Source organism: Xiphias gladius, unplaced genomic scaffold (assembly GCF_016859285.1).
Source record: "Xiphias gladius isolate SHS-SW01 ecotype Sanya breed wild unplaced genomic scaffold, ASM1685928v1 HiC_scaffold_1477, whole genome shotgun sequence".
Taxonomy (NCBI): Eukaryota; Metazoa; Chordata; class Actinopteri; order Istiophoriformes; family Xiphiidae; genus Xiphias; species Xiphias gladius.
Genome location: NW_024401807.1, coordinates 296956 through 369044, shown reverse-complemented (window position 1 = coordinate 369044; position 72089 = coordinate 296956). Strand labels below are relative to the sequence as shown.

Below are 72089 nucleotides of genomic sequence, written 5' to 3'. Positions count from 1 at the left end.
CAGGTATTTGGACGTTAATCAGCGAGGAAAGAAGGCTGCTGGTGCTAGCACTCCTAAATTTGCCACACTCGGTAAACCAATATGACATTGTTTACCTTCAGACGCTGTAATCCTGCTCAGTCTGAAAAGGTAACACAGCTCATCACTGCAATTTTGACTGTTTTCTGAGTGTTTTCTTACTTTTAGACTAGTCGACTAGTCTAAATTTAAATTTCCAATTAATCAACAGGGAAATTAGTCATTAGGAACATCCCTAGTTCTGCTCAGCTTGCTGAAATGAAATGTAATGCCTCTGTAAATAATCTCTTTTTTAGTGTTGCATTCTCACTGGTTCCACTGTCGCACTGTCTAGGTGCTTTGGTGAAAACAGATGAGCAGGAAGTGATCAACTTCCTGTTGACCACAGAGATCATTCCCTTATGCCTTCGGATTATGGAGTCTGGCAGCGAGCTCTCCAAAACGGTACTCTGACCTGACTTTATTCTTACCAATGTATCCAGTAGTGTTATTTCCAGATGCGTCTAGTTGTGGTATGTCCAGTGGTATGATCTGCGCTGGACTGACATTCAGGCTATTTTTCCACTGGTGATTGGAAGAAAAAAATGTGCAGGCAGCTCAGTTCAATGTTTGTGTCAGTTTTAATTTCAGCCTCAATGTGTGCTTTGTTTCTTTGGAGTAAGTAATGGTCATTTTGAAAACAACAAATAAAAGATACTTGTAGCATTGGCTCAGAAAAAAATAAAATAATTGAAGGATCCGGATGTGTTTCAGGTTGCAACCTTCATATTACAGAAGATTCTCCTGGATGACACAGGACTGGCCTACATCTGTCAAACATATGAGCGCTTCTCCCATGTTGCTATGATTCTTGTAAGTCACTTCTATCCTAACGATTATAATGTAATATATTTATATTTAGTTATTCTGTCTGGCCTTACACTCTTTTCTTCTGCTTCAGGGTAAAATGGTCCTCCAGCTGTCCAAAGAGCCATCAGCCCGCCTGCTCAAGCATGTAGTTCGCTGTTACTTACGCCTGTCTGACAACTCCAGGTACTTTTACACGAATTACTCCAAAAATGTTTTCTGTCTCTGGAGCTGTAACATAATGCAGTGCAATGCAGCACACAAATAAAATGAAACAGTGGGAAAGGAACCACTTAAACAGACCAGCCACGATGGCACATCGTCTAACATATTGTGCCTAACAGTCAAATGAAAGGGAACAGGTTTCCTATGTTCTGCTTTATTACAACTTGAATTTACTTCCGTAGTTTTGGCCATGATTCATATATATATAACAAAAATACTGTGTTAATTGTTTACAGCTATTTTTATACATAGTCCCTCATTTTCAGAGGCTTACAAGTAAATGGACAAAGAAACCCAATTATACATAAAGGGTAATTTTAATAATTGGATGAAAATCCTTGCAGCCAATGAATGCCTGAAGTCTGGAACCCATGGACATCACCAAATGCTGCGTTTCCTCCCTTGAGATGCTTTGCCAGGCCTTTCTTATTGCCAGGCCTTTCTGATGCTCAATCGGGTTGAGTACAGGTGACTGACTTGGCCATTGAAGAATATTCCATTTGAGCAGATAGTATAGCTCTGTACACTTCAGAATTCATCCTGCTACTTCCATCAGCAGTCATATCATCAATAAACACCAGTGTTCCAGTTCCATTAACAGCCATACATGTCTGTGCCATAACACTGTGGTATGTTTTGGGTCAGGAGTTGTTCTTTCCTTCTCCATACGATTCTCTTCCAATCATTGTGGTACAAATTAATCTCGGTTTCATCTCTCCCAAGAATCTGTTCCAGAACCAGGATCATCTTGTTCCAGAGGCTTTTTAGATGTTTTCTGGCAAAGTCTTAACTGGCCTTTCTGTTCTTGATTGTTACCAGTGCTTTGCACCTTGTGGTAAACCCTCTGTGTTTACACACATGAAGGTGTCTCTTGATTGTAGACTTTGACAATGATACAACTACCTCTTTGAGAGTGCTCTTGACCTAGCTAGATGTTGTGAAGGGGTTTTTCTTCATCAAGGAAAGAATTCTGCGATCATTCACTTTAGTTGTCTTCCATTGTCTTGAGCCCTTTTGGTGTTGCTGAGCTTGCATTGCATTTCTTCTTTTTAAGAATGTACCAAGTTGTTGATTTTGCCACTCCTAGAATTTCTGCCATCTGTCTAATATGTTTGTTTTGTTTTTTCAGCCTTATGATGGCCTCCTTAACTTCCATCGACACCTCTTTGGACCATATATTGAGAGTTCCCACTAACCGTATCAAATGTAAATTCAACACGTAGAATCAAGTCCAGACCTGTTATTTGCTTAATTTGTCACGAAATAACGAGGGAACGGGTTACACCTGGCCATGAAACTGACTATCAGCCAACTGTCCAATTACTTTTGGATCTCTTAAAATGAGGGACTATGTATAAAAATGGCTGTAATTTCTAAATGGTTCATTTAAAAAAAAAAAAAAAAAATCACTTCTTGATGGCTTTGTTTCAAATCCATTGTGCTGGTGTACAGAGAAGAAATTACAAAAATTGTGTCACTGTCCAAATACCTACTGTAAATGTGAAAACAAAAACTGTTAGAAAATCTGTTTATAGACAGTTAGCAAAGTCTGTTTTCATTTAGCTGGTGAATTAAGTACCTGACAAGGTACATCATCGCTTTGACGCAAACGTCACATAGAAATCCAATATTCCCATAAATGAGTACTGCTCATTGAATTTGTTCAGTTGCCATCAATCACCTAATACAGGTAGAGCCCACATGCTCAACAGACGGACTCTGATAGGAATCCGGACCAAAATACAGTTTAATCCAGACCCAACCCTTAACAAAATTTCAGTGCAACCTGACGGGGACTACTAGTGAGTGATATATTACTATCACATCACCTCATCTATCATCTTTCAGGGTAGTAGCTGCATTTGGCAAGCTTGCTGTGAGAGGAGGAGTCAGTAAGCCTAGGTTGAAGGAGAGGTTGATGGTTAAAATGTACACTTTTGTACAATTTTCAATTAAACATCTGGCTAATGTGAAAAGCGGTAAAATGCAGCTACAACACTAAACATGCCCATTTTTACCCAAACTGTCCACAGTACGGAGGTAAAGTGGCTTCACGGAGTATTTAGACCCCTTCAGTTTTTGCACACTTTTTTTTTTGTTGATTTAACTTTAAATCTTTGTTTTAATAACCCTTGAATTTTTTTTAGAACTTGACACATCTGTAAAAGGAATAGTAGTAAAAGGAATAAAGTGCCTGTAGCAAATTTAATTGATTGGACATAGTTTAGAAACACATACAACTGTGTATATAATGTCCCACAATTCACAGTGCACTACACTCCATTTGTAAATCTTTGAGTCTCCCCAGGAGCACAGTGGCCTCAATAATTGTGAAATAGAAGTTTGGAATCCCCAGGACTCTTAGAGTTGGCCATCCTACCAAACTGAGTAAACGGTCAAGAAGGGCCTAGGTCAGGGAGGTGACCAAGAACCCAATGGTCACCCTAACAGAGTTTCAGAAGTCCTCTGAGGAGATGAGAGAACCTGCAGAAGGATGACCATCTCAGCACTCTATCAATTAGGCCTTCATGGTAGAGTGACAAGACGAAAGTCACTTTGAGTAAAAGGTAGACGACAGCATGCTTGGAGTTAGTCAGTCAGCATTGAAAGGACTCTGAGAGCATGAGGAGAAAGATGATCTGGTCTGATGAGAAAAAAATTGAACCCTTTGGGCAGAACTCCAAACATCATGTTTGGTGAACACCAGGCACTGCTCATCACCTGGTTAGTACCCTTCCTACATTGAAGCGTTGTGGTGGCAGCATCATGCTATGGCGGTGCTTCGCAGCGGCAGGGATAGGGAGACTGGTCACAACAGAAGGAAGTATGAATACAGCCAAATACAGAGAGGTCCTTGGAGAAAACCTGCTCCAGAGTGCACATGACCTGAGACTGGAGCAACAGTTAACTATTCAGCATGACCATGACCTTAAGCATTCCGCCAAGACAATGCTGTAGTTGCTTCGGGACAAGTCTCTGACTGTCCTTTGGTGGTCCAGCCAAAGCCCAGACTTAAGCCCCACAGAACATCTGTGAGAGACCTGAAGATGGCAGTTAACAGACGCTTCTCATCCAATTTAACGGAGCATCTGTCAGGAAGAATGGGATAAACTGAAAAATCCAGGTGTGCAAAGCTTGTAGAGACTTACCCAAGGAAACTCAAAGCTGTGATAGCTGCCAAAGGGGTTTCTCCAAAGTACTGAATTAAGCCTCTGAATACTTTTGTAAATGAGGTGTCAGTTTTGATTTTTAATAAATAGGTAAAATTTCTAAAAACATGTTCTCACTCCACCATTATGGGTTATTGAGTGCAGATTGAAGGGCAAATGGACATTTTATCAATTTAAAATGAAATCTACATCACAAAGTGTGCAAAAAGTGAAGGGGTCTAAATACTTTCTGAAGCAATTGAAGAGCCACAAACTGAAACAGCTGTATTAGTCATATCAAGTTACCGGCAAAAGAACTGTAAAATTAATTGGAGAACAAGACTACAATAGAAAAAATCAGAGCACAGCAATCTCACCAACACCCCCATTAATTCAGAAACATAACACATAACACAGTATTAAACTCTATGGTGAAATCTCTGACTGTAGACAAATTTACATCATGTCATATACATCGTTTTACTATTCAACCCTAATGATGTTTATAGAAAACATGTATTCATGCGTACGTGTGGCAGGTCCATTTTATCCATGCCTAACCTGTGTTTGTTCCATCTTGTGCAGAGCCAGGGAAGCTCTGCGGCAGTGCCTCCCAGACCAGCTCAAAGACACCACATTCGCCCAGGTCTTGAAGGACGACACCACTACCAAACGTTGGCTGGCCCAACTGGTGAAGAACCTGCAGGAGGGTCAGGTCACTGATCCCCGGGGCATCCCTCTCCCCCCACAGTGACTCTCCCTGCTCCTCACCAACCCTGAGGAACAACAGCAATTAACTGCCCAACAGATAATGAGCCATCCATGAGTCATGGACATGGATGGCACTGTTTTTACGAAAGACTCAAAGGCTGCCTTATTATTTTTCTGCTGAGATGTGTAAGATGTTTGAGCTCCATGTCCATGGATCCACGGTTTCAAAGACATTAACATTTGTTGTCTCACAATGTGTTCTCCAACTGATTTACAGACAATAAATTGCTGCACAGCATGTAACAGCTTTGGCATATTCATTCTATTGCAGATATATTAGCCAATAACCTGGTGTTGTGTGAGGCCTTCTGTATCACCTGTAGATGAGAGTTACTAGAAGATATTTTCTGGAGAATTCCATTGTTTAAGTACAATAATTTTGAGGAGAATAAACCTTTTTGCAGATAGATGATGTCACCTTCTCCAGCAGTCAGAAGTGGGTAAAATCAGTTTATGAATATAGTCGTAAGCGGTGATTCCAGGTTCAAGTCTCTTTGCCCTAAACAGAATGAAGCAGCTCAATTGGCCAAAATTAAAGTCGTGAGACGTAATGAGCGGGTTGCAGTCTTCACAAAGCCGAGCAAAGTCTCTTCAGCTAGTTTAATTCTGTTTAAAGGAGTGAAAATAATCACACACTTATTTCATCATCACAAAGCCTGCAGCATTTCAGTAATTACCCACTCGAAGTTCCGCCATTTGTCCCTTCTCCATCAGATGTGATGAAACTTAGTGTGTATGTTCAGGAGATAGCAGAAGATGTCTTTAGTGAGTTTAATCAGGATCTCAAAGGCATCTTGATTTATGAGCAAATATATGATAGGCCATACCCACTTGCACCAATCAATATGGCACTTATGATTTTGGTTAATATTTGCCCCTAGACCATGCACACCTGAACTTGTGAAGTTCAGTCCACTGGGTTTTGGTATTTGTGGTGCTCTCTATGGGTCAGTCTCAAAATGCTTTAGCAGACTTAATCCCGAACACAGCCGGAAGATATGTACCCAGATTTATGATGATTGGCAAAATCGTTAATGTGTTTTGGCCATTTTCCTGCCCAGCCCCAGCCCTTGTGAAGTTTATTGGTCAGTATCTTGAATAGTAAATAAGATCAACAAGCTTTATACAGCTTTTAATAAGCTTGGTCCAGTGGTTATCTGCAGAAAATTTGGTAGCAATCAGACCTATGGTTTATCAGATGTCAAGAATGTGTTTTTAAGAAAATTCAAAATGGTGGAAAATCAATCATGGTGGACTTCTATGGTCCATGAGCCTTTTTTTTTAGAGCACATTGAGCTGGATTTTGGAAAATTTCAAATCAATCGGACTTATTCCACCAAAGTTTGAATATTTTTTTGGGGTATTCCAGAAAGCATGGTTAAACTAGCCTGGCATAAACCCTGGACTTATGGTGAACCTTGTTTTGCAAATTTTTCAAATTTGTGTAAAAGCGCCACCTAGTGGCTAATACGCACCAATTTTGCATAGAATCCTAGTTTGGCACTACAAATTACTGGTCCAAGTTTTGTGTTAATCAGACAGACCTATGTAAAGATATGACATCACTTCCTTTGTACAAGTACATGTTTTTCCGTTATAAATTTAGCATATTTTTGAGTATCAAAACTCTATGAATAACTTTTGATCATGAGAGTACATAGATGGTACGTGCAAATATTCATGCAGATTGTATTTATATTCTAAGAATTATTTGGAAAATAACTTAAAATATTTCATGATTTTGCACCAAAAGCACAATATTGTGACGTATTGGTGACAAATTTTGCACAAAGCCTCAGTGGACCATGGGAAACTACTGAGCTGAGTTTTGTAATAGGAATGACTGTTGCCAAGATATGCAAAACCTTCTGATTGACTGCAACCTACAGGAAATTGTGCCTTTATAAATTGTTAATTTTTTGGATTACAAAAGTTATTTTAATAACTTTTTTATCATGAGAGTCCATAGATTTTATGTGCAAAGGTTCATGCAGATTGGATTTACAATTTAGGAGGAGTTCGGAAAGTAGGTTTCACATATTAAACAATGTTGGGGAAAAATGGGCGGGAAATGTGCAGAAATGGCAATGCATCATGAGTTTCAGCTAAATTCAGGGAATGCATGTATGTGAGGTTTTTGAAAATGCGATATACTATGTGGGAATTACTGGCCAAACCGCGCTTACCTTGAGTATAACACCCCCTGCTGGTGGACATACGTCGTTCTTGGTGTCTGATGTGTGCACCATTCTATATCTGCCCTGATTTCACTTACACCAGCACCAATCAATACGGCACTTCAGATTTTGGTTCATACTTGCCACCAGAGGATTCACACCTGAATTGTTGAAACTCTGTCCAAGTGGTTTTGAGATAGACATTATTGGTGTGTGTTCCACCCCCTATTGGTCAGGCTTCAAAATCCTTCAGTTTATTGGTCAATATCTTGAAAACTAATAAAGATATCGATAAGCTTTAGAAAATGTTTTATAAATTTGATCCAATGATGATCTGCAGACAATTTGGTAGCAATTGGACGTACCATTTAGGAAATGTAAAAAATGTTTTTCAAAAAATTCAAAATGGTAGAAAATCCATCATGGCAGATGTTTCTGGTTCAAGAAGCTTTTTGTACAGTATATTGAGTTATAGATAAGAGTCAAATTTGAAGTGAATAGGACTCAGAGTTTGTTTTTTTTTCACTTTTTTGACTGTTATATCTTAATTATAGTGCCACCATCAGGCCAATTGTAATTGTATTTCATCGGAAGCATTAGCACATCATATCCAGTTATGGTACCAAGTTTCATGTCCCTAGCTTGTTCCAGCTCACAGCAAAATTGAGCAAAGGCATAAGATGGCAGATAATGATGAATATGCCACGCCCACATGCACCAATCAATATACTATATCAATATACTTGACCACAGATCCTGTTCACCAAATTTGGTGAGATTCTGTTCATCAGGTTTTGAGGTACATGTTTCGGTATTTATATATGTGTGGTGCCCTCTATGAGTCTGACTCAAAATGATTTGGTAGGCCTATTCCCAAACATGGACTGAAAATATCTACCAAGATTTGTGATAATTGAAGATATTGTTAATGAGTTATGGCCAATTTTTGTGCCAAGCCCCACCCCTTGTGAAGGATAGTGGTGTAGTGTTTCGATCAGAATTATTAAATAAACAATCATAGGGGCGCCACCTGCTTTTTGCAAGAGTTGATTACTTAAAATAAATAGACTAGTCAAATTCATCGATCTACTTTCAGAAGCCATCACTTTCAGATTCAATGGATCTCCGATCTCTACTTCAAAAGAACACACAGCAATGACTCAGCTCAAAATAAGAAAAATGTATTAACTATTGCCTACTAAAACACAGAGTAAATGCAATGAATAATAATTGAGATGCAAGGTGGAACTTACTACTTACTACTGCTGCCTCGCTTGCTAAATAGAGGAGCTAGAAGTTGTGTGTATTGATAAAAACTCAACTTGAATAACGTGCCTAACTAAACAACAAAGTACACCAGGACAAAAATGACAGAAGAGCAGCGCTGCAAAACGAGAAGTACAAGACAACAAACATACTAAAACAAAAATATCTAAACAGAAGTAACACAAAAACTCTTAACCCTAACTCTTGAACACAAGGGTTTGGCTGTTTTTATCTCCCCAAGGGGATGCCGGACACATTGTTGGGCTCTTCTTTCTTTGTTTCAACTGACAATGAGCATGATTTATCTATATTTTCAAATTGTTTAATTTGGAGTTAGGGTGCAAAAGTAGCACATCTGTCTACCGCCATTGCCCATAAAAACATTAAGCAAACAATATATGAACTAATGGTGTTATTGGTGATGGGAAGGGAACCATATAATCAAGGTTTCCATTTTAGTACATTGTTCACCAATCTTCAACACAATCCAAGTAGCTAAATGACTAGACACCAAGGATGAACAGTTTCTGGCATTATCAATAAATGAGTAGCTCAATAATAACAGTCACAAAATAAAATAAGAAAACTTTGTCTGAAGCCTATTTGATTATGTGGAAGATGCTTAGTTAGACATAGTCACTAGGTGGAAGTATGGTTACATGGTAAAATAGGTTTCGATCTTGCAACACACATTTCAGCTGTCCTAAGGCCTAGAAACGTTTGAGAGTTGCATCAAACTACCTGTAATCATTTGAAGAATAACCTTAACCACATTACAGAATACTTGGACATTTAGTTTCCATGATTTTAGATATATGTTCCAAGGATGAAGATGGTTTTCAGTTGTGAGTGGAACGTGGTGTAATTTATGGCAGGGGTCTGGGATCGTTTGGGACCCCTAAGGACGTAAAGAGGGAAAGGGGGGAAGATTGTAGTGTCCATGTGTGTTAATCCAGTGGGTTCATGGTGTGAACAGGGGGTTTCACACCTTGGTGGCAGTTACAGTACTTTTATGTTACTTTGTCTTTGTTGAGAAGCAACAGTCTGATACTGATAAAAGATGAGTCCTATTGTGATGGAATGAACTCAGTTCCACTGTTTTAAATTCCATTCACCTTGTTTCCCTTTTGACTTATGGGTCAGTCATACATCTCTCTGACATGGCTTATAGCTGGCCTGTTTTTTGGATACTGCTCCTTTGTTATGTGTCCTGTCCGAAAGGTGGTTTGAGTGCAGGAGAGCAGAAAGTGCAAGCCCTGTTTGGAACATAATCTGTGAGTGTCCAACGACATCAGAGTCTTATGTCTGTTACATTTGTTAATATCTTGAAAACTAAAGCTTTAAGTTTAGAGCTTAATTATTCTACTTTTAAAGGCTTCGTCCAATGACGATCTACATTAAATTTGGTAGCAATAAGAAGAGATGTCAAAAATATGTTTTTCAAAAAATTCAAATTATTAGGGTTCTGCCCTTTCAGGGCCTGTGCCACTTCGACTGCAAATAACTAGAATGGCAATCAGAGTGATATAGAGTGCATATCTCTAACAAGTTGAAAATGCTCTATCTTTCAAAGTTAAGGAAAGTGATACAAAATTCCTGGTTCCGCCCCTTTAACCAAAATTCAATGATTCATTCCCTGACCCATGCCCCATCCCTCCACTTGGTGCAAATACTTTTTGCGTAATCCTGCTGATAAACAAACAAACAAACTCACACACAGACATGGCTAAAAACATACCTTCCTCATTGGGAATAATAAACCGGCACAAACACAGAAGGGTTCTACTCTTTTGGGGTTAGAACCCTAATAAATGGCAAAAAAACACAGAAGGGTTAGAACCGTAATATTAATAATAAGAAATAATGATAAACTAACACAAAAACAACAGCTACCCCCGGTTGGCAGTGGTAGTGGCCCCCTGACATTTTCCCCCAGACTAACGTTCTTGGCATGATGAACACTTAAAGGGGGATTCCAGTAATTTAGTATTAGACTTCCATAAAATTTAAGGACTCACAAGAGACAAATTTTAAAAAGAATGGTCAGAAGTGAAGCAACAGTGGTTGAGATGTCCTGAATTTAAATCCTTTGTACAGGTCAAGCTCTAAAACACTGAATCCTACGGGATAAGCAGTACTCTGATTAAACATGGTTTCAGCAGAATAAACACATTAGTGATGCTTTTGATGGGTTTTTTTTAATGATGGTTTTTCTTTTTAATGTCAGTGGTTAAAAATGTTTTATAAAGGAAAAATACCACTGTATTATAAATTATTAAGTATTAAACCTACTATTGATTGTTAATGTTGCTGACAATCAATTAAGAAAATTGCAGAAAAAATTGCATCCATAATCAGGGTTATTTTTTCAGATTTGTTATATATAACAGATATATACTGTTTAACTGTTATCATATGCTTAGACATACCTTACCAAAGTAGTCCCTGTGTTTAGGGAAATAAATCTCAATGTGGAAAATTGATGGCGTGGCCGTTTAAATTGTGCTGAAAACAGTGCCACCATGTAAACTGATTTTTTATAAATTATACAATAAACATTACAGATACTATCTACAGCTGATCCTAGCTTCTCTCCTGAGGAAAACAAATATGTCAAGAACACAAAAGCAGACTATTGTTTCAGGACAAGATGGGGCATTCAAATTCATCATGAAAGTTAATAAGTATGTATAGGCATTTCCTTTGTGTGGAAGACAGTATAAGAGGGTTATGATTTGGGTTTGGTTTTTTTGCGGAACAATAAAACAAAACAAAACAAAAAATACAGGAAAACAAATGAAAATGACAGAAAATTAAAAAAAAAAAAAAAAACATACAATTTGTCTACCCATAGAGTCCAACCCACCCCTCTTGCTGGATTGCAATTAATGCAAAAAAAACAAACAAAGAAAACTGTAGAGTTGAAAAACTGTGACTGTTGATGTACAGACTGTCTTTTAGATACATTTTACATATTGGCTTAACTAATGAGGTTTACATATAGGCTCTAACTAAATCAGCAACTGTCTTGATAGCAGCTCTTGTTTCATCCTTATGTGTTTATAGAAGTAACTGACATTTCTGAAGCTAAAATGTTGTGAAAAGAGGACACCCACTGTTTTATAAATAAATGATGTGCATGTTTTTCCATTTTACAAGTAGAATTTTCTTTGCTTCAGTCAAACCCAAAAAAATGACTTTCTTTTGATATTTTGACAAATTAAAGACTGAATAAGGATAAGGAATAAGGACTGAATTCAGCAACACAATGGCTGGTAAACAAAGTATGTAAATGGCAATAACCTCTGAGAGTATATTGGTCACCTGATGCCAAAATAATAAGCATCTGGACACTCAAAAAAATGTTTAAAATATTGACATACAGATGACTGACAATTACAAGGGAAACTCAACAAGTATCTTCAGGTGTTTTTCCACCACAAGCCTCCGGAGCAGCCTCAGTGCTCCTTGTCAGAGAAGTGTGTGGAGCTCTATTGACATATTCCCTCATTTGGTGTTTTGATGATGGTGAAGGAGAGTGCTATTTAATATGGTTCCCCCAAATCTAAGCATTTGTTATGTATCTGCACTCATTTATTCAAGTTTTTCCTTTCTTTGTTTTGGCCTCACACATCAGCTCTTCAACAAACCAACCACCACTTCGATGTCTGCTGTAAATTATTTCAAGCATCTATTGTAGAGGTTGCTGCTGGGCACTGTACTTTTTTTTCTTTCCTTAGAGGAGGTCATTGTGAAGGAGCCCCTCCATTTCAGTTTTGGCTCAGTCTGTGTAATTTGAGGCGGGAAGCTGAGCTGAAGCGTTTGATTATTTATGCCTCAGAACTTGAGCAGGGAACACAGATGAAGACCACAGAGAGAATATTCATGTTCTAAACTTACAGACTTATGTGTGACCTCTCAGGTGCATAAGTGATGTCAGTAATGATTCCAGAAGTAAGCCCTGAGCAGTTTGTAAATTTGATGAGGAATCTCTCCCTGACGTGCCATCCTTTTGGCCTGCTGGCCTGATCAAAGTTTGATGAACAGGGCTTAGTAATGTTACACAGCACAGAAAACATGGTGACTCTCTTTGGTGGAGCTCTGCTGGTCCTCCAACTGGTAAGTCAGGACACAGGTTTTTCTGGGCCAGTTCAGGGGGAAACAGACTGATTGTGATCCTCTGCCAGTTAGTACAGCGGCAGACAGGCTGCAAGACTCTGCTGTGGAAAACACCAGTTTAATGTGGTCCAACATGATGGCCATAATGTGTCACTGAATTAGATACTGTAACGTTGTTTTCCATTATATCACTGTAACAGTTTTAGTAATTTAGTAACTGGGTTTCATTGAGTTTGAAAAAATAAAATAAAAGCACACAATAAAGATTATATATATATATATTCATATATATAATATATGAATTACCAGGGAATTAGTCTACAACCTAAAGATACTACATGAACTTTGATGCAATTTGTGGATGTGCACAGTGCTGCATTAGTACTCAGAAAAAGTGGAAATTTTAACAACAGTTCCATGACAACCAGGCAAATACTGATGATAATGTCATATGACTACATATTGTTGCTTTCTACATTTTTTTAAAATGTAATTTAACTTGTGGGTTGTACGTGTTGAAGTAAGATAGTAAATAAATTTTGTATTTCCCTACCAAAATTAAATATTCTAAGGAGTGTTATGTTATCACCAGTCTTGAGGTGTCACTAGAAGTGTTTTTCTTTTCTTCCACGTCCCCTGCATCCTACAGTTGGTTTATTGATTTAAATATCACAATTAAAACATAAAAAACAAGGTTAACATGTAATTATCCAATCAGCCAATCATGTGGCAGCAGTGCAGGGCAAAAACTCATGCAGATATATGTCAGGGGCTTCAGTTAATGTTTATATCAAATATCAGAATGGGGAAAAAATGTGATCTCACATCTCAAGAGTTTACTCAGAATGGTGCGAAAAACAAAAAACCAGAAGGGGTGGTGATGAAAGAGGTCAGAGGAGAATGGCCAGACTGGTCGGAGCATACAGAAACTTCAGCTTCACAGATGGTAGGGTCAGAAATTGCTGTCAACAGCATGACTCCATGGTCCCAACCTGCCATGTGTCAACATTCCAGGCTGATGGTGCTGTAATGGCGTGGGGAATGTTATATTGGCAGACTTTGGGCCCTTAATACCAATCAATCATGGTCTGAATGCCACAGCCTATCTGAGTATTATTGATGACAATGTGCATTCCTTTATGGCCACAATTTACCATCTTCTAATGGCTACTTCCAGAATGAAAATGCACCATGTCACAAGGCAAAAGTAATCTCAAACTAGATTCATGAACTTGACAATGAGTTCAGTATACTTCAGTAGCCTCCCCAGTCACCAGATCTGAATCCATTAGAACACCTTTGGGATGTGGTAGAACAGGAGATTGGCAGCATGGATCGCAGCTGACAAATCTGCATAATTGATGTGATGCAATCATGTCAACGTGGTCCAGAATCTCAAGGGAATGTTTCCAACATCTTGTGGAATCCGTATCACAAATAACTGCGGCTGTTTTGAGAGCAAAGGGAGATACTCTGTATTAGTATGGGGTTCCAAATAAAGTGCTCAGTGAGTGTATACATACCTACATACATATGTGAAACTACTTACATACGTAATATATACAGTATAAATACAGTTCAGGCATTCATATGCATATACATATACATATATACACACATACTGTACATACCTGCATACACAAATATTAACTGCACTCCGTAGATTTATGTCTTAATAATAATAATAATAAAGTTTATTTATATAACATCTTTCCAAACAATGTTACAAAGTACTTTACAAAGGAAAAACAATATAAAACAAATCTGCACAATCATCATATAAAGATCCAGTAAATAAAACTACAGTGAATAAAATATGAATAGAAATATAATGAAATAAAATAACAAAATACAATAAAATAAAAACAGTAAAATAAACACAAAAATCATAATGAAACTGGAAAAATAAAAAAATAGTCCCAACATTGATAAAGGGCTTTTTTAAATAGACAAGTGATTTTTTTTTTTTTTAAAGAAGTGATTAAAAAATAATACAGATTCTGCAGCCTCAGATCTTAAGGCAGCAAGTTCAGAGCCAAGGCTTCCTGACAGCAAAAGCTCAGTCATCTTTAGTGTTGATCCAGGATTTAGGAACAGCCCTGCCTGAGGATCTGAGGCTTCGCTGTGGCTCATAAGGGAGCAACAATTCAGTAATATAACTAAGAGCCAAGCCATGAAGTGCTTTGAATGTAATCAGTAAAATTTAAAATCAACTCTAAAACTGAGTTGAGTGAAGAGAGACTAAAACAGGGGTGATGTGATCTTGTCTCTTTTAATTTATTAAAAGGTGTAGAGAATGAAGAGTAGTGGGGACAAGACACAACCCTGTGGGGACACCACCGTAATCCTCTGAGGTCTGCAAGTGAGAAAGTCCACAATCCATTTGATTAAAATTGATTAAAAATCAAGATTAAAAACAACTAGCATTTTATCAGCCAAAATGTGGGGCTTCATTGTAGTAAAAGCAGTAGAAAACCAGTAAATAAAAGACTTGCATGATGTTGTTGTTGATGATGAAGATGTTTATGCTTATGCTTATGCTTATAGAGATGGTTGAATAAAGAGGTAATTGCATCATCCACCACTCTGTTTGCCCTGTTGGCAAACTGCAAAGGGTCAAGAAGACCCTCAACCGTGCTAAGCACCTGAGTCCTGACCATTCTCTCAAATACCTTCATTACCAATGAAGTAAATGCTACAGGCCTGAAGTCACTGATTCTCCTGTGGGGACATTTTCTTTGTGACTGGTACAGTAATTGACTGCTTCCATACTCTAGGGACTGGCGCTCAAAGGACAGGTTAAATATATGACAAAGCTGATATGCATAGATATTCAACAATTTCCCAGTTATGATGTCTGATTTTTCCTGATTTGCAATTGCTAAACATGGTATTAACACTGCTGGTGCTTACCTAGGTGTGGCCTATTTGGTTGTTTAACGTCTGGCATAGGTGTGTACATTCCTTTTTGGAGTCATCATGAGCACAATCAGATCTTAAATAGTATTCATTCAAAGCATCAGCTAATGCCACGTTTTTGTCATAGTCCTCAATTCAAATAGGTTCTCTGTCTGTGGTTGTCTGGCCAGTTGTTTCACTCATGCCATCCCACATAGACTTTAAATGATTATAATAAAAAATTGCATCAGTTTTGTCCTCGAACTGGAGCTTTGTATTATTAATTGCTGATCATGTTGCTGTTTTCGAGATTTTTCTGTCTTCATGTTAACTGTGTAAGAAGGCCCAGTACTTTCTCTGTAATGCATCTCTCACTGATCTCGAGAGCCAAGGTATATTATTTTCTATAAAAACTATCCAGTCAACACACTCCAGGGAGGCCTGCAATACTTCAACAGCATGCTCAGTCCATCTCTCAACCATGAGATGGTTAACATTATGGTCAGATGAAGAGTAGTGGGAGAGCTACAGATTTATATACATCTTTGATGGAACAATAGCAGAGGTCTATTGTTTTTGCCCATCCTGTAGAGCAGGTTATATAAAGGTATGGATAGTTCATAGATTTTAGGTTGCAGTGCTTAAATCAAAGAATAAGACAGGGAGCGTCAGAGACATGGAGTGCAGTTTCGAATAATTTTGTAAATTGTATCAATGGCATTCCTTGGATTGGCTTTGGGATGGAGGAAGAGGAGGGAGCATCACCAGCAACTACGGAAAAAGTTCTGCTTGAAAAGTATGATTTAAACCAATCTAAGGCAGTATCCTTGAGGCCAACATATTTTCATGACCATCCAACAAAATTGCTTGAACTACTGTATAAAAAACTGTGCAGTTTCAGATCTGTGATGTGAAAGAAATCAACTATTAGGAAACCTGTCATGGCTCACAAACACATTGGACTCACATAAACAAATCAGAGATAGTGTAAAAGTTAAAAAAGTTCACTTTTATTCACAGAAATGCAAGCAAAGGCAGGTAAGAGGGGAATGGCATGGTGCAAAGCCAGCAGGCAGGCAGCAACAACCAGTATGAAACCACACGAATAAGGCAAAGGGGCAGACCAAACGCTAAGTCCAAAACCAGGAAGGAGTTTTAAAAAACTTGTGGGATGAAAATAGCACAAACAAGTTTAGAAAGCAACAGTTGGAATGGCACAAAGACAATCTGACAGAAGGTAAGTGGCAATGGGCTGGTATATATATTAGGGAGCTCACGAGGGTATGGGGAACAGATGAGCATATGGGTGTGGGGAATCAGGTGACATAGAAAGGCAGTAAGGGCTAGAGTTACTGCAGGGCAGGTGGGAGTGGCAGGATCTGAAATAACAGGAGAGTTGGTGGAATGGCAAGGCAAGCAAAGAATGACTAAATAACTATGAATGAACTGTGACAAAACCAGTTTAACTTCCAGCTTTTATAAGTCTTTCAATATTATACACTAATTTAATTAATAAGAATATAATCTATAAAAAGTCTGAAAAATTCCAAACAACATTTATGGACCTTTCATCATAACTTTCTTGCCTGTGCCTATAGATAATAAACAATCATTAACATTTAAATCTTACTGCATACCTTTTTTATCATCTTTTCTCAATCAGTACTGATAAAATCTGTCACCTCTGCCACTTGAACCAGGTGAGAAAAAAGTGACATGATACTTTGAGTCAATGTGAGTACAGAGCCCAATGGATCATCATATCATGCTGATGTTTAATCTTGTGCAGGAACCTGGCCTGTTCTTCTCTGACCAAACCATGTACTAATGGAAGCACTGCCTCTCATAAACAGCTCACGTGGGGATCCTCATTTCAAGCAAAGCTTTCACTTCCACCAAGTATTGTAGAGGATCTCAACAGAGTTCAGAGGTACTTAGTTACCTCACATCCATACAAAATAGACAAGGAGGCAACTTCAAACACATTCTTCAGCTTCAAGCTTTTCTCCTTATCCAGGGAACGTGATGAAGATAGAACTCTTAGAATTGTTTAAGAAATGCTAAACAGGGCCAAACAGTTAATCAAGCAACCGGACAAAAAGGATCTGGAGAGAGAGGGCTGGGGAGAGGGGCGGGGGGGGGGGGGACTCAACTCACTGTGAGTGAGTTGAGTCAGGCTGCAGTTGTTGCTGGCTTTCAGCACTGCAGCACGGCATAAAGAAGGGCAGCAGCTCCGCACCATATGATCTTTTCCATTTCAGCAACAGCCAGCGGCACTGACCAGGACTCAGGGATGATCCTGCACCAGGTCAGACACACCGCTTAGGTTCCAGCTGTTTCTCTTCAGTATTGGTAGAAATTCCAGAATTGCTGCTTTTTCCTTTTTACTCAATTTTTTACTAGAATGTTTGGAGGTCTATGAAGGAAGTTCACATATATTTCTCTATGTATATATATACTGCAAAATAAGACCGCTCAGTTTGATACATTTCCATGTAGTTCCTATAATACATCGACCTATGTGTGGATGTTTACAGCAGTAAAGGAAGGAATCGTGGGAATCATCAGCAGACCTTTGCTTTCAAAATAAAATGCTGCTAGTTATCACTTGGAAAGATAGCATGAAAATGTTTGTCTGACAGCACACAGACAGATTCATTTCCTATACACTGAGAACTTTGTTATGTGGTTGTCTGTCAGGTCATAAATTCTCCTAATGAGTGGATATATTATGTATATGTATTACATGTCACAGAGAAACACAGCAACTGTACTATTGTCCATTTAGAGCTGAGTGAATATTTCAATTCAGAACTCCCCTGACTATATGCTGTCTTTTTGTGTGTGTCATCTGCCTTTTATTAACTTTAAAACTGCTTATCTGTGTCTGTTTTATGTATTTTGTTTTACTATATTTTGTGTATTAATAGTGTTGGCCTCTATAATTCTTTCATTCAATGAACTACAGTAATTTAATTACCCAGTAGTCACTTAGCTAAATATAACAGCATTACTTCAGGTTGAAACAAGGTAGTTTTGCTACAATAATACTGTGTATGAGTCACATTCTGTACATAAGAATGAACTATTAATGAAATGAGTTGGGCCAGCACAGAGTCAGTTCAGGTCATAAATGAAAGGAATGCTGAGACCATGACAGGGATTTGGGGAGATTAGTTGGCTTAGTGAGATCAACAGAGCAACTAAACAAAAAGTGCAGAACGGGACAGAATGCAGTGAAAACATAACAGAGCAGCAAATAAGCATCCAGATCAACTCAGTGAGCTGCCTAGTCACATCGTAAATAGCACAGGGATGAAGGCTGGAAAAATGCGGCTGCAGCTGCCATGTGGAACAGGCATCTCATGCAAGGACACCGAGACAATGTTCTTCTAATGGATCTTGGGTTACGGGTGTGATTCACTTCAAGAGCATGAAACAGATCTGAGAGAGTTCCTTTACAACAGTTTGTTTTTTTGTTGGACTACATAGATTTATTTGGGCATTGTGATACAGTGAACCTCTCTGTAAGGTGCCATTGGACCACATGAGTTCCAGACTACCCATTATTCTATATGCAATATGTCTCGTCAAAATGTGAAAATTTAAGTATAAAAATGTACATACTAAGTTTTTTCGGATAAATTGCCAAATTCTCCATTCTAGGTCTGGAGAGTTTGAGTGTCTACCCGCTGGTAGCTAGGTGAGATGTAAGAGAGTGAGAAATTCTTTTATCTCATGCCATGAAACCATTAAGTGCTCACGATGAGTCAACTGATGGTGAGTCTTCCATTAAAAATGGATGATTAGGTTGGATGGTGATGGCTGGGTGTACTCCAGGTTTAATTTTGGGGTTTTAGCATATATTAGCATATATTTAGCATATATATTTAGCATATTTTACACATACAGTATGTTTTCATGTATTTTATGTATGTTTTATGCTCAAATCTGTGCATATTCTGTGCTTCACCTTGCCACAAGACAGAATTCCCATTGGGGATAATAAAGTTGAACGTGAAGTTATTATATAATATTTAAATGTATTTGGCTTGGAAACATAAAGTTGCCTGAATAAGTAAAAAGCCCACCAATGACAGTACGGGAACTATTTTTCAGTTGTCAATTTGCTTGCTATTCTGTTCTTTTCTTTAGATGGCAGTGTGAGAAGACACCGAATGGCTTCCACAGGGAATGGCCGCCGTAAGTTTGTTCTTGTCTCCTGTGGTGGGATTATGGTTTCCTTTTTTGAATTATTAAACTGAGGACACTATGTATAAATTCTAAATTGAAATGATATAGAGTAATTGGTTAGCTAATTGGTTTGAACCTGTCTCTCTATGTGGATGTACGTTGGTGTTAGTGTTAGAACAATATCTGGATGATACTGGCCAGTTTGTTCAAACTTTAAAGACATTAGTCTGTTGTCAAGGATTTTACACAAACCTAGGCAGACATATATACAAATTAAGATGTCAAATATGATCCACAGCATGAAAGGACTTTACTAATTATATTTCCTTGCAAATTTAAGACCCATAGAGATGCTTTGGTAAAGTAAACATCTTAAAGTCATATTACTCACATGATTATAAGCTTTTTCATGGAAGTCCAGGGCTGCAAAAGTAAGATATAATCATTTAGTCAAATTGAAATTTAATTTTCAATTTTTTTGTGCATGATGTATAACAAAACTTAAAAAATTTAAATGTAAATATCTAGTTTTACTTTTGAGGTTTGAAATGGCGTCAATACTGCCAAATTGAAAAAGAATGAAATCACCACAGAAAAATAATTTTCAGCATGTACCAAAGCATAACATTTCCATAATGTGAATGAAATTTAATGCAATATTGACCTTTTATTTTCAAATTGGTAGATATTGTGCAACCTAAACTTAAAAATGAAATTACAAATGGGATTTGCAGTTGCCTATCCGAAGTCGGTTTTTGGTGGCAGCAGGTTAAGGAGGGCATCCTAGACATCCCTCTCCCCAGCAATGTTTTCCAGCTAGTCCTGGTGGATCCCAAGGTGTCCCTAGGCGAGATGAGATATATAATCTCTCCAGCATGTTCTGGGTCTACCCTGGGGTCTCCTAGCAGCTGGACGTGTAGGACCTCCAATGGAAGGCATCCAGAAGGCATCCTAATCAGAAGCCCAAACCACCACAACTGGCTACTTTTGACGCGAAGGAGTAGCAGCTCTAGTCCGAGCTCCCCGCAGATGTCAAAGCCCCTTACCCTATCTCTAAAGCTAAACCCAGCCAACCTCAAATGGCTGGTCAAAATGAGGAACTAATTTGAGCCAGCTGTATCCGCGATCTAATTCTTTCGGTTTTTACCCAAATCTCATGACCGTAGGTGACGATCGAAACGTAGATCAACTGGTAAATCAAAAGCTTGCCTGTCCTGTACAATGCCCGCAGTTCTAATGACGCCACACCGATCTGCCCGTCAATCCACTCAGATACTTAAACTCCCTCACTTGGGGCAGAAACTCCCCCCCAAACCAGAGGGAGCAAACCACCATTTTCCAGCGGAGAACTGCCTGTGGACTGGTAGTTCGGGGTGGTGGTTCCCATTTTTGAAAAGGGGCACCAGATGGTGTGCTTGAATTATCAGGGTATCACAGCCTTCCCTGGAAAAGCGTATGCCAGGCTCCTGGAAAGGAGGCTCCGACTGATCGTCAAACCTCAGATTCAGGAGAAGCAATGAGGATTCCATCCTGGCCGTGGAGCAGTGGAGAATATTTTTTATATATATTAATTCTATCTTTCTCTTTTCAGGCATACAGGGGGATGACAACCTCCAGTCCATGTTGGTGGGGATGGTGATGAGAAAAATCAAGTCTCGTACCTGGAAGAAGCAGCGCTACTTCAAACTGCAGGATGACTGCATGACCATCTGGTACAAGTCAAAGAAGGCTGGCAACGCCCACTCCACATGTAAGAACACAAGTCACTGATATGATGGATGTCTCTGGTCACAGATTGTGCCCAACATGACAACTGTGATTACACAAATAGTGATGCCAATTATACAATACATCACTAAATTAATTATGGTAGAATAACGTGATGGATAAATTAAGTTTATCTTATAGACCTTTTTCACAGCAGACATTGACCTGTCATAGAAGGAACAGCACAGGTGAAATACATTTTGTTAACAATCGCTCAGTTCCATCAAGTGCCCCAGTAAGCCATGACAGTGAGCCACCATGCACAATACTATTATCCTGGATGGGGCTCACCTAAATGCAATGCATTTGTTTTTAATGGTATCAATTAAACCAGTGCCTGCAATGACAAGCCAAAATGTCTGCTGTGAAAAAGGTTTATAAGGTGAACTGAATTTATCCGCCATTAGTATTCTACCATAATGCATTCTATTTTCTGGGGCCAGTTATAAATCTCTATCATCTGAAATTCATGATAAGACATATTTAAATGATTTGTCTTTTATTTGAGGATTTGACCCTTTGAATAAAATCTAATTAACTAATTAATTATTGCTTTTTGTCATTCCTTTTCATTAGGTACTCTGGAGAAAACCTAGGGCAAGGGCTGTTTTCCCACAGTGGCAAAGATTCAAGTTGGTCACTTTGCTGTATCTTTGCATTTTGACCATTTTTCTTTTCCTAAGAACATGATTTGAAAAGCCTTCTTCTGACCAATGTAAATGATATATCTCGATTAGCATTTGTACTGTAGCACTGAACGTGCGTTTAGTCATTTTATTAAAAGCAATAAACTCCCAATTTTAGATGATATATAGCTCCTGCTCCTACGTGGTTTGAATGCAATTATTGTAAGTTGCTTTGGACAAAAGCCAAATGTCTGCCAAATGATTGTAATGTAATGAATTGTAATGATTTTGCTTAATCCTTTGTTGTTTATCTTATGACGATCACCACCTGGATATCCCCTGTGCACATATATCACTTTATATATGAAATGTGCTATATTTTACTCTGCTTCCATGTCTAAGATGCCATGTCTTTCTTTGTGCCCAGTTTCCGTGAGTGATGTGGAGGCAATACGAGAGGGCCACCAGTCCGAGGTGTTGCTCAGTATCGCCGATGAGTTCCCAGCTGAACGATGCTTCACGCTGGTCTTCCGTGGTCGCAGGGGCAACCTGGACCTGGTGGCCGAGTCAGCTGAGGAGGCACAGTCCTGGATAAAGGGCTTGAGGAAGTTGATTGAGAACCTGGAGAACATGGGGGAGAGAGAAAAACTTGACCAGTATCCTTCACTCAGTGTTTTAAGTTATGTGCCAGCAATGCCTTAAAAGAGTGTGCTGGTTTGCAGTCCACTCAACCTCTGAAAAAGACATTTTCACTGATTGTTTTCCTCCTCTTTGGTTAGCAAAATGATACACGGTAGAAAGACACATCCCATCGAAGTGTCAAAAAAGACTGCACTGCTGAGACCATGGGGTCATCTGCCAATTATATATTGAATATGACACTTTCCTTAAGTGTTGTACCCAGATGGATTGGTGACTGGTTCAAGAAGGCAGACAAGAACAATGATGGCAGGATGAACTTCAAGGAAGTGCGAGATTTACTGAAGATGATGAATGTGGACATGAACGAACACCATGCTCATCGTCTCTTCACAGTGAGTGTCTCACAGTGAGGTTTATGTGTTTTGAGCAAAACAAAGAAACCATGGCTTCCTGTGATTTGAGCACTGAACATAGTGTTTGCTTTCTGTAACAATTTTCTTAACACCAGCTGGGGGCCAATATAAGACCTCTTGAGTCTTAATGCACCTGCCCTTGAACTATTTTCCTTTCTATATCTCAGATGGCTGATAAATCCCAGTCGGGTACACTTGAAGATGACGAGTTTGTGCTCTTCTACAAGATGTTGACAAAGCGTGAGGATGTACTGAGGGTTTTCCAAGAGTACTCAGTTGATGGCCAGAAGCTATCCCAAAGCGATCTGGAGGACTTCTTGAGAGAGGAGCAGCTGGAAGAGGACGACATTCAGCAGCACACCAAGCAGCTCATTGAACACTATGAGCCCTCAGACACAGGTATATGGACTATAAAAAATGTATTGTATCTACCTAGATCTTTATTGCCATTTCAAACATAGTCTCTAGGAATTTGTTTTGGTGAGATCACACAAAACAAAAGCAAACAAAAGAACCTCACATAACACACAGTAACCAACCTTGGGACGTAACAGAAGAGATTTAAAAAAAGTAATAATAATAAATAATTAAACAATTAAACAAATGTACCACAGACCAAGATTTATACCATTGTATTATCACCATTACACCCTCTTAATAGTAATTAGTAATAAAAACAGCACATTAGTGATTTAAGAATTAAGGGCATGAACGGCCTCTGGGTAAACATTGTTGCAGAACCTGGCTGTCATGGTTCTGATACTTTTCAGTCTTTTAAAAGATGGGAGGAAGTTAAAAAGATGGTTGAGAGGAGTCATGTAGAATCTTGTGTCCCCTTTTCCACAATATAATGGAGTAGATTTCAAAGAGGGATTGTAGCTCATGGCCTATGATTTTTGACACAGTGTATACCATTTTATCCAGATGTTTCCTGTCTTGTGCTGAGGTGTTTCCTTACCACACAGTTATTCCAGAGGTTATCGATCCCAGCTTGATAAAACTAGATCAAACCTTCCTGTGATAACTACTATTGTAGTGTTGACTTCCCACTTTAAAGAAGAGCAGATTGTTACACCCATGAAGTACTCCACTTACCATCTACCTATTGCCTCCTGGTTAAGGTCAATGTACCATTTAAGGTTGTATTCCAGCACTATGTTAGAACGTTTTAACACTACTCTGTTGTATTTCCAGCCAAGCTGCTGAATGCCATGACATTTGATGGCTTCTTGATGTACCTCAGCTCAGCTGAGGGCTCGATCTTCAACCCACAGCGGCGGGGTGTGTACCAGGACATGAGCCAGCCGCTGTGCCATTACTTCATCTCCTCTTCCCATAACACCTACCTAATGGAGGACCAGCTCCGAGGACAGAGCAGTGTGGAAGGATACATCAGGTAGCGCTGCTGGATTAACTTTACGAGCTCTGCCAAGTTAGATCATGTGACTGGTGGAATGTCTTTGTCTGTGATGTTTGCAGTGAGTGAACTAAGAGCACACTAACACCAAAAATGTGGCACAGTAATATCCTTGCGAAATAAGTGATGTTGGAATACTACTTGCAAGGCTAGTTGACTAGCTACTTTGGCTGGCAAGCTACTTGGTAACATGCTAGCAAGATGGTAACATGCCAGAACCCTTTTGTGGAGCAGTTTATACTCTGGCAGAAAAAGGATATTATAAAATTGGATAGTAAGATACAGCTAATATGACAACTTGTTCAATTTTGGACCAGTTCTCTTTTAAGAGAGGTCAGTGTGTCAAAAGTTCACCACTTTGAACTCTCCATAAAAAGGGTGTGCATTTACTTCAACTGCTGTTGAAGCTGGTGTGACTGAGACCAAATCATCATTCATCACAACAACTTCTAAAACCAACCAATGGTAAAACATAAAGATACTCTAGTGCTGCGCCTAATAATAAATCTGTCAAACCAACTATCAATTGGCTCAGTAACTCAGTCTCATCTGAACACACAGACATGATACACACAATATAAAAAAATAAAATAATAGAAAAAAAGATGCTTAAAACTGAACAAAGAGCAGAGTCGGTCGGGCAACGGTCACTGAACCACTTATGTTGCGATACTCTAAGTAACTTATAAGATGATTGTATCCAAATCCACCTCCAGTATAATTTCATAGATTTCAGGGATTCCCTCAGCGAAAATCCCTTACCTAATGTGTTCTCTATCTCTCTATGTCCAATTGAGCCTCTAAGGGGTAATGAGGTTTACTGTGGCCTGCAATAATCTTCCACCATTTGTCAGTTTAACAAAACTTCAATAAAATTAAGTAGGAGTTCTGACATCAAATCCTTTTTAAGGGATTCATTAAATTTCATCAAAGTTTGTAATGGAAACGTCAGGCTAATTATGGCATTAAGAAAAGAGATTGACTTGTGGCCAGAAAAGTGAACAAAAAGAAAGACTAAATAAATGAATGAATAAAGGAATTTATGAATGAATTAAATTTATGAAAGACTGAATTTGTCTTTGCTGCTAAGGGCTCTGAGTCGTGGCTGCCGGTGTGTGGAAGTGGACTGCTGGGATGGTGCCAATGGAGAGCCCATTGTCTATCACGGACACACTTTCACCTCAAAGATACTCTTCAAGGATGTTGTCAAAGCAATGGGCAACTACGCCTTCAAGGTAACATCACCTGTACTGGTTATTTCACTTTGTAAATTACTACCTGTCTTGAAGTGAGTGCAAACTCTATGTTTGAAGGACCGCACATTTGTCCTTAGCTTGCAAGGAAAACTTTAAGCCCAAATAGATGTTTACAAGAATACAAGAATTTTGTTAAGGTCAGGTCCTTTTTTTCTGTTCCTTGTCTGCTAACCTCTAGCTGGCAGTAGTTACAGTTTTTGTCTTGTCCGTAGGTTGGAACTAAAACATTTATTCAAAGACAGCGTTTCAGTCCAACAACCGATTGGCCAGATCAGGGTTTTTTTAAATCAACCCTTGCCAGAGCAAGACGTCTATTTAAAAGCTTTAAGAAATATGCAGGTGGTTTTCCGATGTACTTGTCCTTACAAGTTCACTACTCTAACAAGTTGACTACCCCAACCGTAAAGACAGTTGTGTTTTGGAACAACATTCTTTTTAGGTTACACAGGTCACACACTCACAGCCTGTTTGGTAAGATGATCACGCTGGTCTAAATGTGGCCTTTCAAGTAGACCAAACATGTTTTGTAATCCACTCATGCTGATATTGCAATTGTTTTTGCTCCCATAGTCTTGGGAAACTGTATCAACAAATCACTTAACTTCTCATTGTATATTTATAAGAGAGAGTACAACTGTGCAATGATATCCAAGACATAATCTGAAAGCTCTCTGAAGTTATGCAGCCAGTGATCTGCCACAGAGCTCTGTCCTTGAACAGCTGCCAGGTTCACACGCATGTCAGAGCCTGCTGTGTATGAGCATCTGTCTGCAACTGATTACTTGGCCTCATGACCCCTTGTCCGTTCATCTATCACTCTTTCAGCCAGCCAGGCACAACCCACAGGTGTATGGCAGCAGGCGTATTACCTTTCCTCTATTATAATGCTCTCCAAGGTAAAAATTGCCAACTCACTCACTCCCTCTGTCCCTCTGCCTCATCCTCTCTCCCATCCAGGTATCAGAATATCCAGTCATCCTGTCCATCGAGAACCACTGCAGTGTTGAGCAACAGAGAGTCATGGCCCAACACCTCAACAACATCCTCGGTGACAAGCTGCTGAAAAGCACGTTGGACAGCAAGGCCCCCATCGGGCTTCCGTCTCCTGAGGTGAGCTGTGCAGTCCATTGTACTAACCCTACCTCACTCTACATTGTACCAGCTAGCTTTACAGCAGAAAAAAGGTTTAGTCAGTTTCTATACTTAATTGAAAAAGTCTTTCTGAAAGGACACAGATTCACATACCTGTGTTCAGGCAGACAACAACGCATTCATTTAAATGGGGCCTCTAAAGGGGTGGTGATTCAAAAGGCATCACCCTTACTTACTAAACCGTTAGATTTGTTGTACTGGGTCACCATGGCTAACTGAAAAAAAACTGTGTGGATATACAAACCTTTTAAAATAACTCTTAATTTCTGTGCTGTTTATTCATTTATGATTCAAAAATCTAATTTTGTGTGTTACATAATTAACTTGTAAGCTAGCTAAGCATATTATCTTGTCAGCTAATCATCACTGCCCTGTTGCCAATACATTAGCAAAGTAGCCAACATGTATAAAATAAGAGTTTTAGTAATGGCTAAAAGTTAAATGCTGATCACTCTAAACATAAATTACTGGATATCAATTGACGCATAAAGGCCAGACTTGTTCAGTTTAACTAATCTTCTGAAATTACAATTCAAAGTTTTGCTGTAAACACAAAATAGATTACTGTTTCATGGTATACCTCAGTTTAATATAGAAATAAGTTACAGTAATGCTCAAGATGCATACCACAACAAATGGTCTCACCTTGCTGTGACTCAAAAGCAAAGCTAGCAAGAAACATCATCACCATGTTCATTTTAACAGCTTTATCTTCTTAACTCAGAAGTGTGGTAAAAATCCGATAAAAAGCTCACTGGAGCTTTATGTTGTAGCAGCTCAAACGTTATTGGATAAACCAACGTAATTATACATATAAGGATTATTTCAAATACTTGGATGAAAATCCTTTGAAATCAGTGACTGCCATAGCCCATTGGCATCACCAAATCTTGAGTTTCCTACAGTCACCTTCAGTTGCTGCTTATTTGCGGGTCTTTCTGCCTTCAGTTTTGTCTTCAGGAAATGAAAGGATGCTCAATTGGGTTGAGGTTGGGTGACTACCTTGTCCATTGAAGAATGCTCTATTTCTTTGCCTTGGGAATCTCTCAGGTTGCTTTGTTTTGGGTCATTATCCATCTCTAATGTGAAGCAAAGTCCTATAAGTTTTGCAGCATTTGGCTGAATCTGATAGTATAGCCCTATACACTTCAGATTTCATCCTGATACTTCTATCAGCGGTCACATCATCAATAAACACCCGTAACCCATGTTTTTCTGGCAAAGTGTAATCTGGCTTTTCTGTTGTGAAGTGCAACCAGTGGTTTGCACCTTGTGGTAAACCCTCTGTATTTACATTAATGAAGGCATCTCTTGATTGTAGACTCTGACAATGATACGCCTACCTCCTCGGGAGTACTCTTGACCTACCTAGATGTTGCGAACGGTTTCTCTTTACCAAGGAAAGAATTCTGCGATCATCCATTTTAGTTGTCTTCATTGGTTTCCAAGGGGTTTTGGTGTTGCTGAGCTTGCCAGTCCATTCCTTCTTTTTAAGAATGACCCAAATTGTTGATTTGGCCACTCTTAAAGTTTCTGCCATTTGTCTGATAGGTTCGTTTTGTTTGTTCAGCCTGGCCTCCTTCACTTGCATTGACACCTCTTTGTACCGCATATTAAGAGTTCCCATGAACAGTTACCAAATGTAAATTCTATATTTGGAATCAACTCCAGACCCTTTATCTGCTTAATTTGTCATGAAATAATGTGAGAACAGGCCACACCAAAATGGCTGTAATTCCTTAATGCTTAATGCTATATTTTTGTCATACCCCCTGAATTAAAGTTGAAAGTCTACACTTCAATCACATCTTGATCGCTTCATTTCAAATCCATTGTGCCATTGTGGTGGTGTACAAAGGCAAAATTCTGAAAATTATGTCACTGTGTTATGTACATATATATTTATATATTTGGTCAAACTTCATTATATGTTTCCTCTCAGAGTTGCTGTCAGACATTTTTAATAAAAGTGTAATGACAGATGAAAAAAACAAAACAATCAACCATGGCTGTGAGATCCAGCATGGAGGTGATGTTAACAGTGGTTGTCTCCTGCTTGGTTAAGCAACCTGATCCCTTAGACACTATCAGAGCTCACAGTGACTCAGAGGGCACCCTCACTTTCACCCCAAAGATTTTCAGAGCCTCTTGGGCCATAAGATCTGTGTCAACATGCAACACTGGCACTAGAATTATTCAACACCACAATATTTTTCCCTTCCTGCAATGTTTGAGAATATGACTGAGTAGTCCAGTAGCCATTTTATATGGCCGTTTTAACAACTCCAACAACTACTCTCTGAACATGATTTAACACACATGAATTGTTTGAAAATGAAACTGGATGTTAAGGATGACCCTGGGATTTCGTTTGACTTTCTTATCAGGATCTGAAGGGGAAGATTCTGCTGAAGGCCAAGAAAATTGACGGACTGGAGGAGAATTTCAATGGGATAGGGGAGGACTCTCTTACTGGGGAGGTCAGCGATGAAGATGAGGTGGCTGAAATTGATGAGGATAACCTCCACCGTGAGAGCGTCCGTCGCAGGGTTAAGGTAGGGCAAGTTGTGGTACAACTTTTTGGCCTCAAGCCCAGAAAGGCTATTATACACAGTCTGACGAACCAGCCTAATATAGACACAGGATCCTTTAATTTCAGTCATTTTTAGGTTAATGATGCAACGCTGAGGCAAATCCGGAAGTGGATTTTAATGTATTAATGGAACACTTAATAGATTATGCAGACCAGCCCAAAGTAAAGGCACTCCTTTTGATTAAATGGCTCTTGCTTAGAGGTTAAATACTTGCAAGGAGAACGGACAGAGAGTGCTCTCAGTTAATCTCTCCCCCGCTGAGTTTTTCTCAGCAGCCTTGCTCCTTTTTTTTTTTTTTCAGTAGGGGGTTAGATGTTGTTGCATAGCTACACAATTCATCGATGCCTCTACCCGTCTCAGGGGGACGGGTCAAGAAACAAAACTTATCGGGGTACTGTCTCTTGCAGCTGCAGTACCTCCTGTGCAGAATACATCTGCAGCGGTGTTATTAGGGGAATGAACGCATAACATCGCTCCCCCACAATGACACACACTCCCTCTTTTCTCGGCTAATCATGTGTCGGCTATTATTCTTCTGGAACGCATTTAGGAGGGTGGCTGCTGCTTGCTGATGAACTGCTTCAAACCTCGTTGTGTTAGATTTCCATTTTTTCCACAAGGGCTTCTCACCCGATCGCTGTTGGTGAGCAGGTTCATTCAGCTCAGGGATGACTGGTAGTAAGTAAGAAGAGAGCACACAGACAGACCTGATGAGTCCATGGGAAAACGATCTCTGATCGTTCTGTCCTCCACACCACCACCACAGAGCCACCAGAGCCATGATGAGCCCCCTGTGTGTTGTTTCACTGTTGCTAGGTGGAGACACCATGAACCATGTGAATGAACCTACATCCTCTGTTCTTTTTTTCCCCTGTGACACAGACATTAAGACAGGCTCCTGTTTCCTGCTACTTTTATTTGGTGCGTGAAAGTGGTCTGCCAAGAGGATGGTAAGTGGATACATTGTCCCATGCCTGACAGTCTTTATTACACATTTATTTTTACACAGATTTCTGAGTCATTTATTTGGTGGCCTTACTAGTGAACAACTAGTACTAATACCTCTAGCTGAGATATCTACGATTTTGGAACATCCTGTCTGGAACTGGCCAGTTCGTTCTGTTTGCTCCAGTTGTTTTGCCTGACTCAGTGTTTCCTGTTGTTTGTTTTCCCTTTGTTTTCCTTTTTGTTTTTTTTTTTGTTTTACTTTTTTGAGTTTTTTTTGGCCTTTTTTGCTTTTCTTTTTTTTTTTCGCCTCCTTTTTTTCGTCTTGAGTGTGTTGAGTATGGGGATGCTTGTGTTGACAGGGACAGACTAAAGCATGGGTCAGTGCCAGCAAAACCTTTGTATGTCGGTGGGTCGTACCTGTGGTGTGGCGTGGTTCTGTGCCTGTCTCGTTGCTGCTGGTTCTGTCAGCGGTCTTGCCATGATAATTAATGACAAAAAGCATAACTGATTATAACCAACTATAACTGAGTCCAGCCTTTTCACTCCTCCAAATGTTTTCTGCAAAAAAAATTCTGAGGTGCCAAATGTTTATACAGCTTTTGTAATATATTTTTGTAAATTAATACTCAGTAGTCATTGTCTAAAGGGTTTAGGTGTTTATGGGTATAAATAATAGAAGCACCAATCCGCTATGCCATTTTTTGCATATAGCATTTTCAATAGTGCCAATAGCAATTCGCTATATAGCAAACGTATAGATAGATTCGTAGGGATGTGGTGTTGGAGTTATAGCATAGACATATTTTTTCAGTCCTTGAAGTTTCCTGTCAGAGTTTTAACATAGTTTGGACGTGATGTTTTCAGTTGATTTTTAATTTCTTGGACTTTGGTTGTTCAAGTACTATTTTTCAGTACTTTTTAACCATACCAGGAGAAAAAGTACCATACCAGGGGAGATGTTACCATAGCACATAGCAGAAATAGATAGCATTATGAGGTCTGCCATTTAGCGTCTTGTAATTTCTTCTCTGGGTTCTTTTAATATTGTGATTTTAGACAGTCAAGTCCACTTCTCCTGATTTCTCTGTCTCCAATTTCTGTTCAGTGTAGTGTCCTGTTGTGCAGTTTCCTGTTCTCCATTTTCTGTCAGTGTCATTCTGTGACGCTGTGTTTTGTGTGCAGTGTGATCTTTCCGCTATCTTTAATGTTTATAATTTTTACTTGGGTTTGATATGATATTTCCTTTTGGCTTCTTCCCACTTAATTTTTCTCCACTTTTCTTTTTAACAATTCTCCCTGTAGCACCCAGTCGCCTGGGTTTTGTGGTACCTGCAAACTCTTTTGGAATTCTTTTCTTTTATTTTTTTTGCATTTTTTCTGTTTTTTTTTTTCTTCATTTTTTTGTCATTTTCCCATTCATTTTTTCCATTCATGTTCTGTTTTAATTCAGGTTTATATTTTTCATTAAATTTATTTCCATTGGTTGTTGTTGTGTTTTGTTCCATTTATTAGATCCTTTATCCATGGTCACATTTTCTTCCATTTTCTTCATGGTTCTTCCATCCTGTTCTTTAATAGTGCCACTACTCTTCTTTCTTATTCCACTAAGCCTGCATATTGCCGGATGATAAGTCTTTTGGTCAATGGAACATATGTATTTTTAAGCTGATCATTTAGTAGATTTTTTGCTCCTTATTGATCCCTGTAAATCCTCTGTTCTTGTCCATATCTTTTTACATGTGTTTTTTTTTTATATAATTTTGGGAATAATATGTTTTGTTGTTTATGTTTGGTTGGGTTTATCCATTCATTTTTGAGAATGCATTGATTATTACCAGACATTTCTTTTTTCTCAAATTGCGTAGTCAAATGTTCTGATTTCAATGTGTGTATTGAATGAACGTGGAACTAATTTAATTTAGTGATTTACAGTGGAATATCATTTCATAGTTTAGTCCAGGTTATTTACAAAATTCTTTAGAATTCCAGCAACTGTGGGATGGATTAGAGGGTTGCCTGTTAGAATCTGTGAAGCATTCTTAATCTGTTTCAGTAGACACATTTAATGGCTTTCACCCACCTTAAAAAATTGTGCCAAGGTGCCAGTGGAGGTGGCATTGAACCCTCTACTGCTCCAGAAGTGCTTTTGGTTGCCTCAAGTAAAGAGGATGGTTATACAGTTCCCTGTGTGAATGTAAATACATGAATATGAGGCAGAATATTGAAGAGCAGAGCAGCTGCATGAATGTTGTTTGTCTGAATTCATTAAGAAGATAAACTCAGGTATCCAGACCAGCAGCAGTCTTTTTGAGGTTTGAAATGCATCATGCTCTTTTGTGACACTATTACAATTTTCATTTGACTTACAGCATGTGTATCGACATCAAGATAGATACCTCATAACCACCAACACACCCACCCCTTTACAGTTCTATCATATTGTTCCTTACGTGACCCACTATTCACCTACATTTTGTAGCTGTCCAAATGTGCATCAGTTTCAGTCAGTACAGGTTTGTACACCAGCAGTGTAACATCTGTCGTTTTCTTTAAACATTCTTTCGGACATTTTATGCCTTTATCTGTATATGTGTTAAGTGTGCAGTAGAGAGATGACTGAAACAAAGGCAGGGTACCAAGCTTGTGTTTTTAATTGCATGTAACTGCAGCCCAAAATGTTTTTCTTTTTTTTGTAGATTCAGTTAATTTTTACATCAAACATCAGAATGGGGAAAAATGTGATCTTGCTAATGAGAAAGATCAGAGGAGAATGGTCAGACTGGCTTGAGCTGACAGAAAGGCTATGGCAACTCAGATAACCACTCTTTGCATTTGGTGAACAGAAAAGCATCTCAGAATGTGCAACAAGTCCAACCTTGAGGTGGATAGGCTACAACAGCAGAAGACCATGTCAGGTTCCACTACTGTCAGCCAAAAAGAGAAATCTGGGGCTGAAGTGGGCACAGGCTCACCAAAACTAGACAGTTGAAGACAGGAAAGTTGAAAAACGTATCATGTTCTGAGGAATCTGGATTTCTGCTGAGGCACACAGGTGGTAGGGTCAAGTTTGGTGTCAACAGCATGAATCCATGGACCCAACCTGCTGTAGCGGACATGGGCTGACCTCAGTTCCTAAGCTATTAAAGAGCTCGTTGTATGGCCATTCAGAGTTATGGACCAAAAAGGTGTCCCTTCCGGCCTTCCCACAATTAAACCATCAAATGGATAAAAACAGATCAGCTTTTAGCACATCAGAGAGATGACCAGCTCATGGGTCAAAAGGACACAAGAACAATGGGATTAAGCAAGCAAAGCCTCCATGGATTGGAACAGAGTTCATCCCACCACGATAGGGCTCATCTTTGATTAATATTTGACTGTTACTTCCCTCATAGAAGACAACATGAAGAAAAAAATGATTATCATTAAAGTGTGAGCCCTTGGTCATACAATGGACCTACTGGACACACAATCACAGCATTCCTCCCCCTTCTTCTCTGTCCCACTTTCTTAACAGATACCTCCCATAAATCAAAGGCCACATTCCTGAAGCAATGCAACAGGAGATTTGTCCTTTTCATCACATGTCTGAAATAATATGAAAATAATTGTCCGACTAATGCTGATGAACGAGGTCAGAGGTCACCGGTTGGAGCTGACAGAAAGGCTAGGGTAACTCATATACCTGTTTTTACAACTGTGGTGAATAGAAAAGCATCTAAGAATGCACATCACGTCCAATCTTAAGGTGGATGGGCCACAACAGCAGACAATGTCAGCCAGATTTCTTTGCACCTTTCTCTTTGCCGGTTGTGCTTTTTGCCAGTTGCCTTTGTGCCATATGTGCTTTTTACCATTTTGCACCGTATTTCCTTAATGTGATGCTACTCTGTAGATTTTTCGTTGTGTCTTTTATTCTTCTTTGCCCCTTGTTTTTCAAGATAGATGAGCTACTGGTTGCCCATATTGATAGAAATCAATATGGGCAACCAGTAGCTCATCTATTTTGTAAGCCAAAGCAACAACAAATTAAATAAGAAGATGCAGAAAGTGCCTCCAAATATTTTTTATAACTTTTCAATTATTACCACCATTATTACTAATATTACTATGGCTTCGCTTTGAAGATTTTGTGTCGTTTGGCCAATGCCAGTCCATCTAGCAAAAATTAAGTACAATAATTAGAATCGTTACTTTATTCTGTATCAACCCCCATTCTTTGAACTGTCACATCCAAGCCTTCCAAGAAAACTACACGGTCTCATTTAATCTCAGTCTGCTTCTTTTATTTTACATAAAGATACAACCATCTTTCATTACTATTGTTGTAACATCCAGTACACATATAATGATACACTACTTGGTTTTCCTTCTATTTTGCACTATAGCAACTTTAAATTGTTAAATTTCTCCCAGCTCACTGTTAATGTTTTGAAATTTAACCCTCTGAAATCTATGTTTATGGCAACTTTCTCTGCCCTCATTTTTATTTTTGTTTTAACACCTTTTAAAGTGTCCGTAACGCACATGAATATTTCCATTTTTTACCACAAACTCAGTCATAAGTCTGACTTCTCATTTTGTCAATTTAACGAGATTGTAAAATATTGCTTCTCTATTTATACACACAAATACAGCAAAAACATGTAAGAAACTAGAAAATGTGCTCAGTAGAACCTCCGCCAAGGCCAATGTCAAATAAAATTATCAGCAAGAGACTACAGAGAAAAAATTCAAATTCATAGTAAATGATCCGGATCTGACCCTAAATATAATGGGTTCTTTCCTTATCCATTCCCAGTCCCTCCACCAAGTTCAGTGCAAATCAGTTTAGTACTTTTTGTGTTATCCTGCTGACAAATTACCAAATGAACAAACAAACAGAAGCAGGTGATTAGGTATAACACAGTTTATTTGCATATAAAGTGATGTTATCCCAACTAACTTTTTTGCATTTTTATTTGAAAGTCTATATTAGCCTGTAAATCACTGAAAATATTAGTAATTCAAATTTTTTAATTAAAAAAATATAGATTACAGACATAAATGAGAAAGCACCAGATCAGCACTTTCAATTGCTTTTCTAAGGTAAGGATTGCATAAACTTCTGTCATCCCTCATGAAAAATACAGATGATTGAAGGGCAAGGAGCAGAGACTGGGTGTTAGATAAGGTGATCTGTTGACACTGTGATAGCAGGAAGAGACAGAGGCAAGCAGGGACAAGTGAGAAAGAGAGACTGAAGCTTAATCGCTTTGCCGTGATACTGGTGTCCTGCCCCCAGCCAGGCCAGATCTCAAGTGAACTGAACTAAACTCCTTTTAAAACTTGAAAACACAGGACTTAGAAAAATAATATTTATCTTTTGCATCTTACTGAATGGAACAATGTACATCAACTCTTGCACGACTAAAGGAAATTCAATTCTTCCACCACTGTGCATGTCAACTGCGCAAGTAGACAAGACATACTGTGTATTGAAAAGGGATGGACAAAGGATCTGACCTCCCATTCTGTCATGTCACACCCGATGAAACCATACCATGCCAGGCTAGGTCAAAGTAAGTTAAGTTGGGCAAGTTGAAGTTGTACAGTTTCTTCTGAAATTGGATACTTGATAAACTGAACAGCACTAATTGCAGCCAACAATCACCTCTATTGGTAAATACTGTCATGTAGAGTCTTTTAAGTAAGGCTAAAATTTAATATCAAGTCTGGCCTTTTTGGATGCATTCGTAAAACATAAAAATGAATCACTTGAAATGTTGGCATTTTGAATGGCAACATAACTCATCATCAGAAGTTATCATTAAATATATCATGTCATATGGATTTGTATTGATGTTACAGGCTTTGGTCATAAGACTTTAGAGCATTATGTTTGATGTTGAAAGTGCATTTATGTCCATTGCAGTAAAGGAATCATTGGGGACTTAGAGTCATGTTTATTGACAAGCCGCTGAGAAGCATAAAACACCATACTGGGATCCTGTCAACATGGTCATCAGAGGTGAGGTCAGCGTCAGGTTTGGCAGTGATGTGAACTCAATGGTGCCCCTGTTGGATGTTTAGGTTTCTGGAGAGATGGCCTTTTTTTGCTCTCTGGTAAACAAGTGAAGGTGGGCGGTGACGCTCAAAAGCCTAGGTTGACCAGCCAAATCAGCTTTCATTTGGAAGCAAGCAGATGTACATGTGGAGGTGCTCTGCGGGTTTCACTGTCATAGTGCTTTTTGAGCCCACCACACTTCTGATATTTTTTGTCATAAAAGGTACCCAGGCAGCACCGCTGCTTTTGCTTGGCATTGTGGGTGAGTATCATTTACACAATTTAAGAAGAGGTTGCCTCGAGGTTTTGATGGGCCTAGTGCTTCCACCCAGGATTCCTTTGCAACATAAGGGTTTATCCTATTACGTGTTTGGGACTTAAGTAACAGTCAGTTGAGTTTAATGGGTCAACCTCAATGACCAAAGCTGTTAATGACCTAAAGAGTCTTAAATAGCTCAGAACATCCCATCAGTTAGTAGAACTGAAGAAACCTCTATGATCCTGCTCAACACCCACTGCTATTATTATTATTATTATTATTATTATTATTATTATTATTATGTCTGTGCCATTTTAACCATTTACAGTAACTATATGCAAATGGGTATTATGTCAAAATATATTATTTATTTATTAATTTAATGTAAGAAGTAGTATATGTCAGTGCTACAGCAGTGATATGTGTTACTAGGAATATGTTACCAAAGCAGAAGCATATACAGTATCAGTAAGCTTTGTCATATGTGGTGGGGAGTAGTATGTGTCGGTGGAGCACTTTTGACACAAATATACATATGACACTAAAACAAGAGTAGAACACCACCAGCCATCTTTCCATATCTTCATTGATGCTGTTTTTTGCAGTGTGACAATCCATGACAAGCCGTTCTAATGAAGTGTATTTGAAACTGCCTTGCCAGTGTTTGTACATTTGAGTCAGCTAACCTGTTGCCTTAACACTTGAACTCTGAAAGCCTGGGAATTTTTATGTTTCCTCTGCTCATAGAATAATTTACTGTAAAACATAGTGTTTGAAGCCCTTCGGAACAGTAGAAGCTTCAATGACATGGCTCTATGTTTTCTTGCATTGTCCCAGCAAAAGTTGCTGATTACTTTTACAAACTACTCTTATATATTTACCTATGGACTTATCAGTGCCTTTTCTTTTCTGTCTTTTGTCTTCTTTTGCCTCAGAAGTCAAAGCAGCATCTGTCCAAAGAGCTGTCAGACTATGTTGTTTACTGCAAAAGCGTCCACTTCAGCAGCTTCAAACACTCCCGCATCCACTCTAAGTTCTATGAGGTGGCCTCTTTCACAGAGTCTAAAGCCCGCAAACACCTGAGAGAGGCTGGTGAGTCCAGTCAAATCATTTTTCTCTTTAAATTTTAAATGTGTGGCTGATAATAGATACTGTAAATTCTAGGGTTTGACAAGTATTATATTGATGGTTTGAGGACTTTTGTTCTGTCTACAGCAGATATTTTTTTTATGCTTTAAATATAATAATTTTGTTTCAATGAAATACAAAAACATTCCAAGGTAAAGTGATTAATACTTATAATTTAGGGGAAATTTTCAGCATGAAAATGACAAACTTTTTCTTTATTTATGATAGCAATTACAAGTATCAGTGGCTTAGTCACACCCTATTTGTCAACTTTAACTATACTTCTGATGTATTATCTCTATTTTAGGGGCAGAGTTTGTGCACCATAACTCACGGCAGTTGACCAGGGTTTATCCCAGTGGCTTCCGAACTGACTCCTCCAATTTCAATCCTCAGGAAATGTGGAATGCTGGGTGCCAAATCGGTGACTGCAACTGAAAGATAGAGTTGACTTTACCTCAATAGGCATTTAGTCCTCCTTTCTCAAATGACTTACTTTTCTGACACATTAATGTTGCACTGGACTAACTTTTACATACAGATTTCTTCCTATCAACTTTAATCTTTTTTTTTTGTTGCGGTAACTTGAGATGGAAATTCTAAAAGAATTAAAAATCACTTTTCTTAATTTCGTAGATTCATAGTCACTTTTGTTTCAAAGCCAAGTCATTGCATCGCTTTTCAAATGCACTTCAGTATGAACACGAATAAGCAATTATACTACTGACTCTTCAGTCTGTTGCTGGGTAAAGCTGCTACACTCAGTTCAGAGCTAAGTCTATGTAAGCACTGCAAATGCGATTGTCTGTCACTGACTGAGTGATGAAGTTAGATGATTGATTAGCTGAATCCCACGTAACTGAGTAATGAAATTACCATTGGTCAGCCGGGTAATTGTTGGAGTTTCCCCATTAGCTGTTGCTCTTTCAGAAAGAATAGTGCCTACATTTACTAACTTTTTTCAAAAAAGCACCTATCGACTTTTTGGACAAACCTTAGCTATTTTCCGTTGAGGAGAGTTGCCCTGCGAGTGCAAAGTTGGTTTTTACCTGCACAGGCGCACATCTCTGTGTGTCGCATTCAATTCACCGCAGGACAGCTGACATAGATGTGAATGAACTTCCAATGTTCTCTCTGAGTGATCATTTTACAAGTAAATATAGCTGGAATCACAGCACAACCGTTGTCTTTAACCAATGTGCACAGTGACTTTGTCAAATGACGTCATATTTGTTTAGCAGTGTAGAGCAGCAGCTAGGAAATGTCTTGGAAGCGACTGCTGCTTAACATGTAGTCTTAATGGGCAACATTTCAGTCACTGTTTCATACTTCTGTCTGACAACAGAAACATAAAAACATGAAAATGAGAACAGCTTAAATAGGAATTCGGCTGTTTTAAATTACTGTGTATGTAAACACAGCGAGTAGGAGATAAGCAAACAGATAATTGCATTGCATTTTGCCCAGCTGACACTAGGTAGAATGCAAATAGGACGCAATGATGTCATAAATATGCTCATTAGCAAATTTTATCATCTTGTGACTTTTCGAGCACACTTTTGCTCCTTTCCATTGAGATTAGTTGTTTACAGCAGTTCCGCAATGGTTTTCGACTACGTCCTCAATTTTGCACATTGACCATATCCGGTCCAACCCATTGATTGTAGTATAAAAATGGACGTAGACTCTGGGTCTGAAAAGTGAAGCCAAAAGACTCCCATTCAAAGAGCATCATCTTCTCTCATGAAATACTAAGTCCATAAATTTTTTTCCACAAGTCATTATGATGTTATTAGCTAAATACACTCCTTATGATCAGTGTGCTGGTTGTCCTTTTGACCATAATTTTTCCTTTGTCCTTTTCACCATAATTATTGCATGTTCTTCGGGTAGTTCTACTAAAAGACCCTCAAGGGATTTTGATATGAAGTTATCTCGGTAAGTAAATTTTTATTTTCTTAATGGTTTCCAATTTTAATGCACTTTATATGCAATTTTAGCTTTAAGTATAATGTGTACAATTGACCACAAAAGTTGGTGCGTTTTTCATAGGTGTTTTGACTAGAGAAGGAGAGACATTTAGAACTCCAATTAATATCACAGTTAATGTGATTTACAGATGAATTAACGTTACTGGTAGCTGGCCCCCACCGGGCTAGGTAACCTGCGTTATTCATGGACTGTGGGGTCGTTAATACATACATTAATGTGATAGTAGCTATTCAGTCAAAGGCCAATAAAAAGGTAAACTTAACAAATGTTAAAGGCTAATGACGTTTTTTTTGTGTTTCTGAAACATGTCACCCAGTTTAAGTGTATTGCGTTAGTGTAATGCGCTGCATTACAGTAAGTTAGTAAAACTGTCCATCAGGATGTCGTGATAGTTTAGGTTAACATATCATTTAGGGAATTTAAATTTGATTTAGACAGCAACGTTAACTTTTTATGTTTTCCTTAGGTAGTTCTGACTTCCTTCTATATGTCTTAAATTAAAGAGGTGGAAAAAGGTTGTATGTTAAACTTGCACACTCAAATCGTTAACGTCGTGTTGTACAGCCCATTGTACAGGTAGCTATGTAGTGTGGACATCAAATTATGCTTGCTGTGTAGAATTTAACATAAGGAAATAAATTCATCACATTTTGTGAACAGATCCTCAGTTCACAAGTGTCGTTAGCAGACAGATAGTAGGGTATAGCTTTTTTTTAATGTATCCTTTTCAGTTAACCCAAATATTGTGATTACTGGACAATCAAATATGCTCTCATAATCTGGAGTAGCCTAGTGGTAGATAAAGCAGTGGCTGATAGAATTTGTCTACATGCAGCAAACATTCAGGTTTAGCCCATGTACTTATATTGTTATGTCTTTCTTATCTCTCCTCTTCTAGTGAGAAAGAGACGATACGAGAGGAAATGAGGATGCTAAACAAGCGAATGAGATACACCATTGCCTCCACAAATCATATACATTGATTCTTAAGTTTGATGTAGAGCTAAAAGTAATTCACAGGTTGTAAGACTTATTTACTGCAATGTAGATTGGAAGATTAAACACCCAGAAATATGATCGAAGTAGTTATTAACACTACAGTTAATTAGAACATTTAAATTACCGCACAGATAAAATGGAGAAAAAAACTACCTCACCTAAATGTGAAGTGACTACAGCTCTTTCTTAAATTACATGTAAAACTCAAAACAGGGATTCATTCCAATATGATACTTTGAAATTTACCAATGTTATTGATGCCGTTACCCTGATGTCTGTCTTCCACTTTGGTGTGTCTGTTATTTTATATGAGGACCTTCTGTTAATGCATAAGACTGTTTTAAAAATAATGAATACTCACATGTATAAATCTATATTTAGAAATGCTGGTCATTCACAAAATGATCATATCACAAAAGTGTGTTCTTACAATACACAATGTATAGAAGAACATTTGTCATGGAGGAGTTTTTCATTCAACATTGCAACTTCATACACGGTAGTGTCTGAATATGCATGAATATGCATACAGTATGGATATGATACATTGTGATTCACCATGTCCTAACTAAAGTGTTCGTCTTTTACTGTCATTCGGTTTCCACACTGTGAAAACCAAATGACTGGTGCCAACAGAAGGAAGACTTCATGTATGGAGCAGCGTGTTTGGTCCCATTAATCTGGTTGAACAACATGCACAACATCCTTAGTTCTCAAAAAGGTTGTGATGATGATGCCAGAAAACCCCTTCTAGTTCAGCTTCGTCTGATGAAAGGAGAGACCAAATTCTGTCCAGGAGCAAAATGTGACTCTTGTAATAGATGTGTACTGCTATTACCACATCAGAAGTATGTTTTAGGCATACAGACTCTTTAGTGTGTACTGAAGATTTGACAGATTTCAAAGCAGTTAGATTAATGAATTGATATTGCATGTCTTTGTATGGAGACTTCCAAAATGTCAGTGTAGTACAGCTCATGTAAACTATTTTTATTCATAAGTAATGTTTTTTTGTAATTGAAAAACGTGTTTAATGTGCCTTTGTAATCTGTGATCATATTTTTTATGTAGCTTTTAAAACCGTGATTAAACAGTACTTTCCATTAACTAAAGGACACTTGCCTGGTTTCTCCAAATTTACCATATGCCTCTAGTGAATCTAACAGGACACTCTGGTGAATTAGTAATTTCAGTGTCATTGAAATTGATAAGTACATAAGACACACATAAGAAAACCACAAACTAATATCCATCTTTTGATCCTTTGTTGTCAATAGTCAACGAGAGCAACATTTAATAAACATTTTTCTAATTTATGTTATTGATTAAAGCTAACGTAGAAATAGCCTTGTAATTAATTATAAATTCAGGCAAAACCTCCATCAGTGTTCTTAAATGATTACAATACTGTGCATGTTGCTTTTGTTAAGATTCATACCAGACATGCACAACAAAAATCATCAACAACCTTACAGCAACATTTTCATAAATACTTTTATTGCACATTAAAACTGCATTAATTCCAACAATTTTATTATCCATGTCAACAACACCGGAAAAGTGTATAAAAGAATGTAATAAATGGATGAATTAAATAATGTGCACAATTTACAATGAACTATAACTACTTAAAAAATTAAAAATCCAAAAATACAGCTGTAGATCAAGGTAAAGGTGAATGTCATAAGACAAGTTTGCTTAATAAAAAGAGCTATTTGAATCTCCAGTGCAACATGATTTTTAGTAACAAGTAACTAAATTATAGTAAAAATGGTAAACAAAAAACATATAACAATGAAAAGTTATACTTCATATTTAGTTTAAAGCATTTGGTGCACCAGACTGTACACTCTATGAGTAAAGTTTCAAAGCCTGGGTAAAGGAATTAAAGCTGCCTTTACAATTAAGGTGAGCATAGTGCAACAGTGTGTAGGTTAGCTGTAATGCATACAGTAGTTGAAAAAGCTATTAGTAATGGGCAGTCCATACATAATCGGGGTAAGGTGCAAAGAGTCCACGAGACATTATTCATCATGAGTCCTTGTGTGTGAGACAGTTTATATGTAGCAGGCTCACACCTTGAGGGAAGAAGCTGTTCTGTTCTATTCATGTTAACAGTTTTGTTGGTTTATGTAGGTCACTATCGAAGGGACAAAAAGGAAACCTGATAGGCTATTTTAATAAAATTGTAAATTTGCGCCAGTAATAACCTCCCTCTAAATAAGCGATACTCTTGGAACAGCAAACTGATATTAACCATAATATTTTAGAACTATAACAAAAATAACACTCATTACATAAGGCATGACACTGTGGGCTATGTTGGGGGCTAAGAAAATCCATTGAGTCTCAACTTCAATAGCGAACAAAAACATTAACATTTCACTGTTGCGGAAGTGGGCCTTCAATGGACTCGGCAAAATTGTTTAAAAACATATAATTTCCCCTAGTGGTGAAATGAACTCCATTGTGCAAAAATAGCCCAGGAGTGTCAAACCTTATGTGATGGTGATGTACAAAGCTGCCACTTAAACAATTAACATATGGGGCCATAACACTGTGCACAAACCTGCAAGCCCTGTCAGTCTTGCCCAGATTGGCACCAGCCACCTGCATCTTTGGATGATGCCAGAGAAGATGATCTTCATGTCTGGATACTGTGGGTGGATGTGTTGCAGGTCCTCCTTCATTGCTGTGATAGGGTTGATGCTTGAGACATCCCCCAGGTCATTCCCACTGCAGTGGATGAGGAGGACATTCGGTGCTGCTTTTCCCCATAGGGACTGGTGGAAGAATGGGATAAGGCTTTTCCGCCTCAGACCATCCCAACTGAACCAATAGATGTAGATACCATCAACATCAAGGTTGTTCCCCATGGTGTCTGTAGCTCTCTTGGCACCACGCAGGACGTAGCTGTCCCCAATGATTCAGACCACGGCTGGATGGAAAAAAAAACATTTTAATAGTGAGAAATGTATCATATTGTAGTCTGTAGAGAAAAAGGCAAAATAAACAGCACTGTTATTAGATGAGCTCCACACAGTTTTTAATACATTATTCTCTTGCCTTATTTGTAAAAAAAAGTCTGCTTTACCGTTTTAAATTAAATAGCAACAGAAAAGTATTATTATGAATAATACTGCACACACAGTACTTCATTCATTCAACTGGGAGAATACACATGAATCAGTAACAGTGTCCTGTGGTGTAACATTAACTTAGTTTGACCTTTGACTCGTCCAAAGTTGGTAAGATTGAATGGCGCACTTATAATACTGTGGGATCAGAAAGAGTAGTTAGTTAGTTAGTCAGTACTTGTAGTTAGTTGTGACAATCATGGTAAATCCCATTCACTACTTGCATCACTTTGGGAATCCTGCAGAGAGTTTTTTCAAAGAAAACTCTTGGTTGTCTGGGACATACACAGTTTCAAAATATGACCATAGCAGCTAACAACTGCCAGGAGCAGATGATGTCTCTTTTAAGTTGAGTTGAGTTCACTTTTGAATTCACTTTCTAACATGTTGAAGATGTTACGATCATCATGTTTTCCATGGGGTAGTACTGTGCCAGTTTATTTATCATACAATGATCGATAACCATCTGCAGTTAAATACCACCATAGTGCCATATGTACAGTGAAAGTAGAATTAAAATAAGGTCTAGTTTTTTATATTGTATTTCTTTATTCATGAAATGATTTTTACTATTTGATTTACATGGGAAAATGATTGCTGAAAATCTGATAATTAAATGGTATTCTGCTTAATCTTTGTATTCAGACATAACTGTGATCATGGTATGATCCACAAATAAATTAAGATTTTTTTTTATAGTGGTGTTTTTGGAAACACCTCTATAAAATGTAACCCGAACAATGTCTATCACATTATGTTGGTGATCGCAGTGACACATCTACCTGTATTATAATTAAACATGCGTAGCTCCATGTGTTACTTTGGCCAGACCTGTTCAAAGTCTTGGAGTGTGCAGCCATTGTCCTGGTACCCGGTGTTTTAGATAGACGTGTGACGTCTGAAGGAACAATGGTGACAAGTTTTAATCGATCTAAGATTCTTCATTAGACTGTGTGAACTGTTTTCAATGTGCCTGTCTCCAAGACGCCTGTTGAATTGCAGTAGAAACTGGAGAATAATTAATCAAAACAACAAGTTTGATGTGCACAGAAGCACTGAGGTTTCTGTGGTTATTTTGGAATAGTCTGGTGCTTGTCGCACAAAATTTAACCAGCGGATCTACTATGTGTAATTGCATATCACGGCGGAACAGACCCACAGCTTTCAGACAGCTATAAAGAGACTTGCCAAAGAAAAGGAAAGGCCATCAGCATAGACTACCTACTAACTGTCGTGGAGTACAGATCTGTAAGAATCACTTATCATTCTTTATTCCGTCTGGCTGGGATCAATGCCATTATCAGAATAAAACTTTTTTTGTCTGTATGGTCACAAGTCAGTTTATTTGAAAGAATAAAAGTGGAAAGACAATCAAAACATGAATAAAGGGGGTTGTGTGATTTTAGGGTGGGTTATATAGGTGTGATTTCACCAAATAAAATATAACATGAAAAAGGTTGGGGAAAAAAATGAATCTTGTTTCTTTTCCTTTTCCATCAGTTGCATTGAACTTCCAGACTGCTGGGGAAGGGATGGATCTGAATGATGGCCTGTTCAGTCAGAACGGCTGCTGTGGATACATCCTGAAGCCAAGTTTTATGAGAGAGGTTGAGAATAGATTTGACCCTGAGATGCCCCAAAAACGGGACGGCTACCAACCTGTCATCCTCAACATACAGGTACAAAAGGAAAAGAAGCTTAGAAAGAATTTAGAAACGTAGTCCTTTATTAACCACTCAAAAAAATAAAGCTTTCATTAAGAACATTGTATGTTTCTCTGTGTTTTTATGTTTCTTTTTAAGGTGATCAGTGGCCAGCAGCTGCCCAAAGTCAACATCAAAGAGGATTCTATAGTGGATCCTCTGGTCAGAGTGGAGATCCATGGAGTTCCTAGGGACCAGGCCAAGCAGGAGACCAGATACATCGAAAACAATGGTACAGGAGAGGCCATGGACCCATACACTTCCAGATGTAGAAATAAATAAAGTAGAGACTGAATGAATGGGTGACTGAATAGGTTGACAAAACGTTTAATATTTCAGATCTGGCTTACTTGCACACAGAATTAGGACTTGTCTCTGAGCAGCATGAGTCCGGACATTGAACAAGACAGACTGATTTGTCCTCTCTGCAGGGTTCAACCCTGTGTGGTATGACACTCTGCGCTTCACCATCCACACTCCTGACCTGGCCATTGTGCGCTTTGTGGTGGAAGACTATGACAAGACATCTAAAAATGACTTTGTGGGGCAGTATACACTGCCTTTTAGCTGCATGCAGCAAGGTAAGGCTGAACAAGATGCATGGGTTACATTAAAACTTCTTCCACAAACTTTATCTCTCTGTATAGAACCTTTATTATTGTATAAATTGTCTGTTTAAGGACACAATGTGTTTTGGCTGTATTTTGCCCGATAATCTCACCAGACCTTTATTTGACATTACATTTTGTAACACTTAGAAACTATAAAGCCTCTCATCTTGGCTTTTGCAGTCATGGTTCATATTAATTTTTCAGCAACGTAAAGCCTCGGTAGAAAATGTTGTGTTTTCGTCAGTTTTCTTGGTTCGAGTATAAGGGCTTGTGTCTAAAATTACTTATTTTCTCCACCAACATTTAACACCATTACAGAGAGAAATCTGTTATTAAAGTGACATAGATAACAGAATTTCCATGGAAAATAGTCCAAAAGACCAAAACAAAGTGCAGCCCCGGATATGTTGGCTCTAAAAGTGCTATTGTACAGCAACCATAGAGGCCTTAGGTTTAATTGTATATGTTTTCTTGTAATTAAAAAATTATATCATGCCTATTAAGTATTTATGTTGTGATCTTAACATAAAAAGTTTTTAATGTTTTTTTAAATATTTTTAATGTTTAAAAAAAGGGTGAAAAAGTGTGAAATTCTGACCATCTATAATCAGTATGGAAATTTTTGTCAAGATAGTTCAAATATTATATTGTATAGTAGTATAATTACACCCATAGTCCTTCCAGCCTTCAGCAGATTTCTTCAGATTGAATTTTTAATGGAACTGTTGGAGGGAGGTCACATGAACATCAGGTGTTTGCTAGTAACTTTATCTGTTTTCTCACTAATGAAAACTGCAGAGCTGCAGCTAAACGAGGCATTGATTCCAACCTGCTGCAACCTTTAGGAAGGTTGATGAGGTTCAAGAGATGGAAATTTAAGGGGCACTGAAGGCTTCTGGTGGAAAAGACCTTCTAGCCACACTCTATAATAGGATTTTCTTTAGTTTGTCAGACATCTATATCTTTGAATTTATGCAGGTGTGTTATAAAAGATTCCACCTAGCTTGTATGTAGTAAATGAAGAAGCCTAGTATCCTCCTAATCCCTCTGGGTTTATTTTGTGTTCTTAGGTTATCGTCACATTCACCTTTTATCCAAAGATGGGACCAGTATTCCTCCCTCCTCCTTATTCGTACACATCAGGATCACAGGACTGGAATAAACCTTCTTCCCTTTCCTAATACACCAGAGGTATTGGAAACATCCTTATCACATGCTATTCAGTAATGAGAGTAGAATCATTCTTAACTCTTGAAAATAATTATAGTTCCTAAAATAGTTTTTAATATCATTCTCATTTGATGTGAAGAAATACTAGGCCAAATGTTTAGTGGATGCTACGCAGCAGATACATTTATAGATATATATATATATATATATAATGTTTTTGGGTTTTTTTTGTTCTCTATAGTATGACTGTAACCCGTTCCTGTGATTTACTTGAACTTTGCTGCTCATGTTTGATGTACTGTGTCTGTTGCACAAAGATTTGTTTCTGTTGTAGAGAAGAATGTGCCACCAATAGGTTTAGATCTGGATGTATATTTTCTGTCAGTATTTTCTTTAAACGAACAGCACTTCATGGACACTGTCTGCCCGCTTCAGTCCACTAAAGTACTAAATTTGAGACACAGCAATCTATATTCTATATTCTGAAGTTGTAAATATGTTTCTAAAAGGTTTTGACACGGATTAAATGAATGCCTAAATATGAGATTCAAATCAGAGTGAGACATTCTGAGACATTTCAGTAGAAAACAAGCAAGCACAGATTTAACAAATGCATCCTTCTCCATCAATATTAGAGACATGTTACATCTCCTGACTGCTGCAACTAACAATTATTTCCATCATTGACTGATATGCAGATTTTTTCAATCAGCTGATTAATCTTTTGACAAAAAATATGGAAAAATGTCTGTTGTTATTTACGAAAGGACAAAGTGACATCTTCAGATATATTTGTTTTGTCTGACCAACAGTCCAGAATCCAAAGATACTGGATGAACTCTTACATTAAAGAAAGAAAAGCAAAAATTCTTCATAAATTAATAGTTGGAACTACAAAATGTTTGCCATTTCTGTTTATTATCAGAATAATTGCTGATTATTAGTCTGACAGTTGACTAATCATTTAGTCAACTAATCATTTCAGCTCTATGGCTGACTATAGCTTAATTGCAACTACACCTATTGTAGCTCTACGGTGTAATTAAGTGGATTTTTGAGGCTAATGGCAACATTAATATTTGTGTTATTTTTTAAAATCTGATTTTCAACTTCAGCACTAACACACAGCATAAACATTCTTGATAAGAATGCCTTACAAATAGTTATGACACTTACTGTATGTATTGAGCAGGACATTTGAACTGGTGACAGTTCTATATGACTTAAACATACCTTTGGCATCTCTGTACTGACATTGTCTGTTTCTCATCAGTACTCATGCTGATACTGGCCTGGCTCTATTACAATGATATATAAACATTGCATGCACAGAAGCCCTTTAACAATTTTGTAAAAAATCCCTGGTTCTTTAGTGAATTAACTTTACTGCCATCACAATAAAACATTGTGGGGAACTTGCCTTGGTGACCTCAGGGTGCAACAGGACAGACAGGGCAATATTCAATGCTACATAGTAAAAATAAAACTATCATATACAGGAGAACAAATTAAAATAAACAAAGTACCACAAATATATATAATATAAGCTAAAAAAATATATACCTTACAGTGCCAGATGTCTGCAATTCAGAAGTCAAATAACCTGTCTAGGTTATTAGATATTAAAATATGCAAAATACCTAAAAATAATTGCAAAGACAACCATAAACTAGGTTGATCCAAAGGAACACCAAGTTTCCATATCTGAAATCTCTTTACAAGTTTGTAAGATGGCCTCCATTTATTTTATATGAACATTTAGAAATACATTATGAAAGATATACAGTAATATACGCAAAGATGCTATTATACACAATAACCATACAAACACACTTTTTACCTACATACACACACACACGTACATATATATATATATACATACACATAGATACATATAGACCCTTGGGCCCCATTGTATACACACACAATACAACGCTGGGACCCAGCGTGCGATTGGCTGTATCAGTAGAATCTGAATTTGTTTCTTTAGTCCCCAGATGTTCATTTGGTCAAATTCAATTTTGAAATTTGTCATACCATTCACATTTATGAAATACAAATTTATGTTTACCAAATGCAAATCCAATATAATCTGAACCAAGACACCATATGTCTTGGCTGAAATAAAGAACATCTTCCCTGAATTCAGGGAAGATGTTTTTTATTTCAGCGACACATTAACACAACCAAACCTTTCTAATGCAGTTGAGAAAAGTCGAAGATCAAGGGTCAAAGTTCGAAGGTCAAGGGCACAATGACACCTCCCACTGTTCCCAATCAGATCAGAGATGTGAAGAGATATGACATGTGGTTGCTTTTCTGCTCTTTCCATGAACACCAGATTTTTTTGCATGTGGTTCTTTTATGGAAAGCACAAGTGATTGTACTTAACATGCTCTCCTTTTGAATATTAAGCTAAAGATAACCGGCTGAAATCACAATTCAGTACTTAGTAGTCTTGTGTCATCTGATATTTTTTTGTGGTATGCACGTATTACCCATTTGTGTAAATATATTTTGATAGGTCTATTTTTGTATACACAGACACATTCATATGTACTGTACATTTTAGAACATTGTAGTGTTAATGGCCATGTGCTTGTTTTTTATTATAGAAGACCTAATATTCATTTGCCATGTCAAGCTGCAAATAAATATGATTTTTAATTAATGGTGCAACTATTTACTGGTTACTTTTAATAAATGCTTATGTGACCAGAAAGTTGAGGACGATTTCAATGAGTTGCAGAGCAAGATGTTATATAAGTATTAGCCTGCTTTAGAAAAATGGATGCATCCCTGCTCTGGGAAAAGGAAATACTTTACTGCTCTGGATCGTATGCCCCATGCTTTTAGGGCAGATGTATTGCTCTACAGACATTTGTAACTTCTTGAGCACAAATGTACAAGTCACTGGGGCTGGAAAAATGTGCTATCATTTATTATACTAGCATACAGTGTAATCACACCTTTTGGATAGGGCAATGTTTGCAGGCATGTTTTAACTAACCAAATATCTAAGCATTCTCTAACAAATAATGCTGCTCTTAGAGCAGCATACTGTGTCCCTGACACCTGTTTGTCCTCATGCAACTACTATAATTGTCTTTATACTTTAAGTACTGAATTCTCTAATCAAATTTATATTTAACTTCATATTAAACTTTATGTGATGTAAATGGGCAGCCTGGATCCATTGAGGATAAGGATAACACACCATAGTGTGTGGACCAAAATAAATGCTGCTGACACCCAGTCATTCCATTTGATTGATTTGATTTCATTATATATGAAATAATTTCTCCCAGGCATGTCATATTTTCTGTCCAACTGCTGCACAAGGTTCCGGAATCCACTTTTTTCAACTGTATGTATTGGCACCTGATGACACAACACCAATATTGGGTTGAGCTTCTTGTGTCACTCTAGTGTAGAGCTTTAGTCACTTCATTCTCCTCATAGGGGAAATAACCAGTGGTGCAAAGTAACAAAGTACAAAGTACTGTACTTAAGTAAAACTTAGAGGTACTCAACTTACTTAACTTGAGTATTTGCATTTTAAGACATTTTATTAATCTACTCCAATACATCGAGAAGGAAATATTGTACTTTTTACTCTGCTACATTTATTTAAAGAGGTATGGTTAGTGATTAAATTTAACAAAAAAACAGAGGAGATAAACTTATAAATTGCATTGCTCCAAGATTAAAGCAGTGGTTCCCAAACTTTTTGGTTTGTGCCCTCTTACAAAAAAGCAGTTGGTTCCCCTTATCATGTTTCATATGTCTCTGACTTGTTTTCAGCTGCACCAAAGAGACATTTCCCCTCTAAATTCTCATGAGGTTTAAATTAAACCGTTCGAGTCCCCAAAGAGGTTAAATGATAAGAAAGTGTCCAAAATCTGAAAACAGATTAGTGAATCAAAACTTTGTTTTTTTATTCTCTCCTCTAAGATTAATCATCTGACGACCCCTAAGATTTATCTGGTGACCCTTTGAAGAGGCCCGACCCCTAGGTGTGAAACCACTGGGCTAAAGTAGCTAAAACCAGCTCCAGCTGGAGCAGCTGGATCAGTAAAGTCCTGCTGAAGCACCCTCGATTCAAGATTAACAATTTGATAATGTAAGATATGATATCATGTCAGTAAAGTCGGTCCATTCGTCTGCAAAAAAGTACTTTTAGAGTTGAAACTTAAAAGACCTTTTGCTAATGATACTTTTAGTTGGAGGATTTCTCAGTGTGGTATCGGTACTTTTACTTAAGTTAGAGATCTGAATAGTTCTTAGACCACTGGATACAGCACAGAAATCAGCCTCAACATTGTTTTCTGTATATCATACAAACAAATTTGTAGGTTCAGTAAATGCATAAACTACTTAAAGCAAAAATAAACCAATTAGTTTGAGGACGGAACCATGTTTTCTTTTCCGCCGTTTTCCACCGATCCTTTAGCCTGGGTACACCAGTCACGCTTGTCATGTACTTTTGTTATTACCTTTCAGATTAAAACCTTTTCATATTAATTTGTTCTGTACATGTGTTTTAAGGAATAAAATGTTTTAATCTGAAAATAAAATCAGCGCGAATTCACAGTGAATCGCAAAGCACTTTCCATTAATGTCATTTGTGCCAAAAGTGAGACATTTAACTCTTGAATTTTCTGTAACAGATGAGTTTCCGGCGGTAGTGTAACTGACTTGACACTCATCCCACACTGTCGGAACCGGGAGCAGCAACACGTATGCAGGCGTGAAACAGCTTAGTTTAGGTTTAACAAAAAAAATAGATCAAGATGGTTGGAAAGATAAAACATGTCCGTCAGAAGCTTCACCAGGAGGCAGTGAAGCTGGACAGGTCGAGCAGCCTCAAGGTCGCCACCGGCTCTGTGCTGTCTCTGAGGGTAGAGACGCCTCCTGTCCTGGACCTACATAGTGGTACTCCTCCACTTCTTGTAAACAACAAGGGGGAAAAACAGGTCTGTATGGTGGAATTAATAACGCTGACTCTGACACTGAGCGGACATTAATGATAGGTGAACCAAGAACAAGTCACGAACTTCAAAATCTGTGAATTTAGTTAGGTAGTTTTACCGGGTATGTTAGAAAATTAATACATATAGTAAACACACTTTTTAGGCTTTATGAGCACAGTTAGTGACAGACATTTCTGTGAAATAGCACACAAATTTCAGGAAAGCATTCCATTATTGGACAAGATATTCAATTCATTGAAAATTTGAGTTTATTTTGAAGTCTCGCTGAGAAAAGGTAAATTAATTCTAAAATTGTACCTTTTAACTACAATAACCGGTACCTTATTAATTGGAATTATTGGATGCATATGTTAGATAATATACTTGTACTCATTTACTGATATTCTAAAACTTCACAGGCCCTGGCAGAGAGTTCCTTTCCCACTGGAATCTTTGCTGGCACTAAAATCACTCCAGAGGCTCTGGTACAAACACTGAAGTTTGAAGAAACTCCAGATGTAACTATACCTGCCAAGAAAGGTAAGACTTGCCAGAAGTTCATCAGAAGTCAGTCTGTCTGGTAGTTCCCTCACCTCACCTACTTAAAGCTTTGCTGTCTGTTTAAGGGTACTTTGTTGATGGAAAATTGCATTATGACAGCAGCCAAGTAACCATACTCTAAATATAAATATATACTGAATGAAACAATGATAGTGGTCAGTATCGTAGATACTGCATACTAATGGCTTGTATTTGTTGAGTAGGGTGCATTGGTAATATGAAAAGTATTACTAAAAATACATGCAGTGGGGTCCAAACATTTGATACCACGTTTCCATTCAAATGATGATGATAATGATATGTTAAGAGAAGCACTGGATCTGACATTTCCCATAGAACTCTCTGTTAGACCCGACTTGCCTGGTAAGTATCTTTAAAACTCCACAGCTCAACCTTCAGACTGTCTGTCATAAATTTGTCTTCTCCAAGCCAAAGCAAAGATCACCCTGATTACAGTATCGTTGCTCTTTATGTGTAGACTGAGTGCAGTTACACTTTAATATAAAGATTATTAAATTATATTGTAATGACGCTAGTGAACATTATAAACAATATTGGGCAGATGAACAACAGATTAAAAACCAACATCAGAATGAATGTAGAAGTCTAGAGTGAACAGTCTGTCCTGATTATGGGAAAATCTGAGGCTTTGACACATGAAGTTGTGACATGCAGGGGAATTTCTAATAGAATAATAACAGCTGGCAGGAATGACTTCCTTGGCAAAGAGTGAGAGGAATAAATCTTATTGTCAAGAGTGGTCTGCATAAATAGTGTGCAGAGAGGAGTCTTGAGTGTCATCCCTTAAAGTTTGGTAAAAAGCTGAAGATTAGCTGAAAGTTACAAAGATTGGACAAACCACACATAAAGATTGTTTTATCCAACTGTCACATATCTTTGGTCTTTGACAGTCAGGAAGCAGCATAAACCTTTTGCTCACTGAACTATTGCTCAGTAACCAATGGAGTTCTGGAGGTGGACGACCCCTGAGATCCACTGAGAACACCAACTGTGACATTCTTGTACCAAAACAAACATGGACAACAATCAGCAGCATGTCCGGTTTCTATGCAGATACATTTGTGCTGAAAAGGACAAAAAAGGAGGATAAAAGAGAGAGACCTGGAGCTGAGTGAACTTTGTAAAATGAAGCTAACTTCAGGTGAAGCTGTTTATTTACCTGTATATCTCCCTTGGCGACACACAAGTGATGTAATCGGTCACTGATATCTGTGTTACAGATAGTGCATACCAATATTAAAAAGGTATTGCGGTACTTGCTGTTAGAAACGGTACAGTACCCTTACTTTACTTTAAGAATGACAGTGTTTTAATAAGTGCCGTATTTCCTATGAGTTGCATTGATTTGGGATGGCGGGGCAGTGAGTGTGACCTGCAGCGCTCTGCTTCAATTACCCGCAGGCATAATGGGCGTACCAACTTCTTTTTGGCTTTCATGGTGACAAAACAATACCTGCAAACACAGGCAGTCAATGACAAAGCAGGGTGCAAGAAGCGGAATATGGAATTATTTTGCATACATAGCCAACAGCGAGGGCAGGCCCATGTACACCACAAAGTCCATCTGTAAAGTTGTTTGAAACCAACACAAACCAAGGGAGGCAAAACTTCATTGTTTAAGGAATTTAAATAGTGACAGGTTAGTGAATGTGTTAGATAACATAATTACATCATGCCCATTCCCTGAAATATAAGTCAAATGAATGTGATTTATTTTTTGACAAACAAAATGTTTTAGCCATTGGAGTTGGATGAGGCATTTAAGAGAAGCTGTTTAACTTGATCTTTTCAGCTAACTTATTAATGTAGCAAACATCTCTATATGCAAGCGCAATATTCACACTAGTAATTACTTTAGTAAGTACTTTACCATAACTTGCAAGCTGCTAAAAATCAGGCATTCACAAGAATGCAGATCAACAATGCCACTTATAAATGATCAATTTATACTCAATCAGTACTGGTAATGGTAATCATGGCATGTACATTTTTGTCAAAAATTATTTCTAATATGAGAAAATGTACTCAGTAGAGCATAGACTGCTGCCAACGCAGTGCATTGAGTCTTATTAAATGCTCTTTAATACTGAAAGTGATATCTCATTGAAAATATAAAGTTAACTATTAAAGAAATCACATAAAACTCAAGTTAAGGGGACATAAAATTACTCCATACCATGTAAAAGCTTTAATAACACTATGACCTTGATCTAATTATTTACAATAATCCAATTATTAATGTTAATTATTAATTTGTACTAATTCATTGCCAAACACACACCTGCATATATGAAAAAACAAACAAGAAAACGCTTAACAGTGGAAAAACTACAATTTTATTGAGCATGAAAATAATAAACATAAATGACATTAACTGTAAGTGATTATTAAACTCAAACAAAGGATTTTTAGCCTGCACACTACAGTAGTACACCAAACACAAGTGACTCTATACATCTCCCTGGCGGAGGTCTGCGCTCTACTGAGAGCATTTTCTAGTCTTTTATTTAGTCAAATTAGATTTAAAAATGTGAATTAATAAGAACAGGCTCTCTCAATCTACATAGTCTGTCAAACTGAAAACTGAAATATTAAAAGTACTGAATTGGCAACCACCTAGTTGAGGCAGCCTTCCTGTCCAGCTATGTTTGAAAACCACATAAAGTATTATAAAGACTCAAAAAGATGCAAAAAGATCTAACAAAGCAGTAGCGGAGTTTATCTGTCTTGATCAGGTGCCTATACATACAGTGTATTCCAGAACCTTGTGCAGCAGTTGGACAGAAAATATGACATACCTGGGAGAAATTATTTCATGTATCATGAAATCCGTAAAAAGTACATTTAGACCATGAATGTTATTCAGACACATCTCACACCCAGCCTTTTTTTCGCTTGTACCACTGACATCTGGACGAGCAGAGCAGTTGATGCATACATGGCGGTCACAATCCAGTATACAGTGGCAAGAAAAAGTACGTGAACCTTTCGGAATTACCTGCAATTATGTATAAATTTGTCTTAAAATATGAATACCACATTCAAACATTCAGGTTGGAAAAAATATGTTAACCCCTCGGCTAATGACATTAACAAAAGCTAAATGGAGTCAAGAGTTAGTAAAACTGGAATCCAGTCAATGAAACTAAATTTTAGGTGGGTCATAACAAGCACTCCTTACAAAAAAGAGATCTCAGAAGACTTATGATCAAGAACTCTTGATTTGCATAAAGGGTAAATAAATTAATCTCAAAAAGTTTAGATATTCAAAGCTCCCTAGAAGTGGTCATCCAACTAAGATTACTGCAAAGACAAAACACAGAATACTCAGTTAAGTAAAAAAAATAAGAAGGCCAGAGATAACAGCTAAAGGCTTAAAGGAATCATTGGAACAGGTTAACATCTGTATTCATTAGTCTACCATACACAAATCATGGTGCATGGTGTACATGGCAGGACATCATGGAGGAAGCCGCTGCTCTCCTAAAAAAAAAAAAAACATCACAGCATGCCTGTAGTTTGGCAAAAGAAGGTTTGCACTAAACAGAGCTAGTGAGAAAAATTTTTATGGACTGATGAAACTAAGGTTGAGTTGTGTGGGAAAAACATACAGCACTACGTATGGCATTAAAAGGGCACTGCATACCAACATGAAAAGATCATCCCAACAGTGAAGGTGGAGGACATGTCATGGTTACAGGATAATGTCAGGGTGGCTGTCTGCCAGCTGGAACTCAGCATAAGTTGGATATTGCAGCAGGATAATGACCCCAAACATGGAAGTAAGATGCTGTGGAATGACCTCAACAGAACTGTTCACAGCAGACATCCTAAGAATATTGCTGAGCTGATGCAGTTCTATAAGGAAGAAGGGTCCCACATTGCTATTGAACGTAGTGGAGATCTGATCCACAGCTACCAGAGCGCATGTTTGAGGTTAACGCTGCCAAAGGAGGTTCAATCAATTATTAAATCGAAGGGTTCACATTCATTTCCCACCAGCACTGTGAGAAACAAAGATTATAATTGTGTGTGTTATTAGCTAAAGCACAGTGTCTTTTTCTATACTTTTGATTTAGATGAAGATTAGATCACATTAAATGAACAATAAACAGAAAACTAGGTAATTCCAAAGGGTTCACATATTTTTTCTTCCTACTGTTACTGAATCATGGGAAACACCGTCCTGGTTTTTAGGATGTTCAGCTTTATATTCGGATCATACATCTGACAGCCTTCATGAAATCCAGGTGGAGCCAATGTCCAAGAAATGGGGACTGAACCTGTCAAAAATGGCCAGGATAACCACTGACAATGCCTCTAAAAACATAAAGGCATTTTAGAGCGACACTTGTATACCGTGTTTTGGCCATAACCATCATCTGAATGTAGGCAAGGCTATAGGCCTGGATCATGTCTCATCATGCTTGTCCAGGCTCCAGACAACCTTGTCTGCCTTGACCCTGAAGCAAAAGCTCATTCATGATGAGCCTACACGTGGGAACTCCACTTTTGAGGTGGTGGACAGATTCTGTATACAGCAACAAGCCAGCTGTGCTGTTTTGGTTTAAAAGCGAAAGAAGCGGCACCTAATGCCTAGAGACACAGTCATGGCAACACTAGAAACTGCTGAAGAGGTCTTTGGCCCACTAAGCAGCTTCACAGATGCATTAAGTTCAAATAAGAACCCCACATTGTCTTCTGTTCAGCCCCTGAAATGGAAACTATTTTCCTGTCTGACAGTGAAGGATCGAGAAAACACTCTATCATGTGACATAAAGACAAAATAAGAAAGAAATTCACAACAATATATAAAAGCAGACTTCCGGACACTGTCTTTTAACATTGCAAACTTTCTTGACCCAAGATTTAAGGATGCTTTTGTTACCATGGAGGAAGAGGTGAAGACAATACTTGTGCATAAATCTGATGAAGCTCTGACAACCAAAGAAGCAGGCCAAACCAGCAGAGCAGCAAGAAAAGGAAGATCAAGGAGGGGCAATAGAAAGAATGAAAGACTTGCAAGCCTGTTGACCATCATCAAGCTTGAAAAGATTGATGAGCCAGTAGACCCAGTTGGGGATGGGTCATTCTGCATCCCCTGCTGACCAATTGAACAAATGAAAGAGATAAGTGCTTCTGAAGACTCACTCACCTGGTGGAAGAACCATGCAGCCCTCCAGCCAATGCTTGCACATTTTGCCAGATAGTACCTGTGCATTCCAGTCTTAAGGTGTGCTTCAGAACGTGTTTTCAGCTTATCAGGCATTATCTCCGGTCCAAGATGCATTAAGCTGACTGAACTGTCCAGAAAATAAGTCAGAAAGAGAATATGAAATAAAAACGAGAATAAAAACACATCCATGTTATGTGACAAAAATCTTTCTATTGTGAACCAATTTTAATTTTTTAAACATAGCATTAAAGCTAAGCAGCTGCAACAGAATAATTTTATTTTTGTTAAAACATGTCAAGTAGCTATATAGCTCTTACCTGACCAGTCCAGTCTGTTGTCAAGGCGGACTCAAGGCGGAGGTATTTATATATTGTCTTTTGTAATAATATGCTTTTCTGTCAGTCTCCTGCAAATAAATGATATTTTTTTACAGTGAAAACCTGTGATTGTGTCTTTAAAGGTTAGATGAATTTAAATATATCTCTTGCATAATTTCTCTTTGCTTAGATATTTTTACACTTTATTAAATCCGGCAACACGGGGGGCTGCGGGAGAGTGCTGATGCACTTTACTAAATGAAGGAATAAGGGCTGGAGGGACCTTACTTTAGAGCCTGGCCTTTTTGGGAATGACCATATTGGATTTATGCAGGTGCAGGAAACTCTGGTGCCATTTGTCAGATCTTTTATGTCCATGTCCACTTCCTTTCCCAAATGGACCTCGGTCATCTCATTGATCTTTTTCTGCATGGCACCATTTGTGTTGTCGCAGTGATGCTCATGGGCATTCTTCAGCCTGGCAAGGGGAAACCACAGGAAGAAGAGTCTTTAACCAGGTGTCAGAAGTCAGCTTTTGTCCTTGCAACGGAACTCCCACTAGTCACAACTTATATACCTAGGCTTATCTTCAAAAACTGGGAACTGGGAGCTGGGGGAGTTGATGTCATGGATTAAACATTTGGTAGTGATTTTGATGGCTTCACCTTTGTCCAGATAGTCTACCAGCAGTTTAGCATGGATTTCCTTCAGAGAACTCAGTTTATCCAACAAGATGCAGATCTGCTTCTGGAACAGTTCTGTGGTCTTATTGGTCAACTGTACCTCCTTCTTCAGCTCTATGAGTACAGGGTCTTGTTCCAGGACTCCTGTGTTAATACTGACCTTAACCTCCTCACACCTGCTCATGAGTTGGCCAAACAAAAGCTTCTCCTCAAGAAAGCTCTCAGCAGTGGTTTTCACCTGCTCCAAGGCAATGATTTCCCAGTCAAGTTGCCTGATAGTCTCAGATATCTGGGCCTGCCACTGGGTGACCTCTGTATGCTGGAAGGTCAGATGCCCCATGGTATTATGAGTGGCAAAAAAAGTTTATGGCATAAAACTTAGCTTGACTCCCTACATCTGATACCGTACTGTTAAGGGTTAGTTCACCCAAATTTCAAAAATCTTGTGGTATTTATGCATTCAGATAAGCTGGGTTTTATAAATCCAGGTTTAGAAATATCTCTCTTCAAGATGTAAATATTTAACAGAAACATGTCTTTCCAGAAAGTACTCTGCCAACTCTGCTACTTTCTAACTAAGTATAGTATAGTCCCAATGAAAACTGATGACAGTGTGCTCTAAGGATTATCCACAGGAGCACCACCAGAGTTAAGTGAAAAATTTGGGTCAACTGACACTGATTGTCTGATTTTTTTATTTTTTTATTTTTTTTAAAGTTGTTTAAAAAAAAATTTTAAAGACATGAAACAAGGCAGTATTTTAAAACTGAAGAGTGTTACTTACCACATGTCTGGTAATCTAAAAGAATCAAGTGAAGGACAGTAAAATAAATGAAAAGTTTGCTCTCAGTTCAAGTCGCAGAACTAAACTGAGGATTGTGTGCAAGTCTTCTGCAGTGACCAAACATCTGGGATCTTGTCATTGTGACATCAGCTTGACAATAACTGCACAGTTCTGCTTTGTAAAAAAGCAGCTCTTGTACCCGAAATTTAATATCTGTGATATTTTGCAACAGAAATGGAAATTTTCAAAATACTGAAGAATGGGGGCCGGAAGTCTAGTTATGTTTAAAGATTATCTTGCTGAGTCTTCTGCCAATTGTTGAAACCATTGGTTTGCTGATATTTTTACCCTCCCAATTTAATAGCATAGTTTTCTTTGTCAGAGCTATGAGTTGAAATGGTTTGAAATGAGTGAAAGTCGTACAGTAGGTAAGTCTCATAGCAATAGTAACCTCCAACCAAAAAGACAAAGCTAAGGAGCATTTAAATAGTCATCTGTAACAGTAAGAAAATATGTGCATGTTATTGTCAATATACCCTTATGGGTTGTGGTGTGAGGTATGTGTAGCAAAAAAGGGGAGAAAAAAGCACGAGAGAGAGAGGTTAAGCATAAAAGTGAAAATAAACAGTGAAACAAACATTGTATTAACTGAATGAGCATGTATTAACTTAGAAGCTTTTGGTAACTGACAGTTTTCTACAGCAATGGTTCCCAAACTTTTTAAAAATAATGCCACCCCTTCATAGGTAATTATAATAACCTGCTCACAGTATGTAGATTGGAATTGGGACACACTGTAGTACTTTCTTGTAGCATTGCGTTCTCTCGCCACTAGAGGGTGTATAAGACTTATAATTGTTCTCCACATGCGACAGCAGCTCCATAACAGACAACAGTAAAGGTTTTTTGGGGATTACTGTCCCACTAATGAAGGCTGCTGGAACATCTCCTTCCAGCTTTGAAAAAGCAGCTTAAAAAGGCTGGCACACAAATCTAAGTGGAGCTGTTGAGGGACAAAAAAAAAAATCAAAGGGATGAAGGGCAGTGAATAGGGATGCGTCTGAAGAAGGGAGTGATGGATGTGGACTTAGATGCTAAGCATGCTGTGCTGAGGCCTCACCAGACAACGGCCCACTGCTATTTATAGAGCAGGCATGTTATAAATTTAGTTCATGCATGAAATCAAGGTTTAGCTTCATCAGTATTTCATTGCTTCAAGTGGAAGAAACTGAGGCTGCTGCTGTCTCAGTTGAATGGTATTTTCTTATTGTAATATTAATATCTTATATGAGCTGCTGATAACTGAAACAACTGGATGTCATTTGGTTAAAATTGGGAAAAAAAATCCCCACCTTTTTTTTTTTTTTTTTTTTTTTTTTTTTTGGGAAGTGCCTTTTGTTAGTTTCCTTAAAGATCCATGTTGATGGATTTTGTTTTCAATATATTGGAATAAATTAAAGTTTAGATTGCTGTTTCTCAGAGAATGCTATAGTGTTTTTTTAATGTGTTTTTATTATTTTTCAGAAAGTCACTGATTTCTGTTCAGTTTCACACTTTATGAAAGTCACGTTGAGTCTTGAAATTTGAAAAAAATTTGAAAAAAATCTTGGAAAAGTTCCCATAATCTGCAGAACAAAGTCAGGAAAAAGGGTGGCACACCATTGTAAAAAAGACGGCAAAAAGAATAACCTAAGGTATTGGTCTTTTAGATTAATTTATTCGCCATCAATAGACTCTGCTATTTGTGACACGTTGAGTCTTGCAACCTGTTCGAGTGAGGTAATTCATCTCACTGAACCTGTGGTAATCCATCTCACTGGAAATCATTTTTGTAGTTGTGCCTTTTGCTAGTATCCTTAAAGAATTATATTAGTTACTTTTATGGAAGAATCAGTGGGTGTTGATGTCTGGCTTGGCCATCGAAGGAGACACTCTGTAGGTGTAGCTGTTCACTCTAATCATTTCATAGGTGAAATTCACTCTTTGCAAAGCTGTGCCCCTTTGTTGTTACCTGCTACAAGTCCGTCAAGCTGTCGGAGCAAGCATGACGCCCACACTTTCACTAACTGCACTCTCGGAAGAAATATCCCATTTTTTGAAAAATGAAAAAAGCAATATTAGAGAGAAGCAGGCAGAATGGTCTATAGTATGCATTTGAGGGATATATCCAGGATGTCAAACTGACTCAGCAGCAAAAACACGTTAAAAAGATAAAGGTAGAAGCTAAAGCCTACAGATTACAATGTAAAAGTGATCCATCACATCACCTGGCAATCGAGACAGAAGTCTATGAAATTAAGGAGCAATGCTGTTCCTGTAAAGCAGGGTTGGTCTTTATTCTCTGTTAAAATCATTTAAAAAAGCAAAAGCAGCATTCAGTATACCTTCAGTAGCTAGTGTAGCATAGAAGTGCTAGTTGATGATTGCTGATGATGTGTTGTACTCCGCTGATGTTAGCTCCACAGGGTTTTGTGCCCATCTGATTGGACTTACTTTGAATAGTATAACTGTTACACGTGCACCAGGCACAACCTTTAACCACCACTAGCTCAAAATCCACAAAATTAGCCTAAAAATGACGAAAACTGATACAATTGCATGAGAGTCTATGGAGCACAGCCGTATAGTTGTCAGACCCTGGTCGGAACTGGCTGATGCTACACTATGATTGGCCAGTCTGGGTTCCAGGGGCATGATTTATGGAAGGGTCAATTCTATAAACAAAAGATGACTCGAAATGACAATGGTTAATTGGGGCAACAACAAGTATTAGAAAAAACAATAATCCTGTGAAATGTCTATGGGTACTATATTAGAGCATTTAATAATTGGATAATAGAGGCGATTGAAGATGAGTTACTAGGGTTTATGTTTAAATAGCCCTAATGTAATTTTAGTATGGGTAATGGGTTATGGGTAAATATACTATTGACAGATTCACTCCCTGGCTGAACGCCTTAATTAACCAGCCTTTAAATCTTTGCTTAAAATTAATCACTGATATTTGGAGAACTATAAATCAGACAAATAAACATTTCACATTGAGTAACTTTAATTGTAAGATTTAACTGCTATCATTATAAGAGTTTTGGTTAATATCTTCAAATTTTGAATTTTTTGTTGTATCTACTTGTACCTACTGGCACCTATACTTATGACAGACCACAAAGTCAACACACATTAAACTAAACTTAGATTTGACCCATTGTATAACTGCTCCCAAAGATTACTGTAAACTCAACAACTCACTGGTAGCATGAAGTGACTTAAAAATACTATCAAGGATCTAATAATGACCCAGCTCTTTTAATCTAGACAGCATATATGAACATAAAGCAAAGGGAGGGTTCAAGAAAACAAAGGCTTGAGAAATGAAAAAAAAATGTGAATTTTTGGTTCAGAAAAAAAAAAAAAATCAAGAATCTATATGCATTAGATATGAATCTTGATAAGTCTGCCAATTTACTATCATCCATTTCTTGTACTCCTATTGTAGGTGAAGAATAATACACTAAGTACTGTGAAGATCTAACTGTTAAAGATATAAGAAATGGGCTATGTAAACTCAGGCCCAGCAAAACACCAGGTAGTAACAGTCTAACATCAGAGTTTTACACAGCATCACATCTGATGGTATTTATAGTCATTAGAGAGGGGTGAAAACAAGCAATTATCCCCTAATTCTACACCAACACAAAGATACACTTATTATTGATAATTGGCGATCACCTTATTAAACTATAAAATATTAGCATTAATCTTAGCTAGTTGGCAGCAATCGAAATGATTATAAAGCCTAACTGATAAATGTCAATTAGATTTTATGAAAAATAGTAGGATAAGCTATGCTATAAAGCTGGCGTTGGATCTGATTTGACTATAATGAACATTAATGGGTTTCTTGAAGTTTTGCCAACCCTTCATTGATGATATTTAAAATCTATAAAATGTGTGTTCAATGTCCTGCAACAGAGAGATTATAATTGCTCAAGTTGCAGATGATACTCCCATCTTCTTAAGAAATGAAAATGAAGTTGCCATCGCCATCTCTGCTATAAATCAATCCACACTGGTGTCAGGTCTAGCACTAAATATTGATAAAGGTGAAATACTACCACTAGTATTCAGACCCATTCACTTTTAGCACAGACCCCACACTTTATTGTGTTGCAGATTTAATTTCAATCTACATCTTCATTTCAGATTGTTAAAATTGCCATTTTTGCCCATCAATCTACACTCAGTAACTCAGTAAAACATTTTTGCTAATTTATTAAAAATGAAAAAACTGAAATGTCTCATTTAAAAACATATTCAGACCCTCAGTTTAGTACTTTGTAGAAGTGTCTTTGGCAGCAATTAGAGCTTTGAATCTTGTTGGCTAATCCTTTATAAGCTTTGCACACCTGGATTTTGGCAGAGTATCCCATTCTACCTCACAGATCCTCTCAAGCTCGGTCGGATTGGATGGGAAGTGTTTGAACTGTCATCTTCCGGTTTCTCGACAGATGTTCTATGGGGTTTAAGTCTGGGCTTTGGCTGGGCCACTCAAAAACAGAGACTTGTCCCAAAGCTATTCCAGTGTTATCTGGGCTGTATACTTCAGGTCTGTGACGAAGGTCCTTCTTTCTAGGTTACTCAGTTTGGCTGGACGGTCAACTGTAGTAAGAGTCTTGGTGGTTCCAAACTTTTTCCATTTCACAAATATTGAGGCTACTGTGCTCCTGTGCCTTTTCCTCTCTTGATATAACATCTTCAACATTTATTGCCATAGATAAATTCCTCTACAAATATGTTTGGAGAAACAAAACACACAAATTAGGAAAATTATCTCTAAAAAAGAAATGGTGATGGTGGTTTAAATATTGTCAGGTTTTCACTTTTTGATCAATCTTTAAAAATAAACTGGATCAAAGGTTACCCCACAAACCCCTTTCAGCATAGAATATGCTATATTTTTCCATACGTCATCTTTCAAAGGCTAGGAGGGCTCAACTTTTTACTCCAGTGCCCCTTTGCTTTGGGTAGACTTTCGGTTAAGCTAGTGGAGAAGTATTAAGATGCCGGTCATTACGTAAATATTTTTGTTTGAAATAATTGCTGCATTAAAAAAAAATAAAGAAACAATTTTTCATGAGGCATTATTCGAAAAGAAAATACTATTAGTGTATCAGCTAGGGAAGGATTATATTCGTCTTTACTTATATAGTAAATTCATTCAAAAATTTGACATTGACCTTTCTCCCAAAGAATACAGTTTAATAACTTAACCAGTACCTAAGGAAAGTCGTATGCTCTTGAACAGCGTTGACAAAAAAAAAACAAGTTAGCCTCATTGAGAGCATTGAGATTAATTGCATTAATATTTTGGAGAAGTGGTTTAATAATTAAACCATAAGAGAACTACTGAATAGGAAATCTACCAGTAGGTGTTTACAAATGGGCAATTTAGGATGAGGTAAAAATGGTATACAGTAGTTACTTTATTTCTCATTTTGTTTCTCAGTTCTCTACACTCACTGAGCACTTTATTAGGAACTGCTGCTTATTCATGCAGTTATCCAATCAGCCAGTCATGCTGTGAAGAGCATAAAATCACACAGATAAAGGTCAGGAGCTTCAGTTAATGGAAAAATTGTGATCTCAGTTACTTTTACTATGGCATGATTGTTGATGTTAGATGGACTGGTTTGTGTATTTCTGAAACTGCTGATTTTCACACACAGCAGTCTCTGGAATTTATTCAAAATGGTACCCAAAAAAAAAAAAAACATTTAGTGAGCGGCAGTTCTGCAGATGCAAACACTTTGTTGATGAGTGAGGTCAGAGAAGAATGGCCAGAGCTGACAGAAAGGCTACGGGAACCCAGATAACCACTCTTTACAACTGTGGTGAGCAGAAAAAGAACTGAGAATGCACATCACTTCAAATCTTGAGTCGGTTGGGCTGCAACAGCAGAAGACAATGTCAGGTTCCGTTCCTGTAAGCATAGTAGAGAAAACTGAGGCTGAAGTGGGCACAAGCTCACCAAAGCTGGACAATTGAAGACTGGGAAAATGTAGCCTGGTCTGATGAATCTGGATTTCTGCTGAGGCACGCAGATGGTAGGGTAAGAATTTGGCATCAACCGCTGTAATCCATTGATTCAACCTTTCTTGTGTCAACGGTCCAGGCTGGTGGTGGTGGTGTAATGGTGTGGCGAATGTTTTCTCGTCCCATTTGCAACACTGCAATCCCAAAAAACATCAATGCACACCTAAATTTTGGCACCTCAACATCAGTCCACAAAAGTAGACTGATGAAAGTACCCACAGTGATGGCTATTATATGTTTTATGCCAGCTCAGGACAACTGAAATGTCTCGAGTGTGGAAATATGGATCGCAGATGCTTTATCTGTCCACATAAACAGCAGGTGAATGTGGTGGACGGTCCTGTTCGTGGGCGTGTGGGAGTGCAATGGGAATAATAATTTAGATAGGGAGGAGCGGAATCAGCCTGAGAGGGAATCAGCCTCAGTGACTGCAGAGAACCTGAGCAGCTCTCAGTCTGCAGGCACTGAAGTACAATCACAGGCAGCAGAAAATGTTGAGGAAGCAGCTTCCACAAGTTCTGTTGGCAGAGATCACACTGTGATCACCAATGAAGACAGGGTGTGTTAAATAGTCAGGCATCACGTGAAGGAGAACAAATGGAGTTTAACTCTGAGTCAGATACTGTATCTACTGGTGAAACGTCTTCATTGAATCTGTGGTTGGAGATTGGTAAGGCAAAAATGTGTATTTTTGGCCAGCAGTACACCTCCCCTTCCACCTGAGCTCTTGTCAGGTCTCGTTTCCTCCAACTAAAGGATATGGATGGTCCAAGCTCTTTCTTTTTCAATCTGGAAAGATCCATGGCACAGGGGAAGCAGATGACCTGCCTTGGACTTCCAGGAGGGAAAGTGACCACTAGTCTGGGCGAGATGAGGAGCTATTCAACATATTTCTATGCTGACCTCTTTGCCACAGCACAATGCAGCATGGAATGCCGTTGGATGCTCCTGGAAGGGCTTCCTCAGCTAAGCCCAGAAGAGAAAGCTACTTTGGATTGTGAGCTGACTCTGGAGGAGTCGTCAGTTATTGCTAACCAGATGGCATCAGGACAGGCACTAGGAATTGATGGTCTTACCAGTGACTTTTATAAGCATTTCTGGAATATCATTGGACCTGATTTACATGGTGCTTTGTTGGAGTGTTTCAGAACAGGAACTCGTCCTGTCGCCAAGAAAGGAGACCTGGCCTTACTTAAGAAATAGAGGCCAGTTGCCCTCCATGTACAAGCTGTAAGGTGCTTTCCACAGCCTAATCAAATAGACTCAAGGGTATCCTAGAAATAATTGCACACAGATCAATATCATTGTGTACTTGACAGGACAATCATGGACAACATATTCCTTATTCAAGATGTTATTGATGTTTCAGATATTATATTGTTAATTTGGGTATTGTCTCTTTGGACCAGGAGAAAGCTTTTGACAGGGTGGAATGCTCTTATTTGTTTTATGCACTTAGGGCTTTTGGTATTGGTGTTGATTTTCTGGCTTGGGTTGGTTTATTGTGTAATGGTGCTAAATGTATGGTGAAGACGAGGAGAGGGCTGAGTCAGCCAATCCCTGTACAGTAACGGATAAGACAGGGTTGTTCTATCTCAGAGCAACAATATATCTTAGCTATTGAGCCCTTGCTGTGCAGATTGAGAGGTTTGCTCAGTGGTCTCTCATTGCCTGGGTCCTCTGACTTTGATCGTCTTCCAGCTGTTTCTGTTTATCCAGATGATGTTTATATTTTTGTCTCAAGTAAAAAAATCTTTGGATACCCTGGGAAAGAAGAGCAACATCAAGTCTACTAGGCTGATTAACAGAGCGATGAAGGAAGTATCTGCTGCCCTACCACAATCCCTGAGAGCATTTGCACAAAACTGTACTCTGTGTGACCAGTGATTTCTGATCAGAGAAACACATTTTTGTGTTTGGTCGACAGGTGTTGTATTTTTGGAATGCTTTTTCCCTTTTTGCCTTTGGGTGATGATGCGAAAATGATCTGGTTTCTCCTGGTAATGGTTTAATAAAGGGGTTTGAAAACCAAAACCTCTCCTTTCCTCTCCATTTCCGGGTGGGTGTGAGTGATGGTGGTGGACATGTGAGTGTTGAGTGTTTTCTGTCCCTGTCCCTGTTCCTGTCTTCTCCATATGTCCTTTTTGCATGATCCGGTAAGCTATCTTCGTAGTTGTTCCGATTGTTGGCCAAGTGATCAGTGGATTTGTCAGGTGGTTTTTGGGGGGCAAATGGCGTCCTTGGAGAGGCCACCTCCATCTACCTGGCAGGGAACAGTAATAGGCCCACTACATAGTAGCGTTACCATGGAGGAGGTCCTGCTGGCCATCGGTGATCAGGTACAACATGCCATCTTTTGCATCAAGAATAAACAAAGCTGTGGTTGTGTTTTTGACAGATTAGCTTTATGTTCATTACCTGATGAATGTTTATCAGGGACATGTTTGTGCAGGTCTTCCCGCTGTCAGTCCCCTCTGTTGTTTCAACGTTTGCAGGGTTGCTTGTTTCTCTATGAAAAGGCCTCATCAGCACAGGTTAACTAGGCAAAGTGTGACTTATGTGCTTATTGTAAGCTTTATTGTTGGGTATAGTGGAGAGATCAGATGGTGCCCAGTCTGCCTGGAGGACTACAGTGGAGGAAGACGAGGCTGAAAGTGTCGGGTCTGTTCTTTGGCTCTTAGGACTTTCCAAAAAAAAAAAAAAAATCTGAGAGGGACTTCAGGAGAAGGTGTATGCTGGAATGTCTAGATTGGTCGCCTCGAATCTGTGGCATAGACTTATTGCTCTGATGCCACCAAGAGGCCAGATGAAGGAAGTTCAGAGACCCATCCGTTTCTGATCTGGCCAGCAGTCTTGGCAGCAGCCATCTACTTACCTGTTGCTGAAGGGTGGGGAGCTGATTGACATCCAGTACAACTGTTCCCCCAACTGTCTATCACTCTGGCTTTTGGGGAGTGGCAGGAGGGAGGCGGTCAGCTTCTATCTTATACAACCCCTTGCCTGGACAAGTTTAAGGCAGCAGGGAAAAAATGTACTCTCTCAAACCTGCATAAAGGTTTCGAACCTGCACTCCCTGCCTGGGATGAAGGAGTTTTCTCTGACATGCAGAAAACGTGCTCAAAGTGCTAGCAGTGTGAAACCGGTGCCAGTTCTGGAGGGACTGCTAAAGTCCTGCCTTAGGGTGGAGCATGCATATTATCGGATGGTGGAGAGCCTCTACTTTCATACTCTGCTCTCCTCTTCTCTCCCCTCCTCAGCTCCTCTCTTTTCTTCCTCTCCTCTTCTCCTCTCTCCTGCGTTTTCATCATATGTCGGACAACACTGAAAAATTGACATTTTTCAACTATATTTTATACTTTTACCTGTCAAACTCTGTGTTCTTGTTATCTTCTCTTGTTTTTTATTTGTCTCTGTTGATTTTCCTCCTGTTTGGCATAAGGCTGATCTGCCAATTTGTCTGTGCAGAGCTGTCATGTTTACTTACATCATCATAATATGAATGCATGCGTCAGAGCAACAGAGCATCAGAGCATGCAATGGAATAAATGTTGTGTATGTGATGCTGTAAAGATGGAAATGTTTTGTGGGTGAGAAACCAGACATTTCTTCAGGGGGTTGCTTGGTCAGGATGGTGGATCTGTTTAGAACAGAAGTTGTTAAAAACCTGTCAAACCAAAATAAACAGCCCAGTGTGGTTACTAAAAGTTCTTTTTAATTTTGCTTTTGGATCAACATTCAACATTTTATGCACATTAAATGTACATTAAATGCACAGAATGATTTTAGGACAACATGTCAGTTGGATCTACAAAGAACCTTTTTATTGGAAAATGATTTGCAGTTGTTACAGTAACATTTCTATTCAGAACTATTCTCAGTTGAAGTATCAGTCATGTTGATAGTGCACATGTTCCATAAACCATCCAAACTCGGCTGGGGGCCACTCATGCAAAGCAGCTTGCCTGGTACTGGGAACCCTATTATAATCGCAAAGATTTAAAAAAAAAAAAAAAAAAAAAAAAAAAAAAAGATTTTTAATCGTACGTCGGTAAAAGTAGTACTGAAGCATACACTGTAAAATTCGATTCAATTCAATTCAATTCATTTTTATTTATGTAGTGCAAAATCATAACATAGGTTATCTCAGGGCACTTTTTATGTAGAGGAGGTCTAGACCGTACTCTTTATAGTTATATTTACAGAGACCCGACATTCCCCGAAGAGCAAGCAGTTGGCAACAGCGGCAAGGAAAAACTCCCTTTTAACAGGTAGAAACCTAGTGCAGAACCCGGCTCATGGTGGGCAGCTGTCTGCCCCAACCTGGGCAGACGGCCAGTGTAACTGAAATTTTCAGAGAAGGTACAGAATGGTGCACATGTCAGACATAAAAAATGACACGTCCACTAGCAGCTGGTACTATAATCAAGGTAAGTGAATTTTGGCCAGTAACTCCCAAATAGTACATTGCAGTTTCAAAAATCTTAAATGCACACGTTTCGCTGAAAATGTAAAAGTTATAAAGGAAAAACTTGTACTCAAAGGATGTGATGTCATATCTTCACATAGGTCTGTCTGATTAACAGAACACTTGGGCTAGTAGTTTGCCACGGCACACTGAGGTTCTATGCAAAATTTAGTGCATAGTGACACTTTGGCACAAAGTTTAAAAATATGTGAAACCAACTTTCCAATCCTGATAAATTGTTACACGTAGCATCTAAAGACCCTCATGATTACGCCAAAACATGGGATAAGTCGCAACAGGTTCACTTGACTCCATGTCCAAGGTTTGTGCTAGTTTAGACTAGTTTAACCATGTTATCTGGAATACACCTCAGAAACATTCCAACCTTGCTGCAATGTTTTCCAATGTCTGCTCTCAACTTGAGACTTGTTTGCGCCCATGGACCTGCAGTTTCGACTTTTTTCGGCCCGACATGCCGCAAGGTGTGAATTGCATGGTGGGCTGGGACCCCATTGACACCTGCCTGCAGGTCTAGGTTTTTAGGGCTCCAAGCCCCAGTTCTAGTGGTGCTGGGAACCCTATTGTAGTCGCTCAGATTTAAAAAAAAATTATTATTATTATTTTTTTTTTTTTATTCTCACGTTAGTAAAAGGGGTACTGCAGCATACAATGTTAAGTTATGTAAGTGGAATTTTCAGGTGAGGTTTAGAATGGAAAAAAAATGCATAAGATGTAAAGGTAACGCTTGTACTCATACAAAGTATGATTAAAGTTATACCCTTACAAAGGTCTGTCCAATTAACACGAAACTAGCCAGTAGTTTGTCATGCCATACTGAGGTTCTGTACAAAATGTGGTACATATTGGCCACTAGGTGGTGCTGTTACATAAAGTTCCAAAAGAATGCAAAGCCTACTTTTTCGAATTCATCCTAGAAGTCAAATCTGCAGCAACTGTTGCACGCATTATTTAAGCACCCTAAATCATTGTGGGGTCACTTACCCCAAAACTTGGGGTTCACTCAACCCAAGACCAGGGTTTATGCCAGACTACTGTATATTAATCACACTTTCTTGAATTACCCCACTGGAACACCCCTCAGAAACATTCCAGCCTTGGTGGAATGGTTTCCAATAACTGTGCTGCACTTAACCTAAGACTTGCTTCACGCCCATTGGCTTGCAGGTCCAACTTGCATCGCCTTGGGGGGTCGCTGGGGGTGAATTGTGGAGAGGGCTTGTTAATACCTGCCTGCAGATCTAGTTATTTATTGTAAATGAAATATTTGGAAATTACTTTTACTGCAAACCCAGCAGATTTCCCACCAAACGTACAGTAACTTGTGGGAAAGGATGGAAAACACAAGACCTTTTCAGGGATGTGCTACATTACATAAATGTATTGGCAATTTTACATGTTGATTTAATGTCTGAATAAACCGCCAAGTCAGTCATTTTTCTGTAGAAGCCACTTTGGCAGTCTGATTAAGTTGG

At 38.3% G+C, this 72089-nt stretch overlaps 3 protein-coding genes across 6 annotated transcripts in view; all 3 read left to right on the top strand.

Moving 5' to 3' along the window:
- The window catches only part of cnot9 (CCR4-NOT transcription complex subunit 9), a 7315-nt gene extending 2065 nt beyond the window's left edge, over window positions 1-5250 (top strand). The window contains exons 5-8 of one of the 2 annotated variants that reach the window (XM_040123134.1): window positions 353-462; window positions 793-870; window positions 959-1050; window positions 4824-5250. In XM_040123134.1, coding sequence (XP_039979068.1) covers window positions 353-462; window positions 793-870; window positions 959-1050; window positions 4824-4992 — 449 coding nt within the window. In that variant the 3' untranslated portion in view covers window positions 4993-5250. Of the gene's footprint in view, window positions 1-352; window positions 463-771; window positions 871-958; window positions 1051-4823 lie in introns of both variants that reach the window. The other variant, XM_040123133.1, reaches the window with a different exon arrangement.
- A 12420-nt stretch (window positions 5251-17670) lies between these two features.
- plcd4a (phospholipase C, delta 4a) lies at window positions 17671-47625 on the top strand. 2 transcript variants are annotated; one of them, XM_040123148.1, is made up of 16 exons: window positions 17671-17777; window positions 19625-19672; window positions 21255-21413; window positions 22484-22712; window positions 22961-23090; window positions 23279-23510; window positions 24306-24507; window positions 25619-25763; window positions 26742-26894; window positions 29324-29491; window positions 37722-37875; window positions 38219-38335; window positions 45540-45718; window positions 45842-45974; window positions 46174-46323; window positions 47424-47625. In XM_040123148.1, the coding sequence occupies exons 2-16, from the start codon at window positions 19648-19650 to the stop codon at window positions 47513-47515; spliced, it is 2268 nt and encodes a 755-aa protein (XP_039979082.1). In that variant the 5' UTR covers window positions 17671-17777; window positions 19625-19647; the 3' UTR covers window positions 47516-47625. The 2 variants fall into 2 exon arrangements, with proteins under 2 accessions (XP_039979082.1, XP_039979080.1); XM_040123146.1 differs by having other exon boundaries at window positions 37719-37875.
- A 4364-nt stretch (window positions 47626-51989) lies between these two features.
- The window catches only part of fam207a (family with sequence similarity 207 member A), a 47350-nt gene continuing 27250 nt past the window's right edge, over window positions 51990-72089 (top strand). For both annotated transcript variants that reach the window (XM_040123131.1, XM_040123130.1), the window contains exons 1-2: window positions 51990-52499; window positions 52916-53036. In XM_040123131.1, the coding sequence (XP_039979065.1) occupies window positions 52317-52499; window positions 52916-53036 (304 nt within the window). In that variant the 5' untranslated portion in view covers window positions 51990-52316. The remainder of the gene's footprint in view (window positions 52500-52915; window positions 53037-72089) is intronic.

What these genes read in the sequence shown, in the direction of transcription:
- plcd4a (XM_040123146.1), top strand. Translation starts at nt 19,648, where the DNA reads ATGGCTTCCACAGGGAATGGCCGCC. An exon ending in ATGCTCATCGTCTCTTCACA is followed by an intron (nt 23,091 to 23,278) that starts GTGAGTGTCTCA and finishes TCTATATCTCAG; the next exon opens with ATGGCTGATAAATCCCAGTC. An exon ending in CTATGAGCCCTCAGACACAG is followed by an intron (nt 23,511 to 24,305) that starts GTATATGGACTA and finishes TTGTATTTCCAG; the next exon opens with CCAAGCTGCTGAATGCCATG.